Raw genomic sequence first — 72089 nt, 5'->3', positions numbered from 1 at the left:
ATAACTATAATTAATTATTAAATAATATATTGTCATTTATTTTATTTATCAATAAAAACTAATCAAAGTTTCCCAATTAATAAATATACCCTTTAAACTCTCTATTTACTGTTTTACCCTTAATAAGTGATAAATTCACAAATAGACATAGTCTAATTCGAGAGTTATAATTGATTAATTAAAATCAATTAAATGAGTCTTACAAGCAGTATGGTCTCAACTAGTATGGGGACCATGGGTCTATATAACCGAGCTTCCAATAAGTCGAACCGAATTTACCAAGTAAATTCCCTAACTTATTAATTCCTTATTGAATCCACTCTTAGAACTTGGAATTGCACTCTCAGTCATATAGAACGCTCTATATGTTCCACGATATAGACACGTCATTAGTTATCCATTGTTATAATCCTAATTTGATCAATGATCCTCTATATAGACGATCTACACTGTAAAGGGATTAAATTACCGTAACACCCTACAATGTATTTTATCCTTAAAACACTTAACCCTGTATAAATGATATTTCAGCTAAGAGAAATGAGTACTCCACCATTTATTTTCGTTTGGTTAAGCTCGAAGGAAATCATCCTTTACTTTTTATTCACCTGACAAGCCATAGATTCTATATTTATGTTAGCGCTCCCACTCAATTGTACTACCGTGTTCCCAAAATGTACGTATCACCCCGACCCAAAAGTAGGCTTAACTAACAAATCAAAGAACACGAATAACACTCTCGGAGATTGAACCTAATCATATCGTATTAAGATCATTTGATCTAGGATCAACATGTGATATTGAATTGAATAAGATATTACTAGAATTCCTAATATATCTAATCAAAGTTCAATATCGGTCCCTTCCGATGTATACTCCATACATCCGATACTGGTAAACTTTGCCAATGTCCTGGAAAGGACATAATACTTTTCCAAGGTGTAAGAATACCTATCGCTGATTATACCATGTCGGCCTAAATCCGTTGTTCGACAAATCATGGAATAAACTTTCGAACATATAATTAAGATTATATTCCACTGTGCTAACAACACTATAATCATTAACAAATTTATTTGTTCTGGACTTAAATAGAATTCATACATTATATATATAATCATGAAATAAATCATGTGAACCATGCAACATAAAATGTTATTTCTGATCTTTATTAATAAGTAAATCTGATTATATTGAAATTGATTTTATTTTAGGGCACAAAACCCAACAAATTCTCGTATACCCGCTATCGACGTAAGACATATCTTGTCGACCTCGTAAAGAAGAATGGTTCTAGCTTCGCTATCGGGATCACTACAATCAAGTTTCTTTGGAGACATCTCCATTCAACAATTAAAGACGTGTTTAATACACGATATTCTCGATCCAAGAAAAGCGGTTTAAAATCACAACTATATGATTTTCAAAATCATACACCGCATTTACATTTTATAATATGTAATCAAATCCCACGATTTTAGGGATAATGACTGTAATCATATTTTGGTTAGCTTTGTAATTAAATGCCACTATGCAATTATAAACAGTGGCAAAAAAATCTCAAAAGAGGGACGAAAAAACTCTTATGAAAGAGGCCTTGAAAAAATACTCAGAAATCTGAATAAGATTGACTCGTAGACTATGCAAAATTTTAACTGCAAAACCATGTAAAAAACTAGGTGTTCATATTTTTATTTTTCTATAGCTTTTATTTTTTCTGTGTTGAATTATCATCGTGAGGCTCAAATTTGGTTAACGAAAATCTGCGTTAAAAGCTGCTATTTTAGTTGCTCTTCCAGGTTCTTCCCAATGTAAACACACTTTGTGGGATTTCTTGAGTCAAGAATAACTTCTTCCAATTCTTCAATTGGTTTTAATAAGTATCTTTCATCTTGAACCCGGGGGTCAAGATCCTCGTCCTTCTTTTCACTTTCGTCTGCCAAGATCGCCATTAATTGATGATCGACATTCCTATGCTGCAACTCTATGCGATAGCAATCGCGAGCCAGCATCTGGTCGCCCTGCACCACTCCCACACCTTCTGGTGTTTGGAACTTCAAGGATAGGTGCTTGATTGAACTAATTGCCCCTAGTCCGATCAATGCTGGACGGCCCAACAATATGTTGTAAGCCGATGCCAGGTCGACAACTAGGAAATCTTGCATAACAGTGGCGGATAGGGGTGTCTCACCCAAGGTTAATGCGAGCTCAATTATGCCCAGACTGGAAATGCTGTCTACATTGAAGCCGCAAAGATTTACCATACAAGGCTTCAATTTGGCCTTTTCGAGCCCCATCTTTCTCAGCGTTTCCTTATAAAAGTTTTTTACTGAGCTTCCATGAATGGTAATCACCAATGGATTGACGTGAGGATATCTCACATTTTTCTCATCTTCCTCCGTGAATATGATTGGAGGTTCTTCGGTTTTCACCTTCTTAGAAGGTTCTGGGGCGAATGCCGACTGCTCGTTCTTTATCTCCTTCACATATCTTTTTTGGGCGTTATTGCTCTCCCCGTGATATGTGGCCCTCCCAAAATAACCAGGATGTCCTCTCTTTCAACAGGAAGAGGTTGTAATCCCTAGTTGTTTGGGTTATTGGGCAGACTAGGTTGGTTGTGTCCATTGCCCTGTCTCTTTATGTACTGTTTAAAGTGGCCTCGAGTGATGAGACTTTGTATCTCATTTTTCAATTGGCGACATTCATCGATCGTGTGCCCAATATCCTCATGGAATTTACAATACCTGTTAGGATCTCGCTTGTTCCTCGCATGCCTCATGGGCTCGGCTCGCCGAAGGCAACCTTTTGCTCATGCGCGAGGTAAATATTTTCCCGAGTTTCATTAAGCTTCGTATAAATAGTATACATTGGCACGTACTTATCGTGCTTCTTTGTTTCTTTTTATCCTTTGACGGTTCCTTGAACCGTCCTTTCTCTTCGAGCCAGAAGACCCCGAGTTATCGATTCTCGTTGCGACGATACTTGTCAAAACGTTCCTAGGTTTGCCTCCCGAGCCTGTTTTCAACAAATTCATTTCTTTTTAAGCTTCTTCTTTTTGAACGAATACCTGAGCCCTTTCGTTGAACTCAGTGATGTTCCTTACTGGACTACCTTGTAAGTCGTCCCACGCCCTCACCCCAACGCTGATCGATCGCTGAGATCCCCGCCTGAAGGGCTGTAAGTTGTGTACTATCATCCAAATTTCTAACCCTAGCAGCAGCTGTGCTAAATCGACTTAAATATGCCTTAGGTGTCTCGTTGGGCTGTTGCTTTACATTGGTTAGCGAGGCCGCTTCGGGTCGTCTATCCCTAGCAGCCTAGAACTGTTTCTTGATATCCCCCGGACAGCTTGTTCCTGTGAAGTTATTGAATGGTGAGTAAACTTGTTAAATCAGCTGCTTGCTACTCCAATAAGTGAGGTGGGGAACAAAATACAACGTAAATTGTTCGTCACATTACTTGCTCGCATTATTGTATTAAAGTTAATCAAATGTGCGACCGGATCAGTGGTTCCGTCATACGATGGGACATGGGGGTTTTTAAATCCCAAAGGAAAAGGGGTATTCATGATATCTGGGTGATACGGCTCAAGCTCCTCGTCTGAGTCGTATTCAGATTGTCTCCCGCTTCTCCCACTTGATATTTCCCGAACTTGTCCTCTAACTCATCTATTGGCAATTGGATGGGATTCTCTCGCTTTGGACTGAGTCATTGGCGAAGGTTAGGTTTCTTTCGATTCAAATGCTCTCGCAGATCTCGGCTGGGAGTAGTTGCCGACGCACCTTATTTTACTCGCATTGTGTCCTACTCACGGACCTTGTCCTGCTCATGGATTTCGTCCTTGAGTGGCTTGTGAATTTACTGGTTCCCATACTTTCTCGATCATTAGCCCGTCGAGTATTTTCTCCTCTTCGAGTTGATTGACTGTAGGTCCTTGACCGCCCTGAGGTCACACTTGCTTCTTCATGCTCTGTTCTTCCCCTCAGGTGTGGTTTGTCGTATTTCCCCCATTAGGGTTTGTACGAGCCTTCTCTCTATGGGTTCGGGAAGAACGTTGGTCAGTTCTCGCAGGTGACCGGCGTTCTCCAGGTTGAGTCCCAAGATCTTCCTCATCTTCATGGGGAATTTCTCGTTCATTAGTTTCTGGTTGCCTCCCATTCTCATGTCTGTGAGAGGGTTCTGGCTGGTCATTCTGATTTTCAAGGGAATCTCATTTTTCCTAGGTTGTTCTTCCTGGGCATTTTCTTGTCTCCTGGTTTGTGAGCCACGAGGTCTGCCTCATGGTCTTCTCACTCTAGGTTCAGGTTGATTTTGAGTGTTAGCCCCCTACGCTGCCCTAGCTGCGGCTGCATCGCGTTCTAACTCAGCGTTCCGCCGTTGAGCCTCCTCCAGGCGGCGTCTAAGGCAGCGGTTTTCCATTTCATAAGTGCCTTCTCCCATAGGTTGAGCACCTCCATGAATGGGGTCCTCATCTCCAGTTATAGGATTTTGGTCATTCTCACGCTGAGTTCTCCTCGAGCGTGTTGTTCGCGTACTGGGACCAATGTCAGGTTGGGTCCTCTGAGAACGTGTGGTCCGAGTGCTAGGGCCACCCTCGTGCCGAGTCCTCCTGTGAGTGGGTGGTCCGTCTGGACTGTGGATCGGAAGACCTTCTGGTGCCCATGGGCTCTTTCCCAGAACGGTGATGAGTTTCCTCATGTGGTGTATTAACATCTTCTGGGTTTTCAGCCATGAAGGAGATGGGTTTTCTTCAAAAGAAAGGAGGGTTTTAATAGAGCTCTTTCACAAAGGCTCTCAATAAAAGCACCAAACTGTTAACGCAGATTTTCGTTAACCAAAATTTGAGCCTAATAGTGATAATTTCACACAAAAATAATGAAAGCAGTAAAGTAAGAGGTATGAACACAAGGGATTTTTTACGTGGTTTTGCAATTAAAATTCTGCATAGTCCACGAGTCAATCTTATTAGATTTCTGACAGCTTTTCAGGATCTTTTTTGTATGATTTTTTCGTCCCTTTTTTTATCTAACATACCACTATTTATAATCACATAGTAGACAGTTAATTACAAAGTTGACTGTGATCTTTACAACGTTTCTCTCCTGAAATCATGGGGTTTGATTACATAACAAGTAGTATAAATGCGGTTATTATTTGAAAATCACACAGCTGTGATTCTCCCATTTTTACTGGGTTAAAATGATCGTGTGTTTAAAGACGTCTTTAATTGTAGCGTTCTGGGATGTCTCGACAAGAACTTGGTTCCAGTGACCTTGATAGCGAGCTGAAGCCTTTTTTCATATCTTTCTGAGGTCGATAATGTACGCCTCGTTTCTTCTTTGTTTAAAAGCTTAACGCTTCCTTGTGACAATCGCAGTTCTTATTAACAGAGAGTTTTTTGAGGATCATTTGAATGTTAGCTTTTGGCTTGTCAAGATTATAAGTCTCACTGAAAAGATGTCTGAAGTTAACTGGTGAAAGTAACAAAGATGCGCCTTCCTATAGCGAGATAGGCGCCTCGCTTACTAGGTCTCGAGCCCACCCGACTGTTATACTTAGTTTGTACATTATATGCTAAGTGTTTCCACGGTTGATATGCGTCGCTTTCGTCTTCCCAAATGTAACGAAGTTGATGCCTCACTTTATGCATTCAATGACATATGGTTTCTCGTTAATACACTAAAGATCACTTTGTATATCTTTTCCTCGCATAAGACCTTACAATCGGTGAGTTGCAAGTATACTTTGCTACTTACGCAATTAATGAGTTATTCCATTAAAAGTGATTTCATCGATCCATATTTCCTTTATCTTGACACGTGTCCTCCACTGAGATGGTAGCCGAATTTTGAGTATAACAAATTTAAATTTAAATTTCTTTATATAAAATATCTACATAATTTTTATTTTTAAATATATATAATAATATTATAAAATTAATAAAGAATATTCTGTTAAAGTTAACGGTGAAACCCAGAAAATATCGTTAAACTAAGAATTCTGTTACATAACCACATTTTATATAGAATAGATAGATAGATTTTTTAATTTTTAATTTTTTGAAACTTAGTTGTTAGATATTTATAAAGTTTTAAAAAAAACTATTGTATTTTATATTTAAAAAATAAAAAAATATAATTAAAAAAATGAGAAAATAAATAAATAGATTATAAATAATTAGAAAAAAAATCTATCTATCTATATATAAAAGAGAAGTATGAGGCGGTGACGTGACGGTCTAAAAATAATTTAAAATCATCTTTCTCTTTTCTCCTTAATTCTCTCTCTCTCTCTCTCTCTTTTTTATTAATTTCATATATATTAATTAATAGAAAATATATTTTTTCCTTAATTCATTTATTTTTTTAAAACAAAAATGATAACTCAAAAAATAAAATTTAGTTATTAGCTTTTTTTTTTAATTAAAATTTTAAAAAATAATATACAATTAATATATTAAAAAATCTATATCCTACCATACATACAAAGTTATTTTCTAATTATTTTATTATTTTTTTAATCTATATATCTATATATAAATGAGAGATATGAAGCGGTGATGTGGCGCTTTAAAATGACTTTATTTTACTCTATTATTTTTCTCAAATTTTCACATTTTTAAGTAATATTAAATATTATTAATTAATAATTTTCATAAATTTAAAATCTATCAATATATCTATACATCTATCTACACATCTATATAAAGGAGAGATATGAGGCGTTAATGTGGCACCCTGAAATCTCTCTAATTAAAGATTACTTGTTCTTTCCTTTAGTACTGCTTGTTTGGTACACAAGGGATTGGATTGGATTAGACAGTGCTAATTTGTCCAATCCAAGAGTTTGGGCATGTTAAGTCCGGATAACTAATCCAGTTAACCTCATCTGTCTGGGATTATTTATCCCATCCAGCAGGGTGGGATAAATAATCTCATGCAGATGAGATTTTTTTTATCGTTTTTTTAATTTAAATTTTATTAATATATTTTAAATTTAATAAGAATTTAAAGGAAATAATTATCACACATTTATTTATACATTTTTTTTTATCAAAAACTTATTCATTAAAATTAGTGAAAATGTATAATTTTGAATTATTATACATAAGTTTTTAAAATTTAGAATATTATTAATTAAATAATAGTTACTTAAATTGATTCTAAGAAGAAAAAAAATATGACAATAAAATTATATATTATTTTTAAATTACTAAAAAATTTATATAAATATTTTAAAAAATTAATATTTATATTAAATTAGTGATTAAATTAGTGTTTAAGATAAACAATTTTATATTATTCAAGTATTTTTATTTTACTATTTTATATATTTTAATTTTAATTTATTATTATATATTTTTATTTAATTTAAGTTTTTTTTTTCTAAAAGGAAATAAATAAAATAGTCCAGTCCATTCTTAAACCAAACACGGGATTACTTTCAGCATAATCCAATCTTGTCCAGTCCAATCCTGCATACCAAACGGGCCCTTAATTCTCTTATTTTTTTTCAATTTTTTATTAGTTTTATAAAGATTAATTAATATTAAATATATATTTTTTATTTATTTTCTTCATAATTCTCTTATTTTTTTTATTTTATTTTTTCAAAAAGTAATAACTCTTTTTTTTTTTGGGCCTTTTGCCTTTTCTCTTCATCACATTTTATTTTTATCTTTTGAAATTAAGATTGATGTATTTTTTTTTTTTTTTGTGCTTTTGGCTTTTTTTTTTTTAAACAAAATTGAAAACAAAGAAAAAAAAAAGATATTTAAAAATGACATTTTTTTTTCAAAAAAAAAAAAAATTGATATCTCCAAAATCTTTGGCTATAACATTTTTATCATTTTGGTCTTTTTTTTTAAAAAAAAATAAGATATTTAAAAATAATATATTTTAAAAATTGATAACTTTAAAATCTACCATCATGTTTTGACTTCTTATCTTTGCTTATTTTTTTTAGGATATTTAAAAAATGACTATACTATAAGTGAAATACAGTGAAGACAACTGTTTTAAAATTATTTGTACTTTTTTAGATCCCAATTTTGTGTGAGGATTTTTCGTTCATTAGCATTTGTATATAAAGAGCAAGCTAATTTTTTTTTTTTTGATGTGAAAGAACAAGTCTATTTTTTTTTACGTGAAAGAGCAAGCCTATTAAGAAAGAAAGTGAAGACTATGAGCTACACTAATTACCATGATGACAATTATTTTAAAAATATTTTCTATAAATTTACATCAATTATTATAGATATATATTTTTAATTTTAATTTAATTTATGTGTATATTTTGAAAACTAATAATATATATGTATAATAAATAATATAATAAAAGATATTTATTAAGTTCAAAACAACTAGAAAAATTATACTTTACAATATCAAAATTATTTTTATTAAATGCAAAGAAAAAATTAGTTAATAATTACTCATATTATTATAAAAAATACATCAACTAAGTATATAAATTTGAAAATTCAATATAATTTAAGATTTAATTACCACTAAATAAATTACAACCGTACACGAAGCGCGGTTTTTTTCCTAATTAGAAAATAGATAAATAGGTTCTAAATAAGTAGAAAAAATAAGAAAATAGATAAACATGTTTTAAGCCATTTTAGGGTGTCACGTCACCATCTTATACTTCTCTTTTATATAGATAGATAGATAGATAGATTTGTGTAATTAAGTATTAAATCACATATTGTTGGGTTTTATGCCCTAAATAAAACTCTTTACAATCTGATTAGTTATCAATATAAGAAATTTGAAGTGATTGATGTTTGCATGAATTTTACATGCTAATGGTTTAATATGTTTATTATGTTTACACACAAAATCAGTTAAATCAAGATCATATGTTTATTCACAATTACAGTATCGTCAACACAGTGGAATGTGATTGTGATCTTATGAATCAAAAGATTTGGTCCCTATTTCATCAGTGTTATTGGGTTTACACTAATGTGATAATCAGCGATGATGTATACTTACACTTGGAGTAAGTGTTATGTTCTTTCCAGGACATTAGTAAAGTATACTAGTTTCGAATGTATGGAGTATACATTGGACTGGACCGATATTGCAACTAAGTTAAGATATTACAAACTTACCGTTATACATCCTGATATGCTTAGGCTCAACTCAGGAGTGTTATTCATGTTCTTTGATTTATTAGTTAAGCCTACTTTTAGGTCAGGGTGATACGTATATTTTGGGAACATGATAGTATGATCGAGTGGGAGTGCTGAACATAAATATGGAATCTATAGCTTCTACTGGTGTATAGTTGTCAAGTGATGATTCCTTTCGAGCTTAGCAAATAGAAGTAAATGGATGAACTCTTGTTTAACTGACTAATTATTAGATCACTAAACACCATTTACAGTAGCTAAATGTTTTAAGGGGCAAAATACATTGAGGGTGAGAACGGTAAAGAAATCCCATCTCGATGTAGATCATCTATATAGAGGATCTTTAAATCACAATAAGATTATAACAATGGTTAAATGAGATAGCGTATTGATATCGTGGAACATACAATATGCTCTATATAAGTCTGAGAGTGCAATTCTAAGTTCTAAGAGTGGATTCAACGAAGAATTAATAAGTAGGAATTTACTTGGTAAATTTGGTTCACTTATTGGAAGCTCAACATATAGATCCATGGTCCCCATTCTAGTTGAGAACATTCTGCTTGTAAGACTCATTAATTGATTCGTGATTGATCAACTATAATTCTAAAGTTAGACTATGTCTAATTTTATGAATTTTCACTAAGTAGGGGTGAAATTGTAAAGAAAAGAGTTTCTAGGTTTATTTATTTATTAATAGACTTTTTATGTCTAATTAATAATTAAATTAAATGACAATATTATTTAATAATCTATTTTAGTTATTAAATAATTAGTTTTGGCATTTAAAAGGTTAGAATTGGAAAATTGGCGTTTTTGATAAAATAGAGATAAAATTTGATAAAACTGCAAAATCAAGTGGGGCCCACTATAACAACATGGCCAGCCACTTATTGTGGATTTTTCAAATTAATATTTTCATTATTTTAATGCCAAATAATTCCTAACCTACACCTAGTAGTTGCCTATATATAGAAAGTGATGGCTCAGTCAAACACATGCTTTCATTAGTTTTCTGATAGAAATTTCTCTCTTCAGAAAAACTGAGCCCTCCCCACTGTCTATACTCCGGCCGAAATCCCTATTCTCTTTTCTCCTTCATCAATTTCGAACCCTAGTGAAAGAGTAAGTGCCCACACACAACAAGCAGTAACTCAATCATAGATTGGAAGACTGTGAAGGATCAAACTTGAAGAAGAAGGACATTCGGGCTCAGATCTTGATTATACTCTTCTACAGAAAGGATATAAGGGTTAGAGATCTGAGTGCAAGGAGACATTAATTCTGCTGCATCGATGTAAGGTTTTCTTAACTTTATATGTGTTTAATTTATCGTTTTAGAAAGTTCATAATTAAGGTGTTTAAACAACATACTTGTGAGTAGATCTAAGATCCTGGTAAAATAATTTCCAACAACTGGCCTCAGAGCCATGGTAATTGATTTACTTGCAAGAAATTTGGACTTTAAAACGATTGTTTGTTTGTTTTTGGATGGTATCATGTTGTATTGAGTGTTATTTGATGATTGATTGGTGTTTGTGAATTTTTCGTTAAAAATAATTGAATATCTGTTTCTAGAATTATTTTTATTGGATAGTATGGAAAAAATTAAGCAAGTTACTTTTTACGTAACTCAATTTCGATTTAATTTGAATTAGTTATGATTTTTTTGAAGATTCAAAAAAATCGGAGTTGTGCTGAAATTTTCCTGAGATCGCGAAATCTGTCCGTACAAATTTCGCAATTTTTTTCGTTTTTCTTCGATTTTTCATGCTTTTTCATGGAATTAACTTCCGATTTTTTGTGTAGTTCTATATTTATACTATTACTATTCCTAATTCAATTCTAATTATCATTATGAATTAATTTAATATTTTTTAAATTTAATTCAAGATATTAGTGTAATTTGAATTTAAAAATAGTTAGTATATATCTTATTTGCTTAATAATCTATCTTATTTTAAAATTTAATTATATCTTATCTTATTTTTAAATTTAAGGTCAAATTTTAACTATTTTAAAATTAATTTTTTAAAAAAATATTTTGACCTTATTTAAATTTAAAATAAGATAATTATAATCATGTAATTTTAAATAGATGTAAAATATTTTGCTAACTTTTAAATTTTGTTATTTTATTTATTTAAATTAAATTTAAAATCTGGAAAAGATATTTAATTTATCTTTTCTAATTTTTATTTAATTTTCATTTATAAAATAACATTTAATTTTTAAAAGTAGTTAGCAAATTTTGAAATGATATTTAGGTTAGTTGAAACCTAATTTTTCAAAATTGTAGGTTTAATTTTAAATATTTATTTTTTTAAATAATTTCGAAATTTAAATAAATAATTTTTTTTTATTTTTGAAAATAAATATTTTTTTTAATTTTATTTTTTCGAAAATTATTTTTTTTATTTTTATTTATTTATTTAATTATATATTATTTTCGAAATTTATTTATTTAAAATTAAATAAATCCTACTTCCAACTATCCAGCTAACCTTGTTGCAGGAGTATGTGGTTTTAGCTTGTGTGTAAGTTTTCAAAACCTATTATTACTTGATTGCAAATAGTCATGGTTACTTTTTGCCAGATCTAATGATCTGATGGCTCCCTTGGTCAAGTTAATAATTTGTAACAGGTAAATTTTACAATCTTCTTTCATCTGTGTATGACCTAGCAATATGATAGGATCCATCCAAGTGTGTACCTGTGTGAGCCTATGTGTTTATTTTATTATATAGATGCATATAGGTTGTTGCTAAATAAAATGTCACACCATGATAGATTTTATTTAGGTCCATTTAGATCTTGGACCTATTCAATTAATAACAGTTATTCATTTTAAGGTTAAATTCCTCTCTTTTGGGCCTTGTGTGAGAGTTGGGAGCCATAGAAGTGGGTACGACATACTGAACCCAGCACCCCCTCACATGAACTACCCCAATTGTGAAGGCCCATTTGCCTGATTTAAATAATTGTACTAGGTTAATTATATTAGTTTGACCTAATAAAATTGAATTAGCAATATAATTAACTTTTAAAATATATGAAATTTATTTTCATTTTAATATTTTAAAGTTAATTTTAAGAAAAATACTTTTAGTTTAGATATTATTTCTAGACAAACTATTTGTATTTTTCTTGTATTTAATTAAATATAGAATTCTAACTAACTAGATTATTTCTGGAGCTTATTTAATTAAATATTCCTATTTAAGTTATAAATTAGTTATATCAACTGATTTTTTCTTATCTAACTTAAATTTGAATATTTGATTTAAATTTTAAATCAAGTTGAGGAATCCTAGGCATTAGTTATTAAAGATTCTTAAAGATATTTTTTAAGTTAATATCTTTTCGAATATTAACTTAAAATGGAATATTTAAGATATTTTTTAGGTTTATATCTTTTCGAATATTAACTTAAAAAGATATCTTCAAATTAAGTGGTTATAACTTAATTTTTTTTATATATTTAATTAAATCTAAATTTGAAATTATTTAAGTTTTAGATTTTTTCTATATAACTTAAATTAGATATTTTTCAAATTTTGTTGAAAAGATACTTAGTCAAATAAGATATTTTCTAGATAGTAATTTCTAGACTACTTATTATTTCTAATATTTAAATAGGAAAATATCATACTTTGTGAAATTAATTATTTAAATAATTAATTTTGGTACAATTTTATTAAGTATATTTTTCCTAGTATTAAACTAGAAATTAATAATTAAGCCTTCTCTACACTTAATTATTATTTCTTGAATTTAATACATTTAATTAACTTGAAAAATATCTAAGTTGATTTTCATCATGATACTTAAATATTTATTTATTTTTCATGACACTTAATTAAATAGAAAATTATTTTTAGGTTGAAATTTAATTTTTCAACTTAAATTTAAATAATTTTCAAAATATATATTTCTTTATTTTATTAATCAATTTCGAAAATTGCATTTTAATTATGCAATATTTTTCAAATTTATCTTGAAAAATAGATTGAGTTGTAAATTAATTATTTATTTTAATTAATTCTTGGGCCAACTTCAATCAATGATTTTTTCATCTATTGATTAATTTAAAATAAATGAATTTAAAATATATATATAATATTAGAAATTGAATTAATTAGTCAAAAGAAAATCTAGATAGGTGATATTTTTGCTTGAAGTATTTCTTTTATATTTTTATTATTTTTTCGAAAATTGTATAGTTTTTATACTTTAAATTTTCGAGCTCAATAAATATATTCTCAAAGGAAATTTTTAAGTTGCTAATTATTTAATTTAATTCAACTTAAATTAATTTCCTTAATATTTATATTTAAGATTATTACTAAGAGGAAAATAATTAATTTTATTTCAATCACCATCTAAGTATAATTTTATAAATATTATATTAAATTCTTATTTTTGAATTTTAATTCTTAATTTCGAATTTAATGAGAATTTATTTATTAGAATAATAAAGAAAATACATTTTAAAGAATGAGCTTTATTATTATTAAGATATTCGATCTCCATTGTGGGTTTTACATCGCGTTTGTTTTAGTGAGTAATCCTCCCTAATGGAGGAACGTTCATTAGCAATTTTGCACCGTTTAATCTCGAAAGATAAGTAGTTTGTAAGTGTTTTATATGGTATGGATCACCCTAATGGTGTCGACCATATTTGACTTGCAAATTGCGAAACAATGGTAGTAGCTCATAAGATAGAATAGCCTTGACTCCCGCCTTAACGGGACAACGCTGGATTCCAATCTTGATCGAATAAAAGGTTGCTAGAATGTTTAACATTTTAGATGAGCTGACAACTCTATTCAATGGATGGTAGCTTTGACTCTCGCCTAAACGGGACAATGATATCAGTTTGTTGAAAAACCTTGGAAATTATTTAGGATTGAATTTTTTAAGTATTTTCTCATATCATTCCTACTTGCTATGTGCTTATAATTTCTGAATTGATTTTGTGTTAAACCATTATTTATTTCTATTTGTTGATTTCTATTATTTTGTAGTATCCTGTATTATCAAAATGAATCCCATGTTATCACTGTTAAATGAAAACAAGCTGAATGGATCTAACTTTAATAAGTGGAATGAGAACATTAATATTGCTTTCATAGGAGAAAGTGCCTTGTTTGTTTTAACTGAGCCGTCACCTGAAGTGCCTGAGGACAATGCTTCCAAAGCTGTGAAAGAAAAGTATGAGCGTTGGCAGAAAGCAAATGACAAAGCTCTATACTTTATGCTTTCTAGGATGGTTGACACCCTCAAAACTCAGTTTTCTAAAACCGAGAAGGCTGCTGAAGTAATGACGAAGTTAAATGAGCTATTCGGTAAGGCATCACTTCAGTCACGCTTTGACGCGACTAAGAAGTACATTAATGCACGGATGGAACCTCATCAAAACGTGCGTGACCATGTTCTCCTAATGTCAAGTTATTTCCAAGAAGCCCAGGATCATGGTGCCGAAATGGACAAAGGCTACTCAAGTAAGCCTTATCTTGAATAGCCCGACTCAAAGATTTCTACCATACACTTCAAATTATGTCATGAATAAGAAGGAAATTGACTTTCTTAATTAGTCAATGACCTTCAAACTTATGAAAATTTGATTGGAGGACCCAAGAAGAAAGGGAGTAAACCTCATAATCCTGGGAAGGGTAATGGGACGATCAAACCCGAAGCAAATGTTACCTCTGCTTCAAAGCCCAAATTGAAGAAGAAGTGGAACAACACCAAGAAGTGAACAAAAGCCATGAAGAATAAAAAGGCTGCTCCTTCTGGTGATGCTACACTTAAAGGAAAGTGTTTCTACTGCAATGAGAAAGGTCATTGGAAACCCCAATGTCCTAAACTTCTTGCAAAGAAACAAGGTATTTCTAATTATAAACTTTAAGAGTTTTAGTGAATTGTTATCCAATTGGATTTATGATTCTGGACTAACTTTGTTTATTTGTTTTCTTCTTCTTATAGGCCAAGCTACTTGAACTCAATTGAGTTGGATCAGAAAGCTGGACCAAAGGGTGAAATCGTCCAGATGAAGATGAAGCTCTTCAATATATTTTTGAATTAATTGTTTTAGTTTAAAGACAATTTGGATTTCAAATTTTAGTTAGGGATATTTATCCCTGTTTTTCTCATATTGTTGCAATACATTTTTTTTATTATTAATAAAGTTTCTTTATTTTCGAAATCACCATTGCAATTTATGAGATTGAGCTTCATTTATTTTATCTTCATCAATTATTACCACATTATATTTGTATGTTTGTATGTGTAAGTGTTTTTATTATTGAAGCAAATTCTATAATATTTACAACTGTTCATCGAGTTATATTAAAGAAACACTAGAAATTATTTCTATGTTTATTAATAATTGTTAATTCTAATACAATTATTAAGAATTTGTTTAATAAAAGGATCTTTTGATCTGATAGGGGTGGAGAAAAGTTAAGAAAACTATGCAGTTCAACGATCTTTTATATCTAATGAACTCTGGATAGTATTCAACTCCACATAAACTCTATCACACTAAGAGAATAATGATCTTTACAACCTTTAGGGGTGGATCATAATCTCTATATACTTAGGGGGTGGAGGTTATCCATATTACCCTATATGTATATTCTTAGGGGTGGAGTATATTCCACAATTCCCTATGTAACACATATCTTATTTAAACATGGAAGTAATATGATGAGTTAGTTGTTGTCAATATAAATTCTTGATCTTGATTGTATGTTCCATTTCGTTTTACTGTTGTAAGTAAAAGTTTGATATTTTTGAAAGTACTTTGTTAAAGTTTCACACTACCTTAATTGAGTGGGAGAATTTTAAAATTCTATACCCATCTTCATTAGGTTGATAATTGTGATAGGTACTTAAGAACACTACTGAAAAGTGAATCTAACCATTCACATGGATAGGAATAGCTTATCATAATTATGAGAATAAGATAAAGAACTCTAGTTCAGTCCATTCGAATGACTTGAACCTAGAATTCTTAATCCTCATAAAATTTTATGGTATCTTAATTTTGATTACTTTATCTCTGGCATGTATTTTTCACTTCAAATACTAGTCTGCTATGTTGATGACTTAGTCTTAACTTAAAGTTTTAAGACTAATACAAAAGTCACAACTGGATAACTCTCTAAACAATAAGAGGTTAAAAGTATTATTTAACCAGACATCTGCTATTGAGTGGGAGCTATCTGAGATGTAATCAAATAGGGAACATTAGAAGATATTCAAGAAAGATTTATGAAAGTGATCTATATGTTAGATATTAAGGAACTGTGTATCAGTTGTCCTAGTATCTCACCAACTCATTTCGATTTCTATGAGATGGTGCTTACTTTGGGGGTGGAGGAATTATTGTATAATAATTCAAGCTCTACCAAAGAAGAACTATAACTTTGTGTATTCAAAAATCCAAGAAAGTAATATTACTGAAGAAAAGTCTGCACTGTATTATCTCAATTACATATTTTAAAATATGAGAGATATGTCTTCTGTTTATTCAGATTTACTTTTAAAACAGTAAAAGATTTCAGTATCCCTTGATGAGTAAAGCATATAGTAAAGGATGTTTCATAAGTGAATTTATGAACTAGTCTCCAGAAGTTTGGGTGGATTCAAATATACTACACTTGATCTGAAGATCAAGACATCAGATTGACCTATTTGCACAGTTTGTTTTATATTAGTGCAAGTGGGAGTTTGTTGGGTTTTATGCCCTAAATAAAACTCTTTACAATCTGATTAGTTATCAATATAAGAAATTTGAAGTGATTGATGTTTGCATGAATTTTACATGCTAATGGTTTAATATGTTTATTATGTTTACACACAAAATCAGTTAAATCAAGATCATATGTTTATTCACAATTACAGTATCGTCAACACAGTGGAATGTGATTGTGATCATATGAATCAAAAGATTTGGTCCCTGTTTCATCAATTTGGGTTTACACTAATGTGATAATCAGCGATGATGTATACTTACACTTGGAGTAAGTGTTATGTTCTTTCCAGGACATTAGTAAAGTATACTAGTTTCGAATGTATGGAGTATACATTGGACTGGACCGATATTGCAACTAAGTTAAGATACTACAAACTTACCGTTATACATATCTTTCCAAGTCAATATCAGTAGTTGATCTTAAGATTAAAAGAATCTGAATCCTGATATGCTTAGGCTCAACTCAGGAGTGCTATTCATGCTCTTTGATTTATTAGTTAAGCCTACTTTTAGGTCAGGGTGATACGTATATTTTGGGAACATGATAGTATGATTGAGTGGGAGTGCTGAACATAAATATGGAATCCATAGCTTCTACTGGTGTATAGAAGTCAAGTGATGATTTCCTTCGAGCTTAGCAAATAGAAGTAAATGGATGAGCTCTTGTTTAACTGACTAATTATTAGATCACTAAACACCATTTACAGGTAGCTAAGTGTTTTAAGGGGCAAAATACATTGAGGGGTGAGAACGGTAAAGAAATCCCATCTCGATGTAGATCATCTATATAGAGGATCTTTAAATCACAATAAGATTATAACAATGGTTAAATGAGATAGCGTATTGATATCGTGGAACATACAATATGCTCTATATAAGTCCGAGAGTGCAATTCTAAGTTCTAAGAGTGGATTCAACGAAGAATTAATAAGTAGGAATTTACTTGGTAAATTTGGTTCACTTATTGGAAGCTCAGCATATAGATCCATGGTCCCCAATCTAGTTGAGAACATTCTGCTTGTAAGACTCATTAATTGATTCGTGATTGATCAATTATAATTCTAAAGTTAGACTATGTCTAATTTTATGAATTTTCACTAAGCAGGGGTAAAATTTTAAAGAAAAGAGTTTCTAGGTTTATTTATTTATTAATGGACTTTATATGTCTAATTATTAATTAAATTAAATGACAATATTATTTAATAATCTATTTTAGTTATTAAATAATTAGTTTTGGCATTTAAAAGGTTAGAATTGAAAAATTGGCGTTTTTGAGAAAATAGAGATAAAATTTGATAAAACTGCAAAATCAAGTGGGGCCCACTATAACACCACGGCCGGCCACTTATTGTGGATTTTTCAAATTAATATTTTCATTATTTTAATGTCAAATAATTCCTAACCTAAACCTAGTAGTTGCCTATAAATAGAAAGTGATGGCTCAGTCAAACACATGCTTTCATTAGTTTTCTGACAGAAATTTCTCTCTTCGAAAAAACCGAGCCTTCCCCACTTTCTATACCTGGCCGAAATCCCTATTCTCTTTTCTCCTTCATCAATTTCGAACCCTAGTGAAAGAGTAAGTGCCCACACACAGCAAGCAGTAACTTAATCATAGATTGGAAGACTGTGAAGGATCAAACTTGAAGAAGAAGGACATTCGGGCTCAGATCTTGATTATACTCTGCTACATAAAGGATACAAGGGTTAGAGATCAGAGTGGAAGGAGACATTAATTCCGCTGCATCGATGTAAGGTTTTCTTAACTTTATATGTGTTTAATTTATCGTTTTAGAAAGTTCATAATTAGGGTGTTTAAACAACATACTTGTGAGTAGATCTAAGATCCTGGTAAAATAATTTCCAACACATATAAATTAGAAAAATAATTTTAAAAAAATATTGCTAACTAATCGTAAAACACTATTCATAGAAAGTGTTAAATACCACTTGTGCACACTAAAAATGTTCTTTTAATAAATATGTCATGGAAAAGTTGATTACACAAATACTGGATCATGCCATTTACTCAAAAAATTTGATTGAAAAGCTAATGTGCCATTTGGTAACACTTTTGTTTTCTAATTTTTTAAAGGAAATTTGCGGCATAAATACCTATTTTATTCATTTTGTTGCTAATAAGTACTCAATTTTTAAAAATTGCAGTATTAATACTCAAAATCTCACTTTTTAAACTGTGCCATTAGTACCCACTTAACAGAGTTACTATAAGGACACATATACTGTCCTCATAATTCCTCTTTTTTTTTTCTTCACCTAATTAATTAAGAAAATACATAAAACTAATTCAATAAAAATAAACAATAATCGTTTAAAACATATATGATAAAAAAAAAACATAAAGTAATAAATCTATCTTGACCTAGCCACCCACTCACACACTCCTCCACCATCACACCACCACATGAGAATCAAATGGTTGAGGTACACCACTGCTCACTTTCTTCTTCATCTTCTTCTTCTTCCTTATCATATATGTTTTAAACGAGTATTGATTTGTTTATTTTTATTTTAATTAGTTTTATGTATTTTCTTCATTAATTAGGTGAAGAAAGAAAAGAGGAATTATGAGGACATTACACGTGTCCTTATATCAACCCTGTTAAGTGGGTATTGACGGTAGAGTCTAAAAAGTGAGATTTTGAGTATTAATGCCGCAATTCTTAAAAATTTGGCACTTATTAGCAACAAAATGAACAAAATAAGTATTTATACCACAAATTCACAAAATGAAAGTAAAATTTTTGTTTTTAAAAATTTTGCTTTTTGAAAAATAAAAATACGTTCTGTAACCACTTTTGTTTTTCAATTTTAAAAACAGAAAACAAAAGTGTGTTTTGTAAAATTCATTTTCATTTTTATTTTTTGATTTTATTTACGTCGGGTCTAGGTCCGGGGTCGGATTTAGATTCAAGTCAAAGGTCGGGTTCAGCGCTAGGGCCGTGGGGGATTTGGGTCCAAGACTCCAAGTCTGATTGAAGTCTAAGATATTGATTAAGAAAAAAAAATTGTTTAAAAAAATATTGAAAGTGATTTTCTTTTTGTTTTTAAAATTTTGATTCTTAATTAAAAAATTGAAAAGTAAAAACAGTTTTATAGAACATGTTTTTGAAAAATATTTTCACTTTTTTAATTTTAAAAACAGAAAAATGATAAAAAAAAAAGTGTTACCAAACAGCACCTAAACTATTAATCAAACACGCATTTAAGAGATTTTGCTTTAAAAAAAATAGAGATTAAATGCTAGAAAAGATATAGTTTAGAGTTTAGAGGGTTTTATTGAGATGGAATTATTTTGAAAACTTTTCTCTATAATAACTATACCATATGATTCATATTCATATATTTTTCAACTAAAAGCGACATGGCCAGGTGGCCCAGGTTGGGTTAGCACTTACCACTGTTGGTTCACCAATCCATCAAGAGCCATGTGGGTGTGTGGCTATGATTCCACGCATGTTATTTCCCAACTAATTAATAATTACTTCCTTTTTTGCACCACTCCTAAAGTATTTTTTTTTTTGGTGAACACTCCTAAAGTATTAATGTATCAATATATATTCCTCTTCCTTCTATCATTTTTAACAATAAATCACTGAAGATTTTCAGATTAAGCGGGGTAAAAAACTATGACCTGTGAATGTGATTTAGTAGTATAAAATAGTATAACAATATCTCACAATCCACCTCCTTAAAACAGGTGCACCAATAAATTAGAGGCACGAGCCTTAGAGCTTGTTTGACTGTGTTTTCAATTTTCACTTTTTAAAATTGTATTTTTAAAAGTAAGAATAGGAAAATAGTTTTTTGTCATTTTAAAAATTTAATAGTGTTTGACACAAATTTTTAAAAACTATTTTTTAGATTTTTTTCTTACGAAAAAAATCAATATTTTAGCACCATACCATGACATTAACCCATCCGGGTCTAGGTTCGGGTCTAGGATCCGAGTATGTGAGCAAAATATAAAATATAATATGTTAGACAAAAAAATTATTTTTGAAAATTGAAAACAACATTTTGATGTTTTCTGTTTTGAAATTTTTTAAAACTCAATTTTTAATAAACAGTTTTTAAAAATTTTTGCCAAACGACTCCTAATAGTTTTTAAAAACTGTTTTTCAGTTTTAAAAAACATAAAATAATTTTTAAACTGTAAAGCTAAATAACCTCTTACTCTGCAAAGATATTGATACACAATTTTTGATGGATGAAAAACTAAAAAAATTAGCATTTACTCATTCAAATATAATTTTATTATATATATATATATTAATGTAAGTACTACAACAATAATAAAATAATAATTAGTTTGACTTGTTTTAATTTAAATTAAAAATACATTTTAGATTGTTTAATTAATGGTAGTATAATAACCAATTATACTATTTTTAAAATTAATATGAGTTTTTTTCTTCTTTAAAGAAAGATTAAATAGGATTTTTATCCCCTGAACTTTGACATATACCAAGTTATGCTCCCTGAACTTTTAAGGTCATTAAAAATAACCCTTGAACTATTGAGATTGTTGGATTTAAGGACTTTTGTCTAATTTTATTCAATTTTACTATTTCAGTGATTGTTTATGTACTCAATCATGCTTCCCAGACTTTGATATCTACTAAATCATGTCCCTCGAACTTTGACATGTACTAAATTATGCCCCCTGAACTTTCATCCATGTTAGACTTTTTTACTAAAATTAGAAAAAAAGTCCTTAAATCCAACAATCTCAATAGTTCAGGGGGCATTTTTAACGACCTTAAAAGTTCAGGAGGCTTATTTGGTACATGTCAAAGTTCAGGGGGCAAAAATCCTAATTAGTCTTAAAGAAATTATAAATTAATATATTTTTTTTTTGAATTAATCAGGAGATTTATTAATTAATAAACTCGTTCAAAACAATAGAACGCACATCAAAGGAACAATCCTCCAACTGAAGCGCACAACCTGTAGAGAAACAAGAGTCTCTTGCCAAGCAATGAGCCAACTTGTTTGCAGATCGTTTAACAAAACATAACTCAACAAAAGATAAAGACAAAAGTAAATTCATAACATCTTGAACAATAAGACCAAACTGTGAGGACATAAAGACTTTACTTTGGACTGCTTAGACACACACCAAACTATCCGTTTCTAACACTACATTGTCCCAGGGATGAGTCGCAATCCAACTCAAAGCTTCTTTGATACCTATGATCTCAGCAATTTCGGGTTGAACATACCCAATCTTTCCTTTCTTGAAAACTTCTACCATAGTTCCATGATGATCTCGAGCTACACAACCCACTCCAAACCTCCCCTCTTGTTCAAAGAAAGCTCCATCAACATTAACTTTAATCTTGTTTAACACATGTGCATTCCAACGCTTACAGTTCCTCCCCCCATCATTCAAAGGAGACAACGAAAGGCCCTTCCTTTCCTGAGCGAATTTGTATTGATCAAGCATGTTTCTAGCTGATGTTACAATAATTTGAAGCAAGCCAACTCTTCTTTTGCCAAACAAAGTCATTCCGCGCACGCCAAATAGCCCAACTCACCATCGCCGCTTCCTCCATTTCAATTTCGTGCCCCCTGGTGAAAATTCCTAACAACCAGCTGCTGAACGTTGCAGCCCCAACCCCGACGTTCACTATGCTGCGATGCCAAGCGGCCTTTGCAAACGAGTATTCCACCAATGCATGTTGAATAGTTTCAGTACCAGAGTTGCACAAAGGGCAGTCAGCATTGACAGGAACATGACGCTTTTGGAGTTGAAAACAAGTTAGAAGCACGCCCGAAACAACTCGCCATAAAAAATTACTGATCTTAGGTGGAATTTTTAATGACCAAAGCCGCTTCCAAAAATCAGTATTGGCATCTTGGCACCAAGCACCCTTAGATTCTTGCAAGAATTTATATGCACTTTTAACCGAATAGTTCCCACAAGTCTCAATTCGCCAACTCCAACCATCATTAGCGGCCGAATTACTAAGTTGAATGGACAAAATAAGGTCCTGATCACGACCAACAAATAGGTCCCTCACAACATCCTCATCCCACGTGCGAGGACTGACTTGAAATAAATTATAAATTAATATTAATTTTGATAATATTAAATTGAATCTGTCACATTTTAAAGTACCACTCATAGTTTATTTTTAATTTAATTATTTGATTTATTATTTTTTTAAAATATTCTATAAAATATTTATAAAATTTTAAAAGATAATATTTTCTACAATTGACACACACCATTAAAAGGTATTTTAGTCATCAAAATTTAATTTTGTTGTATATGCCCTGTCAATATTGGTCACCCCAACTATTTAACTATGGTTCTGCCTCTAGATGAACTCCTAATTATTTCGATATCTAAGAAAATATTTTAGCCTATTTTTTTTAACGTGTACGTTATTTTAAGAAATTAAAACAGAGTTTAAATAGTCTGTTAAATTAAAACAAAAATTTTTCCTAAATGACTATATGGATAAAAGTGTATTGGTATACTCATTTTTAGTGTGTGCTACCTGCTAGTATATTGAGATAATTACATAAGACAATATTTTTTGTAAAAAAAAATTATATTTTTACGTTTAATTTTTTTTTTTACATTTTTACGGTTTTTTATAGAAACAACACGAAAACAACAAGAAAACAACAAGAAAACTACATAAAAGTAATATAAAAATAATATCTAAATAACATCAAAACATCAACAAAAATAACATACAAATAACAAAAAATCAATAACAAATTAACAAGAGTACAACATAAAAAAACTGTATTTTGGTAAATAAAATTAAAAAAATCGTAAAAATATTTAAAATTTCGTAAAATTGTATTTTTGTAATTTTTTTTTTATTATTTCTGTGGATTTGTAAAATAATCCCTAGTATATTCATGCCAATTACTCCAATTTGAACTACAACCTAGTATTTAACAGAACATAGTATCTCAAGTAATTCGTAATTTTTTTTTCTTAAAAACTGAAGTAATTCGTAATTCAGTTATAACAAATGTTATTTTATTAAAGTTCTTTTCTTAAAAAATTATTGAAATTCCTAAAAAAAAAAAATTATTGAAATGCAAAAATGTATAAATTCAAACAGAAAATGGAGAACCACTTGAGAGGGTAGTATGTTCTCATCTCAAATTATCCATTGTAATATGTAAATGCTTACTTTAAAAAAAAAAAAAAAATAGAGAAAACAAAACATTTAAAAAAAAAATAAAAATAAAAATGTACAAAAAAAATGTAAATGGCATACATCCAAAATCGAACCTACGATGATGAGGTGGCACAAAAAGGGGTGAGAGAGTTTTGAATTGGTAGCGGAGGAGCTGTATACGTTTTTCTTTCCCACGTACTATCTCCTTTGACAGAATTTATGAAAGAAAAATGTGATATTATTCATATAAAAAATTAAAAATTGTAAGCAGCTAAAAAAAAAGCGATTTACAGGCTCACAAAAAGAAAGAAAAGAGAAGAACAGAAACTGAAGAAGTAGAAGAGCTTTTATTGGAACCCAATTGCTTGCGACCTCGACAATCGGTGGCGGAACAAATTGAGCCCTAAGAACCTTATTCGGTTAACGTTTTCGATGATCCTGAACCCGAATTGACCCGAAATTCAGTTATTAGATAAGTTGATTGGTGGGGAATTCATCATCATTGGTGAGAATTCGGAAGAATTCTAGGGTTATTCATTGGTGAAAATGAAGGCCATGGAGACTATACAGGATCTGATCGACGAGGCCAAGCTTCGAACGATTTGGTGGGGTCTCTGTATTTTCGCCGTTTCGTATTTTCTGTCTCGTAAGCATCCGTCTCTCTGGAAACTTCTTCAAATTATGCACTGCTCTCTCTTTTAATATGATTCTTTGTGTAGTTGATTTCAATAACTATTTTTTTTCCTTCTAAATTATTTTTGGAACTTGATGGGGGCAATGAGAAGAGTTGTTTCTTTGTTAGTTGTAGTCAGTAGAGTTTATCTTTTATGTTTGAGAACTATGACCTGATATAAATTGATTTGAGTGGTTGAAAGCTTTTTCTTCCTTGTTTAATTCAGGTCTTAACGGTAAGTTGGTGATAATTGTACAAATTCTAAGTTTCTTCCATCAAGTAGATATGTTGGCCAGAGATTTATTGAAATTTCGTAATCAATATTGTATTATAAAAATGTCATATATTTAGAATTTATAATAGCTTAGCTGTACAATCATGAAGTTTTTCATTCTTACTCTTATATTAGCTAAATTTCTAGTGTGAAGTCCACATGAATAATATCAATATATTATATTGTCATTGCAGATACAAGTAAGTCAATGTGGATAAATTTGCCAATGTCAATTCTTTTGGTTTGCGCATTAAGGATTCTTTTTAATGAGGTGGAGTTCCGCCGGAAAGTTAAACCAGTTTGTCCCCAAACGTATCTATCTCATTTGGAGAAGAAACAGTTGTCTGTAAATGATTCACGCCTTTCTACTGCACCCACCCCTTCAAAATGGAAAAGGAAAATTGACTCTCCTGTTGTAGAGGCTGCAATTACTGATTTTATTGACAAGATTTTGAAGGACTTTGTCGTAGATTTATGGTATGCGGAGATAACACCGGACAAAGAGTTTCCCGAGCAAATACGCTCTATAATATTGGACGTCCTTGGTGAAGTATCAGGAAGGGTTAAGGAGATCAATCTTGTTGACTTGTTAACACGGTACCTAAAATCCTGCTGACAACTAAAGAATTTGCTAGTAATTAAGAAGCTTTTGTATTTTTAAGTAACTAATAAATTCGCGTCACTCTGCTGTCTCAGGGATATAGTTGATCTAGTGGGAGACCACTTAGACCTGTTTAGAAGAAACCAAGCCGCCATAGGAGTTGATGTAATGGGAACATTGTCTTCAGAAGAGAGGGATGAAAGGTTAAAACACCATCTAATGGCTTCTAAAGAGCTTCATCCTGCACTGGTATCACCCGAGAGTGAGTACAAGGTGTGAGTGGTGCATACTGGCGGAAATAGATTTATTTCATCACTTTCTTTCTAATATTTTTATCACTTGTATGTAAGGCAATGTTCCATGCTTCTTTATAGGTTCTTCAGCGATTAATGGCTGGACTGTTGACTGTGGTGCTAAGACCACGTGAAGCTCAAACTCCTGTAATTCGATCAATTGCACGAGAACTTTTAACCTGCTTGGTAATGCAGCCGGTTATGAATTTTGCGAGCCCTGGGTATGTTCTTTAAATGATTCATTCAGAATTATGTCTCATTGTTTCTTCTTGCTTCTTAACTTTGTTTATAATAGTACTCAGTTCTGCTGGAGGAATTTCTCTATATCTTATGTTTTATAAAATGTCATTGTACTGTTTTATTTATTTTTTAATTGGAAAAAAAACCAAAACAAAAAATGCTGCTGGATAATAGTCTATAAGCAAGGTGAAACTGGTCTTGGAATGTTTAAATATTATTGTATATATCACATCACTTGTTATCCTCACGTATATTAACTACTGCAACTCATTGATGCAACATTTTTTTTTGGAAATGTTATTTTGTTTTAATAGCAAACTTTTGCATGATTTTATGCATTTTCTTACTTTATAGTTGCATCTTGTAAGTAATTGGTTTATTATTATTTTTCTGTTTCAGGTACATCAATGAGTTGATTGAATTTGTTTTGCTTGCTATGAAAGATGATAACAATAAGTACATGGGTGGTGATCAGTCAACTGCCGGGGTCCCACATGATCATGATTCTGCATCTAGGAAGAATCCGTCTGTTAATCAGGGGAATAATACAGCTTTGGTTAAAATATATGATCAGACAGAAGCATCCTCAGGTAATTATAGATCCCAGGAAGAGCCTTTGCAGCCACGCCCAGCTGATTGGGCACGAATGCTGGAGGCAGCAACGCAGAGAAGAACTGAAGTTCTTGCTCCTGAAAATCTCGAAAACATGTGGACAAAAGGAAGGAACTACAAAAAGAAGGAGAACAAGAATTTCAAAAGAGGAGTTCACAATCCTTCAACAAAGGGCTTTGGATTAAATAGTTCTGTTCCCACCAAAAATTTAGGAAAGCCAATTTTGGCTGACAAACCAGTAGTTTCCACAGTAACCAAAGAGGAAGCGATTCTGAGGCTAACATATGGAACAAGTTCCAATTCACAATTAAGAGATGGAAATAATAATGAGAAACAATGCTCTCAAGACATTAACGAGGAATCTTTTATTGAGAGAACGCATCCTGTACATGAATCAGAGAGTAATTTTAATGTGTCTGCAAATGGAAATAAAAGTCGTCTTAAGAGATCTAATAGCACTTCGGCTTTGAAAATTGAACCTGATTCAAAAAAGGCCTTTACAGAAGGTGGAGGGCTGATTATTTCTGAGTTTTATAGCCCTGATTTTGGCAGACGTAGGGAACAGTTTAGCGGTAAGAGCGTTTCAGATATAGTGGTTAGTGTGGGACAACACAATCCCAAGCTTAGGTGCCGGGTGAGTATATTTTCCTGATTAAACTAATGGGGGATATATACTGATGTTCCAATAAGCAGATAGTTTTTATCTATTTTAAGGAGCAATGGCTCAGCTTATTAGTATCTTCTTCAGTTGTATTGCGAATGAGTTAGTATATCTTTTAAACTAAATTTACCTTCGTCTATGAATACCTCTACAGGTAATGGGAGCATATTTTGAAAAAATTAGTTCAAAGTCCTTTGCAGTTTATTCAATTGCAGTGACAGATGCAGAAAGCAGAACTTGGTTTGTGAAAAGAAGGTAGTTACACCCTATTTTTCTGGTTTATTGCTTGTATTTTATGCCTAGAAAAGCAAGGATAGTTAAAAAGAGAAAAGGATACACCTTTTCTTTTGTCTGACTAAAGGTTTAATTTAAGTTTTAGAAACAATAGTATATCATAATATGATGTTTGAAATTTGATATCTTAAGTCTCAACCATTCGAAAATATCTCAAATCTTTTATTTATTTGTTTCTCTACAGATATAGAAATTTTGAGAGATTACACCGACAACTTAAAGACATTCCCAATTACACTTTACATTTACCGCCAAAAAGAATATTCTCATCAAGCACAGAGGATGCTTTCGTACATCAGAGATGCATTCAGCTTGACAAATATCTGCAAGTATGATATCAGTTCTTCAGGAATTTCTCTTGCATCTCTTTTTCCTATTCCTTTATCTTGATTGTGTTTTCTCAGGATCTCTTGTCAATTGCCAATGTTGCTGAACAACATGAAGTGTGGGATTTTTTAAGTGATTCTTCTAAGGTATTTATTATCTTTTACATAGATCTTCTGTCAGAGCCTACTATGTTCTTTACTACAAGTTGAATTGCTTTTTCTGAGGATCATTTCTTTTGTTAAGACATCGAGAAGATAGAATTGTTAGTTGAGTGAGTAGAGAGTGGAGAGTCCAATTTTCCTTTTTCTTTCAAAGGATAGAGCAAACCATAAAATGAAAAATCCTGCAGATGGTGAAGTAGTATGTGCACCAAAGAAATGGAAGCTCAACATTAGATTTAATTCTAAATTTTGGGCCTTCCATAGAGGAAAAGGGTTCTCTGAATGAAATTTTGAGAATTGCAAGAGTTACTCATTCCTGAAGATTTTATTGGGTCTATGTTAATTGATTCCTCTTCCTTTTTATAGTATTTCTCAAACATACCATATACACGCATGGTAGAGTTGGCACCACCACAATTGTGTATTTAATGACTTGTGCAAGATTATTATTAAAATGTTTATTTATGTTAGAAAAAGATGGTCAACTCCATAGTAACAAACCCCGATGCTGAAAAAAACAAGTAATGTGGTAAAACAAATATTAATAGTACCAATACGCCTTCAATTTCATGCACAACACGCTTTATATTGTAAATTATTGTCTTAGGATTCAAATGTACCGAAGATGGTTGTCAGATATTATTGAAATCTATGTAGTGTTTTGTGAAGACTCCTCGAGAATCTAATTGTTTTTATTGTAAAAGTTGAAATTATCTTATTCTTACTATTTTCTCTTATGTTTTCTGAAGAATTACTCGTTTGGAAAATCTTCCTCAGTGATGAGAACCTTAGCAGGTACATATGTCTTCTTTTTCTCTTACTTCTTTTTGATCTAGCATCCAATTTTTTGCAGATGTATTCACTTTTATTCATGCTTATGTTGCTGGGAAGTTACTATGTTTCTGGCAACCATATGACACTGACATATTCATGAACATGGACTGCGCAAGTTAGAAAATTGTTACTCTGATTTTGAGAAATGTCTTAATCTTCCTTTTTTATTTCCTTCGATTATGTTTAATCAATACTTTTATATATGCCTAATTCTTTGAATATTATCTTGTCTTGCATTTTCAACTTCTTACTGCTTTTTGGAATGTAGAGATTTTCTTTTTATGCTATGTTCAAATTGTTTAATATTCTCCTTCTAATTGAACAGTAAATGTGGATGATGCTGTTGATGATATTGTACGCCAGTTTAAAGGGGTTTCAGATGGCCTAATGCGTAAAGTTGTTGGTCCCACTTCACCCCCTTTTGAAGCACTGTCTTCAATCCCCACTCGTAATTTGTCATGGAGTTCAGAGGAGGCGAGCAAACATAGTTCTAGACAAGATACAGCTGAAACCACAAATAGCTTTTCAGACAATGAAGAAGGGGACAATGGCCATAGTCATAGCCTTGAGGAAGCCGAATCTAGTGCACATGGAAATGGTTGGCATTCAGATAATGAATTGAATGCCAAGGGTTATCCACCTCGAGTGATAAAACAGCCAATGAAATTAGATTTAGAAAAGAAAAACGAGTTTATGGAAAATTCTGATACTGTTCATCAAGGTGGACTTTCTGAACCAAAACTTCCAGTGACATCTAGTCTTATAGTGGATCCAGTTGGAATGCCACCTGAGGTATATTAATCTGGCCATTATTTATATTTTATTGCACCCTTTTTAGGTGCACATGTGTTTGGTCATTGTTGCCTTAAGGTGAATTTCCAGCACGTATGTGTTGTTAGGCTGTTTTACCTGGGCTTATACTTGAAACAAAAACCCTGATACATTTTTAGATGTAATATCTTTATGGATAGCTTCGACAAGGACATAGATATTAAATAGAGAGCCAGAAAGGAAAACCAAAAACTAGACAGACTCTTCCTCTTTATTGCAGAAAATAGGATCTGATCTATTTGAGAGGCCGCAATAATACTTCCAGATTTTTTCTGTCTAAAATTCTTCTCTTACTTCCTTATATACCACTGTACTAACACAACTAACTTCTGAACAATTTGTTTGAACCAACCTGAAACAACACAAGAACATGCTGGAACAAAAATTACTGCTCTTTATTATTTGTATACTTGTCCTGTTATTGTAACCCTCTTTCCATATTTATAATATAGCAGTATGGTGTCATGTTAAAGGAACACAAAAAGGGCTAAAACTTAATAGTTATCCCTAATTTTAAGTTGCTTACAACAAATTTGCTTGACTATTACTGATACTAGCGGATTACTGGAGTTTATACTACGGAACTACTGGAGTTTTGTAACTAATTTCTAGTCGGGTTGCGTGTGACATCCTATGGGTCTAATATTTTTCGAACTAACTGTTCTTTGGTTGTTTGCAATGAAGTGTATTTTTGTATTATCAAATAATAATATTTATGCATGTCATTTATAAAGAATGTAGAATGTTATTTATTTACGCTATGTTTGGAAGTTGAATTTTGGCGAGGAAAGAAAAAGGTAAGGAAAATGTAGAGAAGAAGAGAAGTGTGGAGAACAAGAAAACAAATCAATTTTTCATGTTTGATATGGAAAGTTTTGTTGAATTGAAAAATTTCTTTCCATACCAAATATAAGAATTCATTATTTTTTTTTTTCTCACTTTTTTTTTCTCTTACATTTTCCTTGCCTTTTTCTTTCCCTACTAAAATCCAACATCCAAACATAGGGTTAGTGAAATCTGTTTTTCCATTCTCATTGATATTTGCATTTTTTCTCTTTCTTGCAGTGGACTCCACCTAATGTGAGTGTACCCTTGTTGAATCTAGTAGATAAGATATTTCAGCTTAAAAGGAGAGGCTGGCTAAGGTTTTCTTTCCTCTTCTCTTTATTCTATCTATCTTAAAAATGCGTAGACGAGATGGGGTTTAATTAAACAATGTCTTTATCATTTGTATGATTAATGTCTAAAGCACTTGCAAGTTATTATTTGGGGCATTTGGAAATTTGTGACATTTGTATGTCATTCCTTTTCAATTTCAGTAGGTGAAAGAAAACAGGTTTTCATAATGCGATCTTTAAAGATTAATTTCCTCAACAGAAACCTTGTCTTTTGTTCATGTGTTGCTTTCCTTTTAGTATGCATGACAATATCCATTTGTGATCGTCCACTCCACACATATCTTCTTACCTTAAGTTTAATGAATTCCTAAATAATAACATAAGCTTGGTTTGACTCCTGTTTATATATTAACTTGCAGAAGACAGGTCTTTTGGATATCCAAACAAATATTGCAATTAGTAATGGAGGATGCCATTGATGACTGGCTCTTGAGACAGATTCATTGGCTTCGGAGAGATGATATAATTGCTGAAGGGATTCGGTGGGTTCAAGATGTAAGAACTGAACTACAAGACATTTTTTTGCACCTAAATGATCCTAATTAACTTATTGACATAATTCTTTAGGAACATGCTTTGTTACCTCACATATTGAATAGATTTCATGATTTATTTGTTCATGCCTTAGCTGACAAAATTATCCCCCTGGACCACATTTTCTTCCTTGCAAATGGAAAATACATCTATTGTTTAGTCTATCATAAAATTTATACCACAGGCATGGTATTTATGGCAACTTTAATCTTTCATATAACGCTGCTGTTGCTGCCTGCTTTCAATTGGAAAAGTATCAGTCAAATTTATTAGTAATGGTTATACAAATGGTTTTTTAATTCATAACTTTGTTTATTTCTCACAGGTTTTATGGCCTGATGGGACATTCTTTCTTAAAGTAGGAAATGCACGAGACAAAGAAGAGAATGCTGAATCTGATCTGAAATGTTCTCAAAATGTAAATCAAATTGGTGCCAATAAGGTTTCTAAACCTGGCTCATTTGAGGCTCAACTTGAAGCTGCTCGCAGAGCAAGTGACGTGAAGAAAATGCTCTTTGGTGAGTAATGTCTCTTTAGTAACTTATTCTCTTTGGTTCATGTGATATTTCCCTTTTTATTATTAAACTTGGCGTCAGTATTAAAATTAGAGGAAATGCTAGTTGATGTCAGCTAATGATAATGTCATATTGGGATGACAGTAATGTTTCTACTTCTTTTGATAATGCGATGCCTTTTGTACAAAGCCATGCACTTGCAGAAATCCATGAATTTTGTGCCATTCCTTCAAAAATGAAATAAAATAAAACTAGTTTAGATTCATAAAACACATATTTTAACCATCTAAGAAATACTAAATAATTTGCCTAGAAACTAAATTAATCTCTTTTGATTCCTCTCAGATGGAGCACCCACAACATTAGTGAGCTTGATTGGACATAAACAGTACAGGCGTTGTGCAAAAGACATCTATTATTTCACACAGGTTGTCTGCATGTTGGCATGTTCTATTATAATTGTTTTTCCTGTTACTTCCATTTTCTCTTAAACCAGTTAAATTAAGATGTGCATATATTTTTTTTTTGGTACTTGCAGTCTACTGTTTGTATAAAGCAACTTGGCTATGCTATCCTTGAACTATCGCTGGTATCAGTTTTCCCGGAGTTGCGGAATCTTGTACTAGATGTGCATGAGAAGATGCGTGTGCATCAACCAGTATAAGAAGATGGGTGTGCCTTCCATCAGTCCTGGTAGTGATGATTAAATACTGCTGGAGGAAGTGGATTAGATATTTTGGTTGATAGGGAAAATCATCAATTGGTCAATTGGGTGGTTTTGTGGCAATTTGTGTAATATTCATTTGGTAAATGATAGGAAATATGATTTTGAAACATGGTATGAAGTGCTGGAAAATAGGTTTGTTTTGCCTCATTTTTAAATGTACAGATGTAGATTTCTGTAGAGCGTGTACAGAAGTTTTGTATATTTCATTAGCTAATTTATTGATTTCTTCTATTAGTTTTGAATGGAATTTCAAGATTGTGGGCAGTTGCGTGAGCAATTTCAATCGCTTGAGGCGTCAAGACTTTTTCCAGCTGTATTTACTCATCAAATATTAAAACACGATGCTACACCTTTGCTCAAAATAATTAAATAAAAAGACAACAATTTATACATAATAACACACCTTATTACAAGTTATTTATATTTGCTTAATCCCACTTCTGATACCCATATTAATTCGAAAAATGCAGGATAACACCACTTTTTTTTTTTTTTGAAAAACCCGAACCTTTATTAATCAAGACAAATACAAGAAATTCAGGTTACAAAGGAAGGTAAAGAACCATTCCATACACACTCACTGTCTAATCCTAAACCTGCCCTAGCACACACATGAGCAATTTTATTAAGCTCACGAGGAACATGGACAATGACCAGATTAGGACTGAACAACAATGAGTTCTTAATACAAAGGACAATATCATTAACAACAGAATTATGACATTTAGCATTATAAATTTTATCTACTATGCTTTTACAATCAGTTTGCAAGACATTAACAGGAAGCTTGGTGGCTTGTACCCAAGAAATAGCAGCCAAAATAGCTTTAGCCTCCGCAACCTCCGGTGGAACTGAACCAACCATAGGTACAATTAGGCCAGCCTTAACATCATCATTTTCATCTGTAACCACCACACCCAAACTATGCTTCCTATCAGAACTGCTAACACCCGCATCCGTATTAACTTTCCATCCTTCATGTTGCAAAACTTGAACCTGCTCATTACATCTGAGATTGATATTATCTGGTTTAAAACCAGGTAGATTAGCATGCTCATACTCCAACAAATAACTCACAGCCTGATCATAAAGATGCCAGGGTGGCAGCAACTTCTTATTATGAAAAAGATTATTTCTGTAATTCCAAAGTAACCAGATGAAACAAAAAAATATAGCACAATCATATTTGTCTAAGAGATCAACAACTAGAGCAATAAAATCATAAATACTTAATCTTTTATTAGTAAGATAAAAGTCAAAATATGGAGAATGTTTCCAAGCTTTCTTAACATTCACACACTCCAGGAAAGCATGCTCCACAGTTTCCCATTTCAAGTTACAAAGGGGACAGATAGGAGATTGTATTATATGCCTAAGGAACAAAAGGGAAGCTACTGGGATGGAATTAGATAACACACGCCACACCAGATGTTTAACTTTTGAAACCAAGGAAGACCAAATTTTCGACCAAAAACGCTTACTCTGATCAAAAGATGAAGAAGAAGGAATATCCCTAGAGGTGACTGCTAAATGATACGCAGACTTAACCGTGAAAAGACCAGAAGGATTCCTACCCCAAATAAGATCATCACTACAACCATGACCAGATATGGGAACAGTGAGAATATGATCAACAAGCTGGTCATCAAAAAACTGATGAAGCTTAATAGGATCCCAAGCACCAGATGGGGAGAGGAAAAAAGAAAGAGTAGAATCAGAGGGAGGGGGAGATGAATATGACTTAACTCGACAATTTGGAAGCCAATGATCCTCAATAGTGCGAATAGTTGAACCATCACCAACTTTCCAAATGAGTCCTTGCTTCATTAAATCTCTTCCCCAAAGGATACTGCGCCAAGTATAAGACGGACTATGACCAGGGCCAGCATCAAGAATTGAAGTATTGGGAAAATAACGGGCTTTTAACACTAAACAGAGAAGAGAATCAGGACACGTAAAGATTCGCCAAGCTTGCTTAGCTAGCATAGCCTGGTTAAAATGAGTTAAAGATCTAAACCCAAGACCCCCAACAAACTTAGACTGACACACCATTCTCCAATTTTTCCAGTGTACTTTTCGAACCTCAGGAGAAGATCCCCACCAAAATTTAGAAATAAGAGACTCAATTTCCCTGCAAATCCTAGTAGGAATGCGAAAGCAAGACATTGCATAAGATGGGATTGCTTGAAGGACAGCTTTAATTAGAGTCTCCTTACCTGCCTTAGAAAACCATTTATGGTGCCAGGAATGAATAATGGAAGAAATTCTATCCTTTAAAAAAGTAAAAGACTGATATTTTGCTCGAGAAAGACATTGTGGCAAACCTAAATACTTAATAATAAAAGGTTTATCTTCAAGCTGAAAAGTCCTAAGAAAAAGGTCTTTGATATCATTTTGAGTATTAGGAGAAAATAAAATGGAGGACTTAGTGAAATTAATCATTTGCCCCGAAGCTTGAGAATACAGGGATAGAGCCTGCTGCATAGCGTGACAAGAATTACGATCAGCAGTACAGAACAAAATACTGTCATCAGCAAACAGCGAATGGGATATAGGAGGGGTATTTCTAGAAATTGAAATACCATGAAGCAAACCCCTATGATGATAGTTTCTAAGAATGGCTGAAAGGCCTTCAGCACATAAAATAAACAAATAAGGAGATAAAGGATCTCCTTGCCTAATACCTCTCGTGGGCTTAACATTACCATGCACAGAACCATTAATAGAGAAAGAAATAGAAGCAGAAGACAGGCATTTAAGAATAAGAGAAACAAAACGAACAGGAAAATTAAAGTGAAACATTATATTACATAAAAAATCTCATTCAACCCTGTCAAAGGCCTTAGCCATATCAAGTTTCAATGCAGCCCAGCCTTTTTTACCAACCTTTCTATTATTAATAGCATGCACCAGTTCATTAGCAATAATAATATTATCAAAAATTACTCGACCTGAAATAAAAGCACTTTGGAAAGGAGAGATAATCCTATCTAAAATCCTTTTAAGCCTATTAGATATAATCTTAGATATAACTTTATAAAAAGTAGTACAAAGACTAATGGGTCTAAAATCACCTAACTTATTGGCATGTTGTTTCTTAGGTATTAAGACAATAAGAGTAGAATTTATTTCAGAAAAATCAGTATCCCTATTAAGACAGTCTAAAATGGCATTAGTGAAATCGTGACCTAAAACAGCCCAATTCTTTTGGTAGAAGTAAGCATTAAACCCATCTAATCCCACTGCCTTATCCCCAGATAATTGAAAAACAGCCTTCTTAACTTCCTCAGCAGTAAAAGCCCGCTCAAGAAACTCCACATCAGGAGTGTCCAAACCAGGACCCAAAGCATTGAAGATTTCAGCAGCAGCATCAACATTACAACCCTGGGTACTAAAAAGATCAGAAAAATGGGAAATAACTAAGTTAGCTATCCCCTCTTGACTATTAACCACATTACCCTCGTTATCTTTAAGATATTTGATGGTATTAGTTTTCTTCCTAAGAGTGGCTTGCTTATGAAAAAATTTTGTATTTTTATCTCCGGCTTTGAGCCACCTCACTCTAGCCCTTTGTTTCCAATAGACTTCTTCTTTATAGAGAAGAGCATCCAGCATTGAATTCAATCTATTTAGCTGAAGTCTATCAGCTTGAGTAAGGACATCTTGGTTTTGAAGATTATCTATTTCCTGGGTTAACTGTTGAATCCTAGATTTAAATGGACGATTATGAGACCTATTCCAATCTTTTAAGTGACTAACACATTGGGCTTGTTTATTTAAAAAATTACTAAAATGACTGGAAGGTGAATTATGAGTTAGAAAATCATTCCATTTATTCTTTACAAGGTGATAGAAATCAGGGTCCTCTAACCAACTATTTTCAAAACGAAACCGTCTATTAACAAAATTAATGGGCCTACTAATATCATTAGTAAGAACAAGCTTTAAAGCACGATGATCGGATCCATAATAACCTAAATGATGAAGACTATTATCAGGGAAAAGATCACACCAAGATTCAGATGCAACAGCCCAATCTAAGCGTTCACTTATAGATTTATTAGTCCAAGTATATTTACAGCCTACATAAGGAAGGGGAAACATAGAAAATTTATTAACAAAATCTGAAAAAAGAGACATAACAGCCTGATCAGAGACCTGGCCCCCAAGTTTATCAGTATTAAAAAGATAGCTATTAAAATCTCCCATTATTAACCAAGGCAAATTAGGAGCATTATAATAAATATCATGCAAAAGTTTCCAAGTAAAATGCTTTTGAGAATGAACAGGAGAACCATAAAAACAAGTAAAATGCCATAGTTCATTAGTATTAACACAAATAGTGCAATCTATATGATTAGAGGAATAGTTTATAATATTTACAGAAATATCAGCCTTCCACAACAAAAGTAAACCCCCTCCAAAATACTGCCTAGGGATTTCAAGACCAAAATCAAAACCTAAACAAGCTTTAAACCTATCTACAGAGTTCGGTTTAAGCCTAGTTTCCATCAAAAAAATAAGAACAGGTTTATGAGACTTGATCATGTGGGAAAGCCGATTGAATGCTCGAGGGTTCCCCAATCCTCGAGCATTCCAACATATAAGGCTCATTTTTCCGGGCGGGTTTGCTCAGCATCACCCGCCTGTTCATCACGAGGAATTGAAGAGGAGCCACTAACATCAACATCACCAGCTCTGGCTCGCTTAAGCATCGAGCGCATTGAACCACCTACATTAGCTTGGCATGCTTGAAAAGTAGGCCTTTTGACCCCAGAAGCACACGCCAAACCTTTACCTCGCACCTGAGAATCAGGCAATGGGGTTTCCACCACAGAGGCAGGGGAGGCCTGACATGAGTTGAGGATCAAAGAGGGCAAAGCTTCGGCAAGAGAGCGAGCAACAGAGGTCAGTTCAGGGTTAGTAAAACCCAGGGTATCATTGACAACAACAGAGTCAGTATGCAACGGTGCAGACAAAGATGAACCCGTCACAGAAAGTCCCAAAGAGTAATTGGGATTCACTGGAGTAGGGATCATGACATTATAGGATTGACAAGAACTAGTCAGACCAGTAACCGAAGTTACATTAGAGTTCAGCAGAGGAGTAAAACTAAATGGATAGTTCAGAAAAGGATTAGGGAATTGATTTCCATGAGGAAAGTCAGTAAGATCCATGTCAGTGATAGTGATAGCTGGAGGATGAAGATATTGAAAAGGAGATTGCTTTTCAGTAGGTTTTTCTTTCCCCCTAAGACGGAGATCATAAGGACAAGGAGGTGGGGTAATAGATTCATCACACTTCTAAAGGTATGCATGGCAATACTTTCTGGTATGATCAAGTTTGCCACAATAAAGGCAATAATCAGGCAGCCTTTCATACTTAAAATCCAACCATTTGATAAATTCCATACCCATCTTAAAGAAACGAACATTAATGCCTTGCCTAATAGGCTTGTTGGCATCAATAAGCAAATTGGATACGAAGATAGGGCCCAAATCCTCATTTACAGTGGTATTATCCACTTGGATTAGATCACCCACACCCGAAGCAATGATTTTGGCTAAATCAAAGGACTTACAACGGAAAGGAATACCATACACCTGAACCCAGAAAGGACCATAGTGAAGCTGATCAGGAGTAATGGGAAAAGAGGCATCAGGAGCAAAGATAGTGAGACTCTGGGCAAAATGCCACGGCTGTCCATCAAGAATTCTCTTTTTATCACCTTCGCAACCAAAAGTGACTAGAAAAAGCCCATCGAGTTGCTCGAAACGACTACAAAGAAACCTACACTTGGGAAGTCCGGACACCGAGACGAGTTTTGATCAAGGAGGGTCGATTATAGTGTTTGATGGTGAAAAGCTTTAGAAGAAGATTGATATTATCAGTGGACTCATCAGAACATCAAGAAGGGTATAAACAAGTGTTTTCATCGGGGGTAAGGGTCAAAGATTGAGAAGGGAAAGGGTTAAGAGCATCCATCTTAAAATTAAAAACCAGAAAAATTCTCAAGAGAGGAAACAAACAGAAGAAAAATGATGAACACCAAAATAACCTAAATCTATCTTTATATAAGGAATAAAATAGGCTATTAAGGGTACCTCTTGGCTTGCCTCTGGTCATAGCTTGGCCTCTAACCTGGGTAGACATCATGATTATTCCATTCTCCCAAGCATCATCAAGTCTTTCGATTCTCTTCGCCGCCACCTTGATGAAGGAAAATGGGTTTAAGAGATATCTGATGATTTGATAGTTAGAGACTTGGTAGAAGAAAAGAGAAGATAATAAATGCAAATGCAACCTAAGAGTTAAATGAGAGGCCAAAAGATAATAAATGCTAAGAAAAACTTGGTCTGATGAAAGATATTGGAGATAATAATCGTGAGTACCATTAATGTTGCAATTAATGAGATGAAAAAAGAAATGATGAGGATTAATTCCCCAAAAGAGGAACCAGATACCACCACAATACCGATTTGGGTGGACCAAAAACCCAGTTTGGGTACTGGAGGGAAAACAGAGAGCATGCATCCTGAAGGCTCTAGCCCAGGATAACACCACTTTATATAATAGAAAAATGATTGTTTTAAGGGGTATTTACATATAAATATGGGAAAAATAAAGCTAGGTACCAAACTTAATAGAAAAAAATATGGCATTTAAAATAAAAAATTATCATATATCAGATATGTCACTTTGAATTACCATAAAAAATATAAAAGTTTTTTTCATATATTTTTCTTAAAAATAAAACAAATAAAACTACAGTGATCGTCGAAGTTGATACTGGGGCTGGAAAATCGATGGTGTTTGCTATCGGTGCTGAAAAAGTCACCGGAGTAGCTGCCGGTGTCCAAAAGTTGCTGAAGTGCCGGCGCCTAAAAATTGTCGGAATTAGCATTGTCGCCGAGAAATAACTGGAAAAATAACCAAGAAATTGGTTTCTTCTTTCTTGATGAAGAAACCAGTTTCTTGGTGATTTTATCGGCGATAATGCCAATTCTGACAACTTTTTCGGAGTTTCATTTGTCGGTACGAAAAAGTCGACTGAGTAGCTACGGTGCTCGGAAAAGTCTTCGAAGTTGTCTTTGCCGGTGTTAGGCTATTTTTAGCCTAAGTTTTGGGTCACATTTTATAGTTGTTTTTCTTCTTTATTATTGTTTTTGGAATAGAATTACGCTTGTTTTCTATGATTTCAGGTTTCTACACTTGGAATGTAGAAATTGGACAAATTTCGGAAAACAGTGATCTATAAAACAGAGAAAATTTTGAAAGAGAATAAAGCTGAAACTTCAAGCCTAAATTCGACTATGTTTTGATCATATTTTGGAAAAAGTCCAAACATAAAATTTTTATATCTCTTTTTTATCTTTCCAACGCATCTTGAATCAGCTCATTTGAAGTTAGGATGAGAAAGTTATGCTCATTTTACTAAAACAGATCGAAGCAGAAAATTCCATCTCGCCGCGGCGAGATTTCCATGGCCGCGGCTAGAAAGTCTGGGCAGAAACGTGATTTTTTGATGCACTTTTGGCCGCGGCGAGACCACTTTTGGCCACGGCGAGCGTCCGTACGGTCAGGGGTATTTATGTCCGACGAACCCTAAAAATTAGATATAAATAGAAAACTGCGATTGGAAGTCAGGGGAAGCGATTTGGAACCCTAAAACACAGCAGAAAGAGGCAAGAAGAGAAGAGGAAATCAAAGTGAAGATCCAGAGTCAATCCACCAACAGTTTCTTTCTCTATTCCTCTTTAATTTCTTTATGTTGAATATTGTTATAGGAATGGTTATGGATTTATTTCTGAACTAAATTTCCCATTTAGGGAGGATGATGATTGTTGTTTAATGTTTTGCCTAGTTAATGTTTAATTACCATTCCTCAATTCTTGTTTGTGAAATTATCTTAATTTGTGTTTAATTTCATGTTTAAGATTGATCACCTTGTGCATGCTCTATGATCTCAATTCGAAATCTGAAAAGTGAGAATTGAGAATGCTAAAATTGGGATAATCGATGTTCTATGTGAAACGAAAGTATTCACATGACTTATGTGACGAGTAGATTATTACTTAATGCTGATTTCATGTTAGTTTAATTAAGGAATTAATTAGATAACATGTGATTTAGAATCTAGAAGATTTGAAAAGAGCTAGGTTATTTCATAATCTGTCATTCACTTCAAGAATAGGATAGTAATTAAGCAGTAACGATTTGGGTAAACAACAACAGGATTCTCCTCCCTATCATCTCATATTGCTTAAACTTTAGCTGTGTTTTGTGTTTTCTGAATTACTTTCCTTTTCTTAAATCATAATTGCTTTCGATTTGCCGAATAGAATCATAAGTATAATTTAGTGGTATTTAATCCAATTCCCTGTGGGATCGACCTCACCTGTGTGAGATTTACTACTTGATTGCGTATACTTGCGTAGCGTTTATAAAATATAGCAACAGCCGGCGCCAGAAAAGTCATCGAAATTGGCATTGTCCTGGAAAAATCACTAAGAAACTGGTTTCTTTATCAAGGAACTCGTTTCTTCATCAAGAAACATGAAGAAATCAGTTTCTTAGTGATTTTTCGGTAATTTTTCTGTTTCGATAATTTTTTTGGCAATCTTTTCGACATTGGCAGCTACTCCGACGACTTTTCAAGCACCAGCAGTAAACTCTGGCGACTTTTTCAGCACCACTGACAAATAAAACTACCTAAAAATAAATAAAAATATTAAATATGGGCTTCAAAAACCTAATTTACATATATATGACATATCAAATACCATAAAAGTACCTAAAAATAAAAAATACCATATAAATTGATCATACCTAAGAGTATCATATTTAAATAAACAACTTTTAAAATCTCATAGTGCGTGTAATTTCTCTTGTTTTAATTTCACATTATAGAATATACATTATCAGCTTATAAATTTGAGAGTTGTTCAAAAAAAATTTCAAATCGCCCAACCCCGGATAAACCGACAAAAAACACAACCCGAATAACTTTACAAAAATTCAAACCGCCCAATATAAATATTGAGCGGGTTGAATATTATTCTAACCCGCCCAAATAACTCGAATAAACCGAATAAACCAATTTACATATTTTTTTTATTAAAATTATCTATAATATATATATATATATATGGAACACTTCTTAACGGGTAATACCCATTGATGGGCACTAAAAAAAATTAATAAGGTAACAATCTAATAACCTTTTATGGTAAGTTTCCAACAATTATTTTTTTATAAAATTGGAAATAATAATTACAACCAATAGTTTGAAAAAAATTATAATTTTTTTTTTAAAAAAATTCATTGAAATTACTACTTTATTATTTTATGAAATTGTGAGTTTATTAATAATTTATTATTGTAAAACTAAAAATCATTTACATTATATTAATGTGTTTTTTTTATAGGAAAATAAGAGCTTGATTGTGGAATCCAATTGTCTTAATATTATTTATGCTCTTAAAAATAAAATGCTACAATACTTCTTAGTTCTTACTTAGGCTATCATTGTTAAAGAAATATTATTATCATCTAATGATTTTTTTGACATTACCATGCATCATTCTCCTAAAATAACTAATGAGCTGTTATTCATTATTTATATTCTTAAGATTGGAAGATAATAATCTTGTCTAGGGGTCAAGTATAACTTTTTGTGCTGAACTTCTTGTGTTAGCAACTCCCATTATTCAATAATATTTATGACACTTTTTTTCTTCGTTTTATTTTTTTTTGTTAAAATTTTCTTTATTGATTTTGTTCTTATAGGTTTTGGTAAGCTCAAGTATTTTTTAAAAAATAAAAAACATATAAATAATTGTTAATTATTATGAAATTAAAGATTTTAAGTTTAGAAAAAATCTTATATATTTTATATGTATTAAAGCTTAAAGCTTAAATTTTTTTTTTGTTCTCAGTAATGCAATTTAGAATTCTAGTTTAAAGAAATTTTATAAAAAGATAAATATACACTTTTTTTTTTCTTTTTAATCTTTAAAATAATTTTTATTAAAAAAAAATAGTTTGTTAGTTTTTTAGTGTGTTTTATTTTTTAAATAACAATTCTATGTATAAAGTTTTTATTTCCATTAATAGTTTTATCTATTTTAGGAATATAGAGAATAACAAAATTGGCAAAATAAGAAATATTAATTTTTTAATATTTAATTAATGATTATAAATATCAACCATTAGAAATTTGATCCAATGGTCAAGAATAAAATACCCATACATAGGTAATACCCATTAAAAACATACCCTAATATATATATATGTTATAAAATAATATAAAGTAGATGAGAAGAAAGAAGAAAAAGATGAAGAGAGAAAGAGAAAGTGAATGAGAATTTCTGAGTTGTTTATTCTAATGAGGTGAACCCCTATTTATACAAATACAAGAGTGAAATATTAAGAAACTAAGAAAAAGGGAAACTAAGAAAAAGAGTAATGTTGATTACAATTAATGGTAATAAATAAAAGATTTGGACATCCACATAATTATTAATATTTATAACACTCCCCATTGGATGTCCATAATAACTGCCTTATTAAAAATCTTGCTGAAAACTTGATCAAAGGAAAAAGAGTATAGTGTAAACTAACTCCCCCTCATTTAAGCATTTGTAGAGATCTTCTAATCGACGAATTTCGATCTTATCTGCCGTCTTCTCAAATGTTGATGTTGGTAATAACTTTGTGAATAAGTTTACAAGATTCACACTTGATTAAATATGTTGAACACCAATATGTATTTTCTTGAAGCGTATAAAGAAGAATTTCGTGAAATGTGTTCTAACTCTATCTCCTTCAATGTACCCTCCTTTTAGTTGAGCGATGCAAGCAGTATTATCTTCATAGAGAACTGTTTGTGTTGATACTTCTTTATAGAGTGCAATCCATATGTTTCCCGAATATTCTATGTCAATGATCTCACTCCCACACATTCTCTACTTGCTTCATAAAATGCAAGTATGTTAACATGATTTATAGTTGCCTCGTTAAAAACCTTGCTAGAAAAATCCAGTGGGACAAAATCTGAGCTAGGGAAAAAGAGTACAATATATATTTCATATTCATAACTATTTGCAAGTTGCCTCGTTAAAAACCTTGCCAGGAAAACCCAGTGGGACAAAACCTGAGCTAAGGGAAAAAGAGTGCAACATGAATATGTCTCCCCCTCATGCACATATGATCCATAATTTTTTTGGTGATAATATATCTCATAAGATTATTGTTATCACTTTCAAAATATCATCATATACAATCTTTGATCATATATTTTCTATAACTCTTCCAGAGTATGTATGGACTTCTAAATTATAGATGAGGGGTTCGTGGAACATTAGTCTTTATCCAACTAATTGTATCATTCATGTGTGTACATAACTTTGTTCATACTAAAATTTAAAATTTCAAGTAGATATGAACATAACACATTAATGGTACTATAAATTTTCATTTGTAACAATGATGGTACTCCAAGACCATATATTTGTTCTATCTTGTTGTATGATATTAATTTCCATATCAAATGATCATATATATATAATTCTTGATACATATGAAGTACTTCAGGACTTCAATAATAATGAACAAACTTTATACATATAATATTTCTCGATATACAAAAGAATTAAAAGTTTGTTCTTCAATTAATCAAAAACTCTTCAAGAGTCTATCACAACGTATAATTTACGAATTTATATTGCATAGACAACCATAGGTATTTTTCAAATAATAATTTACTTACATGTCTTTATTTCATACACAGATCTTTGTCATATAGTGCGTGCGACTTTGAATTTATATCACTTAAGACATGTATTAAATTCTTCTAGAATTTTTAGATAAGGCTTATTTCAAATTCTCACTATATTAGGAGCTCCAAATAAATAACTTTTTGTTGCAACATTTATGTGACGCTTATAAATCCTCATAAAATATATTCCAGGCTATAATCAAATCATGATTATATTTTCTCAATATTTAAGCCTTATTTTAATCAATCTCATGTCTATGCAAACTTTGTACAATAATTCATTATGTACAAATACATATATGCAAATTTCTCATTAGAAATATTTATTTGCACACCCTACAGGTCTTACTTCACTTTATGTGAGTAAATTTACCTGGATTGCGTCATAATATTTTGGCCAAAAACAAAATGTATGTCGATGATTCTCGACAAATCTAATACAATGATCTTTGCTATCTCATGTTAGTTTATTGCATATGCACACATTCAATATTTATTGTCGACAAAAATTTCAATAAATGATAATTTCCTCCCATATTGACATAACTTATAGAGATCTCTTTAAATTACATATTTTTCAAATAAGTTTATCATTTATAAGTACCTATATAGAATCACTTCAGGGATTCAATTATGATCAAATGTGTTATGTCTAACTTCTTTTGGGAGTCTCTTCAAGTACCGTTTTCATCACGGTTATCATTTTAATACTTTATAACATTAAGGTATATCTCTATGAGTACCTCTAGATTTAACAACTTCAGGGCAAATCAAATGAACATTTACTAATAATTTCTATATTGTTCATTTACGCTTCAGGCGTTTTCAACTCATTCTAACTCAACTTTGAATAATATTAATTTGCAGTTGGTATATATCATTTTGAACTATATTGTTCTTATATACTTTGTGCAAGGATCATTTTTCAAAAATTATCATCGATCCCAACTGCTTCTCTCCCCCTGATCGAGAGAATTTTTAAAAATTGTGATATCTAATAATATTAATATACCTGTAGGGATTTCAATATATCACAATGAATCAATATTTATTTAAACTCATATATACTATATGACATTGAACTTCAGGTTCAATAAACTTCAGTTTCAAGTTCAATCCTTATGAACTTAATTCATTTCTAAGAATGAGTCATACGTGTATAATTAGAAATGCATAAATTTACACATTTTGTAAATGCATGATCATATAATCTTATTACATCGATAAGAAACTATGCAATAAAAATCTAACAATGGCTCAAGATTGTTAAAGAAATATAATTTAAATATTTTTTATGTGCAAATATATGCACATTCTTCTTTTGAGCCTTATTAATTAACAATGAGAAGAATCTTCTGGTTCTTCAACAAAATTTAGTCAAATTCTTTGACAATTTATTGCATATGATTGATCATGTCAAAATAATTCAATTCATGAACTTCAGGTTCACTATAATTTGTATTTCAATGAAACTTTCAAAAGGTAATATTGTAAATTCATTACAACATAATCATTACAAGTTTCATTTTTATATACACGAATAATATAATTATATTATTCTCCAAAACATATACACTCTTCAGGAGTCACTATTATGTTTATCAAACTTTATATTTCTTCAGGAATCACTATCATCAATTCAATGATGTGTATAATTTAAAAAATACATGACAACTTCATCATGTTATTGTAATGGTCAAATAGATATAACCATAATATATCATTCATTTTTCTTGGTATCTTTTTAACAAGTCGTCTAATTTATTAATAGACTATTCATCAGTCTAATTATCATGACTTGATATATTATATATTTAAATGTACAATAAGTACATATAATAAGTTATTTCTTATCACTTTCATAACTAGATAAAAGTTATACATCTAGGTACATACAAAGATATTTTACTACTCAAAGTAGCAATTGTATGTAAGACTTCTTCAGGAAGCTTTTCAAATAATCATTTTGTGATTCTTTATCACTTTGATTATATTGGATCACTAACAAATATTAGTAAGTTATATATTCACTTTTGGGAATATGCAAACTGAATTATATAGTAACTATATATATACATATCTTGTACCAACAATAGTTTGAAACTATTGATTTCAAGAAATAATAATATATGTATATATTAATTTACTTATGAAATTGCCAATATATGTAAAATCTATATTCTTTGAAATAGAATTTCATGTCTATTCATTCTCTTTAGGGAATGATATTTAAATATTCTAAATGTACAATAAGTTTGTACAATTCACATTCTATTCAATAATCGAATATACTTTTATCTTGATTATAAGTGTGTCCGTACTACAAGTACGTGACTACTATTATTCAATTCTACACATGATATATAGATTTTATACACTTTGATTGTGTGTGGTATCTCATCTTTTGGTTGTTTCCACTTTCTTCTGGAAATATTTGAGTAGTAAATAATGTCATCGATTATTTAAAATCATTACATTCACTTCGAGGAATGATGTTGAACAAGTAGAACATTATTATAAATTTCTTAAAAATTTATTACTTGTTCATCCATAAAAATATAAGAAATTATTCAGCAATTCCTTTTACGATATTTCAAAGAATATATGAATACAATTTTGCATAATCTCCAAGATGTATGCGAAATTTGATCTTTAATATATGTCACATGCAATAATTTCTAACATTGCAAGTAATAACAATGTATGGTAACATGACTAATACAAACAATCTTTAAAAATAGTTGAATTCAATTCGTATCATTCTCTGCAGGGGATGATGAACAATAAATACATGTCTCATGTATTTAAATAACATTAGTCATGCTCACTGTTATTCTTATACTTTGATGTTTCAATGCAATTTTCTTAACATTCTTTTTAGGTATTCAAAACCCACTATAAAATTGCATCAATAATAATCATTTTTAATGATTCTTTAGTTGTATTCACATAAATACAATCATTTATTTTTGACAAATATAAAACATTTACTTCAGGAAATGTTTGTCAAAATCTATATCGATATTAGATTATTTTTCATTGTCCTCAAAGAATACAAGAACATATATATAAATATGTATTCATCTCTTTCATTATATATCCAACAACTATATAAGGAATATTACGTTTGCATAATCTTCAGGATATATGCAATATTTTATCGATGATGCATAATCTTTAAGATATATGCAATATTTTATCGATGATACATAATCTTCAGGATATATGTATAATTTATATAGGTTTTCTCTATCATATCATAGGCAAACATATATTGTAAATATTATGAATGATAAGAACATAATATGTATATATATATATATGAAATCAATAATAAATATATAAAAACATATACATATATAATATATAGATATATAGATAAAAAAAGAAAAAAGAAAACAAAGGATTCTTGAAATTGTTTCAGTCAGATATGTATATATATAAATGTATATTTAGTGTATCATGACTTTGAAACAATTCAAGACTCATGCTTGAAGCTTGGGCAGAGACTCGTGCTGATAACGTGTTATAAAATAATATAAAGTAGATGAGAAGAAAGAAGAAGAAGATGAAGAGAGAAAGAGAAAGTGAATGAGAATTTCTGAGTTGTTTATTCCAATGGGGTGAATCCCTATTTATACAAATACAAGAGTGAAATATTAATAAACTAAGAAAAAGGGAAACTAAGAAAAAGAGAAATGTTGTTTATAATTAATGGTAATAGATAAAAGATTTGGACATCCACATAATTATTAATATTTATAATTATAACAATATATACTATTTTACATTTAATGTTTATATTTTATAGTGTTTGATTTGAAATTTAGAATTTATAGTTGAATGTTTTGATTGTATTTTTTTTTTTGTTAAGTGAATGTTTTGATTGTATTAGAATATTAAAGTTGAACTTTAGAATTTACATATGAGTAATTTTTTTATTCTTTTTTTTTTTTAAAAATGGTACTTAATATTTTAATATTTATTCAATTTATATTTACTTTTAACATTCATTTAAACTATATAACCATTTTAATCTTGAAAAGTATATGTTATACATTTATTTTTTTAAATTAATTATTTGAACACCAAATACTAATAATAATAAAAAAAAAATAAAAAATAAAGATCTGTTTAAACGGGTTAACCTGACCAAACCGACGAAAATTATTAGAGAGGTTATACTTTTTTTTATTTTTTTTATTGGATGAGTTACAATTAGATATTTACCATCATACATTTATATTGGATTGGTAAAAATATACTTATAACCCGACCAAACCGAGCGATTTACATCCTAATAAATTTATGGTTTGTGTTTTTTTGAACTATTTTTTTACTGACAACACGAAATTTTAAACCTAAATTACATAATGTGAAAACAGATGGCGCGAATAGATGGTTGTCATTTTGTTCTAAGGAAATAAAATGGCGCGAATCGTTAAATAAATTAGAATAGAATCTCTTTGTTTGCCACTTCTTCACTCAGTCCTTTCTGTAGGAACGAAAGAGACGCCATGGTCGGCCGGAAAAAGAGAGCGCCAGAGATCGATGCAAATAAGATTATGCCCCAACCCTCCCTACTCTCAGGACCTTCAGATGCTTCTGGGTATGAGCAGTCCAGGGATCTCAGAATCAAAGAGAACAAGGAGAGAATGAACAAGTTTGGCATTCTTCATCTTTCTCAGAAGCTTAAGTCTGAAATCGCCCCAAGAAAGCGTCTTTCCAGGCACCCTTCTGAGACCAGGAAAACACAAACTCTTCCCTCTTCGTCTGGGTCGCCCAGGCGTTCATCCAGGTCAGTTTTTTTTTTGGTAATTTTCCCCTGGAAAATGAAGGGGGAAAGAGTATGTGTAGGAAAAATGGAAACTTTTCATTACTGACACAAACTTTGATACTTTTGCAAAATGGGTTGTGCTATATCAAATGATCGGTACTGGGAACGTGTGGGTTTGTAGGTTGAAAACTTTGGACAAGGTTAGTTACGTGGAGCTTCGTCCTAAACGAACGAAAGGCTCATCGGAGAGTGATGAGATTCGCATAAGAGATGGCTTGAACCCAGAGATTTACACAGAAGAGCATGAGAAGCTTTTGGGGGATTGCAAGAACACTTGGACACTGCTTGTTGATGGATATGGAGAAGATGGAAAACGCATATATGATGAAGTTAATGGAGAAACATGCCATCAATGCAGGTAATGGACTTATTTTGGTGTTGTTTCTTTGCGGAATTAGCCTATTCTGCCGGGAATTAAGTTCACACAAATAACATATACTGTCTACAGTGGGCTCTTTTGTCATGTTATTCTTTTTCATAGTTGTGTTTGACTTTTAGATGATTGGGAGATAAGTATAGACATAGTACTGTTTATTTTCAATTGTTACTGAAGTAGTTGACTTTATTACAATGCAACTAATTTTTGTAGGTAAGGATATTGAATTATGTTGTTTTCTACCATTAACTTGAATTGTGCGTTTGTTAGATTACATTTAGATTACATGAATACATAAATTGCTTCTCTTCTTTTAGGCAGAAAACTCTTGGTCATCATACCCATTGCAGCAAATGCAACTTGGTCCAGGGACAATTTTGTGGAGACTGCTTATACAGTAGGTAAATTGTTCTCCTTCTCTCAAGTTATGTATGTATAGATCGATTTATTTGTTTGAATTAGCTATCTTATAATCTATTGTAACATTTTATAGTAATTAACTTAATATATGTCTCAAAAAAATGTTGATAGTAGTCTGAATTCAAAATTTCTGTTTTCAACAGGTATGGAGAAAACGTCACTGAAACCAAAGAGAATCCTAGCTGGATTTGTCCTGTGTGTCGAGATATCTGCAACTGCAGTTTATGCCGCAAGGCGAAAGGGTGGATGCCTACTGGTCAACTCACTAGAAAGGTTATTGAGATATAACATGTTCATATCTTGTCTACAAACACTTCCGTTATATGTGGAAGAAATTTTAAATTGCATACTCTTCATGGACAGAGCAGTGATTGTGAAATACTAAAAATACTCATGATTGAATTTTGTTAATTTACAGGTTTTCAGGCTGGGCTACAAATCTGTAGCACATTATCTCATTCAAACCTTCCGTTCTCAAACAAAAACAGAAAACTCGTGTCAAAAGGAAGCATCTCATGAAAGAAATGTATCACTGACATTTCAACCTGAAAACTCATCACACGATGATCCGGATGTTGATGATGAAGGTCAAAAGGATGTTGAGGATGCAACTGAAAAAGATGGTATGTAAGAGAAGGATGTCATGGATAAAGAGGATTTTGATGAAAACAAGCTGTAAACTGCCTCAGGTTTTGGGATGAAATTGCATTCCCTGCAAACTATTTTTGAATCTGCTGCTAAAGCAGATTATATATATTATATATAGCGAGTAAAGCGCGTAGTAATTTTAGACATCATACAGAGTTTGCAGGGATAATTCATTTACTAAAATGTTTACTGTCTAGTTGGGAGCTGCAGCTATCTTCAATCATTTTGTTATAGTGATACAGATAATCATCTTATTCACAGGTATATATGCCAATGGTTTCTCTTGTATATGTGATTGTGGGTAATTTTCATTTCCTCTAAAACTGTTCTGTTTTGCATTTTGTTGAAACAGTTGTAGTTTGAAGATTGAAGAAATGAGTGAGTGAGAAGTGGCTTAACTCTATTTTTCATTTTAATTTTCAAATTACTTGTACAGTTTATGTCCACCCTCTATAAAATGTTCTAACAGAATAAATTAGCAGATGCAACATGCTAATGGTGATGTGTTAATTAGTCAGTAGTGAAGCCAAGAACTTTCGTGAGTGCTACTCTATAACTGGTTCATAGAGTTTTAGGAGCTGTTTAATTTCATAACTTAAAAATTGTTAAAAAATTGTTTTCAGTTTTAAACAACAGTAAACAATTTTTAAAAACTAACAAAACAATTTTTAAAAGCTAGAAAATAGAAAATATCAAAATGTTATTTTTAATTTTCAAAAATAATTTTTTTTGTCTAGCATATTATATTTTACAGTTTTGCTCACATACTCGGATCCTAGACTTGGAATTAAATCTGAACTCGGATTCGAATGGATTCATGTTATGGTATGGTGTTAAAATATTGATTTTTTTTTAATCTAAAAATAGTTTTAAAAAATTTGTGTCAAACACCATTAAAATTTTAAAATGACAAAAAATTGTTTTCTATTCTTACTTTTGAAAATACAATTCTAAAAATTAAAAATTGAAAACACAACCAAACAGACTCTTGATATTTATAAACACTCATAATAGCTCTAAAAGGAGCAAATATTTAAAATGAAGAGTGTTGTAAATCTCTACAACACAAACTGAACACACACAATGCATACAAACCAGAACTTGAAACCAAAATAAGTTATGAACACAATCAAACACAAAACAGAGGAAAATTAAAGAGACGAGACAAAAAAATTATCTTGGTTCGAATCTCAATGTGAGTCATACTCCAGCTCTCCCCCAAGGAGTTTCTCCAATATGTAAGGTTGTTTACAAACACCAATTGAGAGTAATGCAAATTGAGAATCACACAGAGAGAAATTGACCCTTAAACCACCATGGTTGAGCTGCTCGAGACACCATGAATGCTATGGTTCTTCATCTTCAAAAGTCTCTTTCTTTGACTTTCATTCACTCAATCTCTCTCTTACTCTCTTAATCTCTTCTTACATTTTCTCAAAAGAGATTACAAGGTAGTGTTTATATAGGTTAGTTTAAACTCACAACTCGAGCAACTAACACTTAAGACACACTTATCTAATCTTAACAACCTTAACTAACTTCTTAATTAACTTTTCCAAGAATAGAAAGTGAGTTCCAAGACTAGTTTTCTATGGATTACTAACCACAAATTCTACCTTAATTCATAGAAAACAAGTGATAACTTGAACTTGGGGGAGTGAACCTAAGATTTTAAGTAGGTCCAAGGTTGAGCAAGTCCATGCAATGATTGAACTTGCTCACTGGCAACACTTTTGTTCCTGCATCAGCATGGTTCTCCTTTGTAGGCACCTTTTTCAATTCAATCTCTCCAGATTCTATTTTATCCCTGATCCAAAACATTCTTATATCAATATGTTCGGATCTTTTATGATAAACATGGTTCTTGCTCAAATGAATTGCTGATTGACTATATGAAAATACTGACACTTTCCCTTTCAGCATGCTGGTCTCTTGTAGAATTCTCTTCATCCATGTTGCTTCTTTGAAAGCTTCTGTGATGGCTATGAACTCAACTTCTGTTGTAGATAAAGCAACCACATGTTGCAGCTGTGATTTCTAGTTACTAGAAATCACTATCTAGAATATTTCATTAAACTAAGTGTGCTTTTCTAAATTAATTTTAAAATAATCTAATAAAAAATTAATTCCATTTATTTCAAACTTAATTATGTTGCTAATTCAATTTTAATTAGGTTAAACTAGTATAATTAGCCTAATACAATTATTTAAATAAGGCAAATGGACCTTCACAATTGGGGTTGTTCATGTGAGGGAGGGATGGGTTCAGTATGTCGTACCCACTACTAATGGCCCCCTAACTCTCACACAAGGCCCAAAGGAGAGGAATTTAACCTTTCATTAAATAATTGTTATTCATTGAATAAGCCCAATACTAATTGGGCCTAAATAAAACTATCATTAGGTGATATTTTATTCTAGCAACCTAGTCCATTTATACATCTAGAAATAAATGAGCTTCCTATATGCATCTAAGCCCAAAAACAAACATATAGGCTCACACATGTCAAATTGATTTGGATGGGCCCTATCATGTTTCTAAGTTTACACAGATGAAAGATAAACAAGATTTACCAAATTATCTATAAGATCTATTGACAATTGGACTATGATTAAAATCAAATTATTGGATCTGTTAATCATAGCAATTTAGATCAAATAAATAATGGGTTTGTTAAAAATAGTTTTTGAATAAACAATTAAATAAAACAAACAATGTATATGTAACAAATGTGAAATAAGATATTAATATAATCAAATTATTATTTAACTAACCAATTAAATTTTAGAAAATTTAGGGTTGTTAAAAACAACTTTAAATATATCTTCAAAATTTAAAATTAAACTAATTTTAATATATCTAAGTTTATTTGAATTATTTTATCAAATTGAATTAAATTTCTAATAATATAAATGATTTGAAAATAACCAAAGGGATATTTTCAATATCATTATCTAATCTTATAATTTAATTAAATTAAAATAATAAAATAAACAAATTTTAAAATAGATATGGTTAGGAAATTATTATTTTAATAATAAAATGATAAACAAATAATAGTTATCTTAATTATATATCGAAATATCTCAAATTAAGCATTTTTTATTTAAAATTTCTACAAAAATATCTAGGTTATTTAAATATTTAAAATACTATTTATAAATTTCTGATAAGTATTTTTCTAACTTATAATTTATAAAAAATTAAATATTTCACTAAATAACCAATTTTGAATTGGAACCTTTCTAGAGCCCTTGCTATGCGTCGTGAATAATCTGAGGGGAACTTTTCCCATGGGGCATCATCTTCTATTCTTGGCCAAATTTCTGGGGGAATAGTCTGATTTTTCTCAAAGATAATCTTTTGGAGATCTCTGTACTCTGCATCTTGCTCTCTGAAAGGTGCTTCCTGGGATCCGTATAGTTCAAAAGTGGGATTGCAAACTATTTTCTTGTTCTCGTCCAATTTTGCATTAAGACTGATAAAGAAGACCGTATAGCAATCCATCATGTTGGCTACATGTGGTCCTGATGGATAAACAAAGACGTGTCGATTGTTGCGAACCTTTTCCCATTCATCCCAGAGTATTTTTTGCCACTCCTCTAGAGGAGCGTACCAAGACAAAATGTCCATTTGGATTTCGTAGGCTGGTTTATTTTTTTCTTGTTCGAGGAACGACTGTATAACAGTGTGAAGAGCCATAGTTTGGACTTCAATAGCCATTGTACAGAGGCATGTTAGGTACCAAAAAAGATGGGCTATGGACTTTGGAGTGAAAAGTGCAGTCCGAAAGGGGACGAGATGGGCAAAAGGATACTTTGGGTGAATCAAAAAATCGTATTGAAAATAGGGTCCAAGTTTGGAGAGAATCTGTTCGTGAGTATAAATAGCCCTGTGAGAGGCTTTTTCTTTTGCTGACCTTTTGGATTTAGAAAGGATGAGCTTTGCATCTCGGGGAAATGAGCAGGGAAATGAGCAATTCTTTTGCGATGATGATGATGATGCCATGATATATATGTATGGAATGGTATGGGACGAGTTGTGGCTGATTAAAGGGATGGTTTTGAGTGGGTGTGAGGAGACCATATTTATAGACTTAGGTCTAGACAAGAGGTCGGCCAAGATATTTTCTTTTCCGGGAAGGTGTTTTATTTCAAAAGAGTAATGATCAAACCATGTTGCCAATCTCAAAAGTTGAGTATTGGTTGTCTTATTCTTTTTTAGGCCTATCATTCCCTTTGATGCAGCAAAATCGGTTTCCACTAAAAAATGATGGCCGATGAGGTGGAACTCAAATTTTGTTATTCCCATCTTGATTGCAATCAGTTCTTTGAGCGTTGAATGATAATGGAGTTGGGAATCTTTGAAGTGTCCACTCTTGTATCCACATATTCGTCTTTTTCCTTGTTCATCTTGCTCTAGAAGGACAGCACCCCAATGTCGGTCACTAGCGTCTGTTTGAAGAACACGTTTTCCGTCAGAAGGAATCTGTAGAGGTGGTAAATTTTGCATGATTTCTTTCAGTTTTTTGACTGCCACCGTTTGGTCATGTGACCATTCTGGACTATTCTTTTTGAGCATATCGCTGAGTGGCCTTGTCAGTACAGATAGTCGGGGAACAAAGTCTCGTAAGTAATTGATGATGCCCAAGAATTGTTGCACCTGAACTTTTGTGAGATTTTCATCTGGGAATTTGAGTAGTTCATGGGCTATATGTGGTTGGGCTTCATATTGTCCTTTGGATAATTTCATCCCAAGGAATTCTATTTGCGTCTGTCCAATAATCATTTTCTTTTCAGACAACATGATACCATGGGCTCTAGTGATAGAAGCAAACTGGGCCAATAACGCTTGATGGGCTTTTGCATCAGGAGAAAAGAGCAAAATATCGTCAATATAGATGAGAGCCTTTTCTAATATTGGGCCATATATTTTGGTCATAGCCTTTTGGAATAGGGAAGGGGCAGTTTTGAGCCCGAAGGGTAGGACGGTCCACTGGAAATGATTATTTGGAATGCAAAAGGTTGTTTTGGGTCGATCATCTGGTTTGATGCCTAATTGCCAAAATCCTACTTTTAGGTCAAATTTTGAAAAAATATGGGCTTTGGATAAACTGGCAAACAATGAATTCTTATTTGGTATTGGGAATTTATCATCTGCTAAGAACTCATTCAGGGGCTTGTAATTTATGACCAACCTTTGCTTTCCTCGAGCTTGCTCTGATCGATTATTGACATAAAATGCATGACATGCCCATGGAGAGGAAGTTGACTCTATTAAACCCTGCTGCTCTAGCTCTTTGCACTCATTGGACGCCATATGTTGGTGTTCTGGATTCATGCCTGGGTGACTAGCCTTTGTAGGGTTGATATCTTCATTAAGCTTAAAAGGAAGGCTTATGAAGAACTGTTGATTTTTCCAAAGAGGATGGTTACATTTCTTCAGGAATTCTGCATGATTATTGGCACATGAGACTTCGATGAGCTCTTTCCTTATCTGATGAAATGGGTCATGGGGTATTAAGAAATAGTTTGGTATTGTTTCCTATGGAGCAAGATGTCGTTTGTAACCAAGTCCACTAGGGAGAATACGCAAACCCTTCTTCTTTGTATAAAGATCGAATCCAACAATTAGGTCTTTTCCGGGCAATTTTGATCAATTGACTCTGTGAGTAACAGAACACCCTGGGAAGAACTGCAATCGAATCGGTTTGCTGATGAGTTCTGTGCAAAAAATACCTCCATTTGCAGCATGGAAGTATTGTTTCTCTTTCTTCCAATATTCTTTCGGAAGAATATCAGGGTTCATTATTGTGTATGATGCTCCCTTGTCAAAGAATCCGGCCACTTTTATCGGCTTGGCATATTTTGTTGGAAGAATTCGCACAGTGAGGACAGGGGATGGCTGCATTGTGTGAATAGTGGACATTTGATAGCATTCTGGAGTGTCTGAATCACTCCATTGTTCGAATGCACAACATTGTTCGAATGCACAAAGGGAGTCTGAGTTGAATTCATCATCGGTGGAGAAGATTGACTCTATGTCGTTCTCTTTAAGAGACATCCCGGTCGTTTGTTGAATATGTGATATGAGCTTGACTGTTTTTCCTTTTGGGCACTGTTTTGCATAATGCCCCTTTTTTCCACACACAAAACATCGATCAGATTTTTTGCGAAAGTCACGCTTCTTTCGTAAAAATTTTATTTTACGTCCCTTGTGTTTCGAGAACTTGAACGTCTTGAACTTGGTTTTTTTCTTTGGGGTTTTGCAGGAACACGAAGATTCAGAAGGGCATTTGATGAGTAAATCTCGTCTGCTACAAACTTTGCCTAGTTTTTTGGATTGCTTCATAAATTCCTGGAGAAATTTCTTCTGGGAGCACATTTTTTCAAGGGCCTTTAAGACTAGTTGGAAAATTTCTCCAATTGTAGCATCCGTTAGGCTTTTCCCTGATCCAGAGAGTAGCCTGAAAGTTTCTTCGCCAAGAGGCTCTGGAATAGAGGAAAGGAAGGCTTGCTTTAGATTTGGATCATCAATTCCACCTATTTGGTAGAATCGTTTAGTCATTCTTTTGTAATGCTTTTCTAAGTCTCTTTTGTCCATTGAACAACACTTGAGCTTGAAAAACTCTGCTCTAAGTCTTTCAGTTACTTGTGCATCTTGGCCACAAAATTCGACATAGAGATGGCTTAGGGCATTTGCGACAGATGGGAGTTGCAGGAAAGTCATCTGTCTATATTCACCTAAGCTTGTCCACCAATCTTGCAAAGTTCCAGTGAATCTTGAGACAAAATTCAAGAGGATCGTCCCCGTCTGTGCCTGTGGTTTTTGTGTCTCCAAGCTAAGCCAAGCTTGAAATTCTTGGAATCTCTCTCGCCATTTAGATGGGGGAATGTCATCAAGAGTAAAAGTTTGAAACTTAGAATATTTACTCTTTTGGTGATGCTTGGATTCTGTGTTCTTTGTAGCTGCTTCTTCTTCATCTTCTTCACTTTCATCTTCACTTTTGACAATAGGCTCGGTTTGAGAGTATGCTTCTTCTGCAGATTGAGCCATAAAATAAGGGGGTACGTCATCATCAGAAGTATCCGAGTCTTTAGACTCGTCACTAGTACCCGAATCTTGGGATTCGTTACTAGTATCTGAATCTTGTGAGCAAGTTTCAGAATTTTCTTCTTGGTCAGAAGAAGAAGAAGAAGACTGACTATCAAATTCTTCATCTGGTCGGTGGAGCATGGCAGAAATAGGATTATGTTGGGCCATGAATTGCTTTGGCTCTTTTTCGGATAGGAAGGATGCTCGTGGAGGAGAATTGTCTAGGCTTTCCTTTTTCTTCCCCTTTTTGGTTTTTTGTTGTTGATTTTCGTCAAGCATTCGTCTAAGTCGGAGAAGTGAGTCTTCTTGCGAAGAGACTGAGAAGGGTGATGTTGGAGAGGTCTTTGGCATGGTTGAGAACTGCCATGGTACTGATGGTGTATTTGCTCCAAAGAGTGTTGTATTTCCTCCAAAGAGTGTTGACGGAGGCCCCGTAGGGTATGATTCTCGTTGAAAAAATTGCTTTTTTAGAGATTCATACTGGGTTTTGAGGGCTTTCATTTCTGCTTCTTTAGCCAAGAATAATGACATTGGAACAGAGTTTGATTTTATGATGGCCATGAGTTCGTCATGCGTCTGTTGAATCTTGTTCGTCAACTTTTCAATAATCGTATCTTGTGATTGTTGTTTGACGATTGTCTCTGTGCGGGTGATGTGTTTTTCTACCCGTTTTAAGACGTGGTTTTGGGCGATCATATTTTCTGTTTGCCAATTTAATACTTCTTCGGCTGCTGAGACCTTTTGTAAAGTTCCATCAACATTCCTTGTCGTAGGATTGTGTATTTTTGGATGGTGGGAAGTGGTGCCCTGATCTTCAGTTTTTTCAAACCTCTTGAGAGGAGGAAAATGTTCATCATAATCAATGGATGGGCTGGAGGTGATCATGTTTGCGTCAGGAAGTGATTGAACTGATTGTTGAACAGCTGGTGTTGGAAATTTTTCTCCATGCTTCTTCATCCATTTTGCTTGTCGTTTGTAACAAGGCAAAACTATCTTAGGCTGTGAATCTTGTGAAGCATCGTCTGAATCCCATCCGGTAGGTTCTGGCATAGGCTGATTGTAGCTCTTTGGTGCAGAGTATTTGACTATGTAGTCGAATTTTCCCGATGGTTGGCCTAATAGACCGATGGTTTTGTCGCTTCTTTCCAATTTTTTCTTTAGTCGTCTTCGTGGAGTTGGACGTGGTGAGGGCTCATCATCTTTTAAACAACTTTTGCAGTTACTTTTAATTTATCTTTCAAATTAAAATGATAAAGTTATCTTTTAATTTAAAATATTGCTCATATTAAAATATCTGATCTTATATTTAAATATTAAAGAAATTAACAAATTTTTAAAATCTGACTGCAATTTAAAAATAAAATAATCAATTTTTAAGTTTAAACCTCAAAATATCAAAAATTAATAATAATCTATTAAAAAAATAAATATTATAAATTTAAAATTGATATTTAAGTTTAAATATATTAAAAATAATATTTTATTTAAATTTTTTGGGTTTGAAATTGGGAAAGTTTGGAAAAATTTGAAAAAATCCCACAAAAATAGGGTTTTGTGGCTGCCTGCCCAGGAGGGCTGCACGTGCAGCCCAGGAAGGCTTGACGCAGCCTTGGGCGCGCGCGGATGGGGGGAAAGCAGCCTCAGGCACCGAGGATTCTCGACATTTGCAGGCTTAGGACACGGGCTCATGCAGGGTGTCATGTCCGAAGGCGTGCGCTTCAGACAGGGTCACGCGCGCGGATGTCCTCGTCTTGTCCGAGATGCTGTGCATGCGACGTGCACCATCTCGACACCATTGAACCCGATTTTTTCAAACTTCCATAACTTTCTCAATTTTTATCGGAATTGAGTTCCGTAAAAACCAAAATTGCTTATTTTTCACAAGGAGTCCAAATAAAATATTTTCAGAATGAAAATTAAATTATTTTTATGGAAAAATTTCGTAATTCACATACATTCATCAAACAATACATAAACCAACATGTACACATCCAAATCAACACAAAAACAATATTCATCGTTTTAAATCTATATTTCATGAAAGTAAATCATTACCATGGCTCTGAGGCCAGTTGTTGAGAATATTTTACCAGGATCTAAATTTACTAACAAGTATGTTGAATTAACATCCTAAATATGAATATCTCTAAAATAATAAAATAAAAACATAAGGGTTTAAGAAAACCTTACATTGATTGCAACAGAATATAATGACTCCTTCCGTTCAAGATCTCTAGCCCTTGATTCCTTTCTGTAGCAGAGCATTATCAAGATCTGTACCTGGATCTCTTTCTCTCCTTCGGGTTTGGTTACCACCGTCTTACTCACTATAATTGAGTACTTGAGTTGCTATGTGTGGGCATGTCACTCATTCGCTATAGGCTCAAATATGGTGAAGAAAAATGAAGGAGGCTGAAATCACTAAGGAATGAACTCTCTCATCTAGGTTGGTTGAATAGTCAAGTTGACAATAATTGGATGAGTGAGAGCATCATGTTCCTTTTATAGTATTTTAACTAGGGCTTAGGGATAAATTATATGGATTAAAAAAGAATAAAATATTGGACAAAAATCACTTATGGCCGTACACAATAATGGACCAGTTTCTAGTTAGATTTTTGCCACTTTATTTCAACCACTTATTCTTCTTTCAATAATACCATATTTTCCAATTCAATCTTATAAATGCCAAAACTATCTATTTAATAATTATAATTAATTACTAAATAAAATTGTCATTTATGTAATTTATTAATCAAACCATACAAAGTTTCTTCAAAACTTCTTTTCTTCACAATTAAGCCCTTGCTTAGTGAAAATTCATAAATAAGACATAGTCTAATTTTAGAATTATAATTGATTAATTAAAATCAATTGACCGAGTCTGCAAGCAATATTATCTCAACTAGTGAGGGGACCATATGCCTATATAACCGAGCTTTCAATAAGTAGATCTAGAATTCACCAAGTAAATTCTTTAACTTATTAATTCCGCCTTGCGCCACTACAGATTTGGAATTAAATAGCACTCTCAATTATATAGAACATTTTATATGTACCACGATATAATACATTATGATTATCCATTTTTACAATCCTAATAGTCAAAGATCCTCTATAGATGATCTACACTAAATAGGGATAAATTTACCGTTCTACCCTTCAATGTATTTTATCCTTAAAACACTTAGCTACCTATAAATGATATTTTAGTAAACTAATATAATTACTGAAATGAGATCTCAATCATTTATCTCTATCAAACCAAACTCAAAGGAAATCATCGTTTCACTTATAAATACTTATCGAAGCTATAGACTCCATATCTATGATCAGCGCTCCCACTCAATTGAACTACCATGTTCCCAAGATGTAAATATTCTCCAGAACCAAAAGTTAGCTTCGACGAACAACTTGAAGAACATAAATAATACAACTAAGTTGAACCTAAGCATACCAGGATTAAGATCCATAGACCTAAGATCAACCATTGATATTGACTTAGAAAGCTATATAACGGTAAGTTTATGATATCTTATCTAAGATCAATATCGGTCCCTTCCAATGTTTACTCCATACATCCGATACTGGTAAAATTTGCCAATGCCCTGGAAAGGACATAACACTTATCCAAGGTGTAAGTATACCTTATCACTGATTATCATGCCAGTCTAAATCCAGTGAACTGACAAATTATGAGAATTAAACTTTTGAACATATAATCATGATTGTATTCTACTATGTTAACGACACTATAATCATGAACAAATATATACATATTTATATATGTTCTGGACTTAATAGAATTTATACATTAAACATAATAATGAAATAAATCATGTGAACCATGTAACATGAAATGCGATTTTTGATCTTATATTAATTAGTAAATCCGATTATATTGAAATGAGTTTTATTTAGGGCACAAAACCCAACATGTAACTCATTTGTATTTTGAGTGCATATGTTTAGAAGTCATTAAACAGTGGCTAAATTGGAAGACTCATAGCTGTCAATTTCGACAACTGATGCGAGGGGTCTCTAGATCAAGGTATTCTCCATTCAATAGAAGCAGATATTTTCTATGGTGATTGTTTCTTTGATGTACCACTTATGGAGGAATAAGAATGAAGTGTTTTGGTTACAAAAAGTAATGACCTTGCCTGTAATTTTAAGGTGTATTAAATATGATATTAGATGTAGACTTCCTATTATTTTACTAAGCAAAATTAAACAATAAGGAATTGGATTTGGATACACAAGTTACAAGATCATGTATAGTCAAATATATATATGTATAGAATCTTGGAGCTCTCAGGCTTATTTTGAGGTGTTGTTAGGATGTAAAAGAAGATTCATAAAAAAAAAAAGAGATAGAACATAACTAAAATTTCCATAAAACAACTTTAACTTAAATTTAATCAATAACATTACATCACTATACCCAAAAAAAAAAAACTACTTTAGTGATAATTTTTTAGTTACAATATAATTTTTTTTGTAATTAAATGTGACTTTTAGTCACAACAAAAAAATTATTTGTGATTAAAACATACAAGTTATCACTAATTTAGTTTTAGTCACAATAAATATTTTGATTAAAAATATATTTAGTCACAATAAATTATAATTTTTGTGACTAATTTTAAAAATTTGTAGTGGATACTTCTACAAACAATGTCTAATATTAATAAAAAACATTCTAACAACAAAAGAACAAGACAATATTAATATATAGGTTATTGTAAAGTCCTTTTTTAGCAAGTTAGGTGACAAAATAATTTTTCCTTTTTATGGTAAGATTGCTATGCATTCATTTTCGAATTCTTACCTCTTTTATTCGGTTATTAGTTGTCATTTTCCTTGTTTGGAAAGTTGCACTTTCAGCTGAACTTTCCTTTGTTGAAAACTTCTCAAAAGAGAAGGAATTCTCTTTTGGAAAGTTGTCTTTTTTAGGGAAACTTTGTTTATTGCCTTTTCCTTATTGATTTCGATTGTATCTTGATACAATCAGAATATCTAATCTGTTTTTGGCAGGAATCAAGCATTAAAAGAAGATCGGACTCGATTTTAGTAAGTTTCCCGTTTCTGGGCAGATTTGCTTCGTCAGCATCCGAATCTGATGCAGCAGATCGTGTTTCTTTTGGAAAGTTTGTGTACAGCTGCTAATTCGAACTTGTGGTTGCCTCTTTGGTTTCTATGATTTATAAATAGAGCCTAGAGAGCAACCATTTGAATTACCTCTTCCATTATTCATTTTTTACATTTATCTTTTGAGAGAAGAGAGTGTTTCTTTGTTTTGTGAGAGCCTAGTTGTTCACCTAGGTTCTAGTTGTTCTATTTCTGTTCTTACTCTATCCTAGAGGTTGTGAAGAACTACTTGACTGAACAAGAGATTGGTCTTCGGGAGAAGACTTGATAGAGCCTTACTTCGGGAGGAAGTAAGCACTCACACTTCAAAGACGAAGGGAGTTCGGGCTTGAAGGTGTTTCAAGAAGTCAGATTCATAAAGTGGATTACAAAGGATTGCAGCAATACTTTAGAGGGAGTCTAAACTTGTTTAAGTCAATTGTCTTTGTAATTTTGATACTTTATTAATTGATTTCATTCTCTGGGCGTGGCCCCGTGGACTAGGAGTGTTCGGGAGAACACTGATACCACGTACAAATCTCTTGTGTCAAGTTATTTATTTTTCTGCAAATATTTTATATTCTCGCCCGTTCGGCTTTTGTCAGAAAGTGCAATTACTTTTCCGCTGCAAACGCTTACAGTTTTTATATTTTCGTATATACAACTGACATTTGCAAAAACACGGTTTTTCAATTATTAATGAATAATATACTAAATTAGCAAATTTTTATTTTGTGTATGTTTATAAAAGGGGGTAGTTGGATCCAAACTATTTTAATGATAAATATATATTATATATTAAGAAAATGAAGTTAAGAAAAACACAATGAAACAACTCAGCTCAGCTCATTCAAAATAAAAATGAATTATTAATTTTTGATAGGTTTAATTACACTAAAGAGAGTTGTTTAATTAAGGAGAGAATTAGTAAGTGAGTTGAAGAGGCGAAGAAGAGAGTTGTGACGAAGATTGTTGAGCTCATACCAAGAATTGAGTGTATTAAGATTCTTGTCTGTACCAGAGAATGTCAACTGTATGCTTAAGTGGCACTCCAAACTCCCTCCTTGCTTTATACACTTGGATCTTTGTACTGCACAGTCTTGGTTATTCAGGCACACAAATGATTGGTCCCCTCCGCACTCTCTGCACCCGAACTTTTTCCAGTGTAAGTTCACCAGAGTACCCCTATCAAATTCTAGTACCTAATCATCATCATCATCAATAAAAATCAATGATCACTGATCTTTTCCACATATTTACATGTTAATAATGATTCAAACAATCTATATATAAGTATTACCAAAGCAAAACTTGTTACAATGTGTGTATCGTCTGCAACAAATATGGGTTGCGATCTTGCTGCATACTTTTTTCCAGCGAATGCCACCATATATCCACCCATCGCAGCCTGAGATTATATATATATTTATATTAGCTATTAGATGTATGCTTAGAGAGTTTTATTAGACTTGTTATTATTTAATTATTAATTTAAATATTATTAATAATAATAATAAATTACATTTAATAAAATTTAATTATATTTTTTTAAATATATAAAATTTAATATTGTTTTAAATTATTTATAAAAAAATATATCTAACTATTTATTAAACAATAAAATAAATAAATAAAGTTTGATATTTTGAATAATATAACTTATAAATTTATTATAATGTATGATTAATTAATTAAAATAACATCTAATTTAAATTTAAATTAAGATTCATATAAAAAGATAATTATTAAATTTTGTTGATATTTTTAAATAATTATTTAAGTTATATTTTCATAAATATATTAAATTTAGATATTTAAACTACATTTTTTTTTAAAAAAAATAATTGATTAATCAATTTAACTTAGTTTTAATCGTTAATTTTAAACAAAAAAAACTCTTTAAACTAATAATTTTGGTTACATAATCACATTTAATATATACTAGGTGATTGTTACGTGCCAAGCCACGTAGTGTTAGTTTTATTTAATATTTTAGTTTTTTATTTTAATTAATAATTAAAATAATATAATTATTTGAACGATTTGTTTTATAAAAATAAAATATGTGTCAGTATATTTAGTAAGTAAAACATAATTGTGTTATAATAATGTATGTTATTAATAGTAAAATGTACATTAATCTTCTAATTGAAAAAAGTTCTATTATCTCATTTCATATTTAATAATAGCTACACAACTATATATTTATAGACTTTCACATTCTTTGCAAATTACTAATAAGCACCAATAATGTTTTCATATTCTAATATTTTTCAATATTCTCCTCTTGGTGGTAAAATTAAAAATAAAACTAAAAATAAGCACAAACATCTAAATACTAATTACAGCCCATTTCATCTTTTTTTTTATTATTTTTTTAAGCCCAAGCCCAAAAATCTCTAAGCAAACACAATCTTCTTTTATATTATCTTTTCTAGATATTTTATCTATATTTTTCTTTTTTAAAAAATAAATAAAAAAATTATTAATATTCTCCCAAGATAGGTTTGTTAGAGAGATATGTGGCTAAGATGATTTTTTTAATTTAAAAAGAGATTATTAATATTTAAAAGATTGTTTATTTAAAAGATTATTTAATTTTTTGGGTTTAATTATTGGGTTTATTTTTTAACGGGTGATCAAACCTAATCGTTAAATTTAACAGAATATTCTTTTATTTTTAAGTATATTCTGTTAAACCAGTTAGATAGGCACTTTTAATATATAAAGATATATATATGAATGAAATATTGTTCATTTGAATATTTCAAAAATAAAACAACACAAAAAAGTGTGAAATTAATTATTCAAATTGATCTATAGTACTGGGAAATATATAAACATATAAATAATTCATGTGTCATCTGCATTATATAATTTATTATAAGGATCGATTCATTAAATATGACAAACTCTTAAATCGTTACCTTTGAATTAGAACACAGAACATTGGAATTAATTGGCCAGTTATTCAACATATATATTATATAGTGATTTAAAAATAAATAATATATCAATAATCAGTTAATAAACCAAAATTGCTGAGTTCGTTTTCCAGATTCTCATACAAAGGACTATTGATCAACAACTAAGCTCAAAATGTATTTAAAAAACAATAAAGTAGATATATGTTTGGCGCCATATAATTAGTAATTACACATATAATTTTAAAGTATAAATTACAAATGATAAGAATATCAAATATATAGGGGTATTTATTATAAAACATGCGAAGAAAAATAAACTTGAAATTAATAAACAAGACTGACTATCATTTTATTGTTCATCAAATTTTAGTAATATATATGGTTAATTGAATAATCAAAATATGCTTAGATAAATAATAATAATAATAATAATAATAATAATAATAATAATAATAATAATAAGGAGATACGTACCGGATCTAAATCGGAGCTAGAAACATTAAGGAGAGAGATTTCGTCCACCATGGGCCTAAATACAGCGAATACGGCTGCCTTACCATGATAGATTGGTAGACGATTATCACAAGGAGAAAGTTGGGTTCCATTGGAAAAGAATGATTCATTTGAAGAGAGTGCAATCCCAAATGAAAACCCCTCTGATCTTTGAATTTTACTATCCATGCACGGATCATACACCTCATTTGTATCTCTATTACCTTCTACAAAAATCATCATCATCATCATCATCATCATCACCATATTCAATTCTATTTCCATCTTGAGATCGACCTGGATCGCTTTCTCACCTTATTGATTACTTAATAATAATTAAAATTACTCTAATTTAAAAATGTCATCATTTCTGTAATAATAAAAGGTCTAATTAATTGTTTTAATTTTATATTTAAGATGTATATTTATATATATACACATATGTATTTATATAACACTTTGTTGGTGATGATTAAAACGAGGCCTGCAACCGAAGAATAAAAAACAAGAAGTTGGATTTAAGGACATAAATTAATGTGCATGTATATTTGAAAATAAATATAGTTAAGATACGGGGTTTTCTCGTTATTAGACCGAAACTGCAATCATTGTCCCTTGAACAAAAAAGAAATATAAATTATTATAACAATATCCAGGTGGAATGATACGTGGATGGTGTTTCAATATGTAATGACCTAGAGATTTTCTACATATAGGAAACTAATGGAAAAAAAACAAACAAACAACTTTTTTTTACAGGAACTTTGATATGTAGATTATCTATATACGTTCCACAAATGAATTATAATGACGAGTATATTAGCATCTTTAATTGACCAACATATTTTATTGTTTATTATTAATTTTGGCTGTGGTGTTAATATTGGTTTCCCTATTTTGTGTTGTTAGACTATAATATATAATATAAAAATACAACATATATCGATATGTAATGCTGAATAAACTATAAACATATCGAAATGTATATGCAGTGAAAGGATCGAAATACCTTGATCAGCCATTGATGTTTAAGCTTCAATCCCTGCGATAGCTTCGGTATTGGAGTTCGGGCTTCCTCACTCATTTCAACTCTCTTTATGAAATTTTGTTGAATTGAATAGGATGAGTGAGGAATTCGGAGACCGAGACCCTATATTTATAGGTGAGATAATCTATCAGTATCTGCGTCACATTAATTGTCAGATTATTTTGACAATTAATTTAGGAAATCAAATCAGGTAATGAATATTGAAATCTGACCATATACATATATTGAATATTACGTAATTAATTTTATCCAGATTCAATGAATATAAAATATTCATTTATCACAAAATTAATTCTTTATTCTTATTCAATAATTAGAAATATTCTAATATTCTCCCACTTGGTCAATATTTAGACTAAAATATTCAAACCCAACATTCCACATTATATAATAAATATACGAATCATAGTGATATGTCCTCATTATGAGTCAAGTATTATCTTCCATGTATTATAATATATTTACTATATAATAATATACTTTATGTGTCAATGTACTTAAGCGAATAAACCTAAACCTTATGTTTATTCAGGTCCTCTAAAATTTTCTCAAATGTAAAATTAAGATACGCATAAATATGAGAAAATATCAAAAATAAGAGTTTCATTAATAATAACATTATTTGTACAAATTACATAAGGGAACCAAGTCCCATGTTCTCTACATGATCCTTGAATTAATGAGGTGGCAAGTCTTTTGTCATAGGATCGACAATCATCAATTCAGTGCTAATGTGTTGAATGACCACTTTATTTTCTTTAACATGTTCTCTGATAGCTAAGTGCTTAATGTCGATGAGCTTGCTTCGACTTCCACTTTTGTTGTTCTTAGCCATGAAAATAGCAGCTGAATTGTCACTAAACATCTTTAACGACCTTGCTATGGAATCAACAACTCTAAGGCCTGAAATGAAACTCTTTAGCCATACACCATGTGATGTAGCCTCAAAACAAGAAACGAACTCGGCCTCCATAGTAGAAGTAGCAGTCAAAGTTTGTTTGTTACTCCTCCAGGACACAGCTCCACCAACAAACATAAACACGTAACCAGATGTTGATTTACATGAATTAGTACGACCAACGAAATCTAAGTCTGAGTAGCTAACTACTTCTAGATTGTCAGTTCGTTTGAACATCAGTTTTTAATCCTTAGTACCCTAAAGATACCTCATTACCTTCTTTGTAGCTTTCCAGTGGTCTATCCCTGGATTACTCTGAAATCTTCCTAACACTCCAACAGAATAAGCAATGTCAGGTCTTGTGCACACCTTAGCATACATTAAGCTTCTGAGAGCAGAAGCATAAGGAATGTTCTTCATTTCTTCTCTTTCAAAATCATTCTTTGGACACTGGCTCAAGTTTAATTTATCACCCTTCACAAGTTTAATTTATCACCCTTCACAATTGGAGCAACGCTCGGTGAACAATCTTTCATATGAAATCTTTCTAAAACTCTGTTGATGTAGGCTTCTTGAGATAAACCTAAGATACCTCTGTATCTATCTCTATAAATCTTAATGCCTATGACATAGGATGCTTCACCCATGTCTTTCATCTCAAAGTTCTTTGAAAAAAATTATTTCACTTCAAATAGCAACCATTTATCATTGGATGCAAGAAGAATATTGTCCACATATAAAATAAGAAAACAAATCTTACTCCCACTTTCCTTCAGGTATATGCATTGATTCATGACATTCTCTTCAAATCCAAAGGAAGAGATGACTTCATGAAATTTTAAATACCATTGACAGGATGTTTGTTTTAATCCATGGATGGACTTTCTAAGCTTGCATACCAAATCCTGACCTTCACTAGAGGAGAATCCTTATGGTTGTTTCATGTATATCTCCTCCTCCAAATCACCATTCAGAAAAGCTGTTTTTACATCCATCTGGTCCAGTTCTAAATCAAAACGAGCAACTAATGCCAAGATGACTCTGAGGGAATCTTTCTTTGATATAGGAGAAAAAGTCTCCGTATAGTCAATTCCTTCTTCTTGAGTGAATCCTTTAGCAATAAGTCTTGTTTTGTATGTCTTAGTGTTGCCTAATGAGTCTTTTTTAGTTTTATAGACCCATTTGTTGGGTTTTGTGCTCTAAATAAAACTCATTTTCAATATAATCAGATTTATTAATTAAAGGCGAGCTTTTCCCCTTGTGTGGACCAATAATAATTCGCCATTCCCAACTTTGAGTTTAACCTCCTCTAGATTTAAGTAATCCCAAGTTTCAAGCAACTGCATTGAAGAACAAACATGGTTAGTAGATCCAGAATCAACAATCCAAATAGATTTGTCATTCTCTAAAACACGTGATTCAAAAACAAAAGCATTACTTTCGTGCAAATGGTTCGAAAGTCTGGGACATCTGGATTTCAAATGCCCCTTCTCTCCACAGTGAGAACATAGAAGAGTATGTTTGCTCAATTGTTCTTTAATTGTTTCAATTTTCAGTTCAATTTTGATTCTAGCTCTCAAAATTGAACTTGAAGAAGTAGCATTGTTGGAGATGTCATCCTCAATTTCTTCAGCTTTCCTTTTGCCCTTATCTGCAACACTGGAGGGAGCCCTCCTTGCAAGTGGCAAACTCCATTCATAAGCACCCAGTTCAGCGTCCAACTTGTCTATGTCGGATGCGTTAAAATTGTTGATCATGTATGATACAACAAATCCATTATACTCAGGTGAAAGACTGTTGAGAGTGAATTGAACTCATTGCTCTTTTGATAGATCAATTTCCAAAAAATATGCTTTCTGGAACTTTAAGTTCATCATGAGCAAGTGTGAATTGATGCTTTGATCAGGAGACATCTTCACACTATAGAGTTCATTTGCAAAGGCATGTAATAGATGAGGATTGGGGTGTGGGTTTTTCATTTTGACACTACAAATATCAATAAATAGAAATAAATTACTTGGTTCAAATAAATTCATACACGGGTTCAAAAAATAACAAGTAAGGAAACATGTTTGCAAAAATACCAAAATAAAACATATTCAATTATTTTCCAAGGTTTTCAACAAACTGATAGTGTCCTCTTTAGGCGAGAGTCAAAGATATCATTCATTGAATAGAGTAGTCAGCTCATCTAAAATATACACCATTCTAGCAACCTTTTACTCAATCGAAAAGAGAATCTGACGTTGTCCTATTTAGGCGAGAGTCAAGGTCATTCTTATTTCATGAGCTTATAGCATTGCTTCATACTTTGTAAGCCTTACTCTTAGCAGTCACTATTAGGGTGGACGCTACTAAGAATAAAAGACTTACAATACTACTTATCTTTTGAGATTTTACGATATTAAATTGCTAATGTACGAACATCTATTAGGGATGAATCTCACTAAAACAAGAACTATGTAGAACCAACAATGGAGATCGAATATGTAAAGCCCGCTTAGTTAATTTGGAAATTAGCAGTTGTTTATGTTTAAATTATGAAATTATTTATAGCTATTTAAATAATTTATTACTGTTATTTATGGAATTCAGAAATGCATGATTATGTCATCAGTAGCTTTTATATTCTGCATTTCCGGTGTCCGGTATTTTGGAACTCGGCGTTTGGCTCAGTAGAAATCACAACTTAGTATGTTAGTAATTGGGGACGGGTTTTAGACATTGGGAATGTCGGGAATGGCCGGGAATTTAGAATGTCCCAAAAATACCCCTTTAGTATGATTTATGTGGTTTTATGGTGGAGGGGCAAAATGGTCTTTTTGCCCCATTAGTATTTTGTCTTATGTGATTTATTAAATGGAAAAATAAATGTTTATTTTATTATTACATGGCTGAAATAAAATGAGTAATGTGATTTATATTCCTCTTTTCTCTTAAAATTCAACACTTAGTCAAAACTTAAGAAATTTTCAAGGAAAACACTCCCTTTTCTCTCTCTCTTTTTCGGCTGAAACTTGGGGTTCAAGAGCTGGAATTTTTGTGGTGATTCAAGCTTGGATTGCAAGCTCTAGTAATCCTTTGTTGAGGTATTTCTTTATGTGATTTCTCTACCTTGTTTTCTTGAGTTTGTTTGATGAAAAAGTTGAGAAAATGCATGTTAATTTGAAGTTCTTGCTGCTGTGTTTAATTGTTGTTTCCAGTAGCTTAATTAGGTTTTAAATGGATGGATTATATAGGTTTTAATGCATGCTAGTGGTGTTGTTTAAAGCTTTGAATTTCCTATGCAAATATGTGATTTTTGAGTGAAATGGTTCATTTTGTTTCTGTGAAATTGCTGGGTGTTCTTGTATGTTTTCAGAAGCTTATTCATGCTTATTTGAGTAGAATTAAATAGGTTTGGATGCATGTTAGTGGATTTAACCAAGTTTGAGTTTTGGAACTCAAAGCTTGGTCTTTAATGGTGAATTTTGCCTCTGTGTTTCCTGGGTAGTTTTGAGGCCTTAGATTTGTTCTTTGGGGTATTTAGAACAGGTCTGGAAAGTTTGGTACCAATTGGGGTTGAATTGGTCGAGTTATGAATTTTTGAAGTTGCCGCTGCGAGGAA

At 31.8% G+C, this 72089-nt stretch overlaps 5 protein-coding genes across 9 annotated transcripts; 2 read left to right on the top strand and 3 right to left on the bottom strand.

Annotated features, from left to right (window-relative positions):
• Window positions 1-21821: 21821 nt before the first annotated feature.
• Window positions 21822-23056, bottom strand: LOC133031992 (uncharacterized). Its single transcript, XM_061105796.1, has 4 exons — window positions 23050-23056; window positions 22466-22980; window positions 22048-22347; window positions 21822-21875 (listed from the first exon to the last, which is right to left on the bottom strand). The coding sequence occupies exons 1-4, from the start codon at window positions 23054-23056 to the stop codon at window positions 21822-21824; spliced, it is 876 nt and encodes a 291-aa protein (XP_060961779.1).
• Window positions 23057-24211: 1155 nt separating this feature from the next.
• LOC133031664 (uncharacterized) lies at window positions 24212-33065 on the top strand. 2 transcript variants are annotated; one of them, XM_061105172.1, is made up of 15 exons: window positions 24212-24722; window positions 25218-25620; window positions 25720-25897; window positions 25999-26138; window positions 26557-27403; window positions 27585-27685; window positions 27909-28053; window positions 28129-28197; window positions 28962-29007; window positions 29372-29838; window positions 30943-31022; window positions 31415-31550; window positions 31915-32107; window positions 32450-32535; window positions 32643-33065. In XM_061105172.1, exons 1-15 carry the CDS (start codon window positions 24623-24625, stop codon window positions 32766-32768), a joined length of 3117 nt encoding a protein of 1038 aa, XP_060961155.1. In that variant the 5' UTR covers window positions 24212-24622; the 3' UTR covers window positions 32769-33065. The 2 variants fall into 2 exon arrangements, with proteins under 2 accessions (XP_060961155.1, XP_060961156.1); XM_061105173.1 differs by having other exon boundaries at window positions 24213-24722; window positions 32450-32532.
• Window positions 33066-33312: 247 nt separating this feature from the next.
• Window positions 33313-39605, bottom strand: LOC115703210 (uncharacterized). Of its 2 annotated transcripts, none has more exons than XR_009684751.1 (2): window positions 38936-39605; window positions 33313-33966 (listed from the first exon to the last, which is right to left on the bottom strand). XR_009684751.1 is itself a non-coding variant. In XM_061105174.1 (2 exons), exons 1-2 carry the CDS (start codon window positions 38985-38987, stop codon window positions 33369-33371), a joined length of 540 nt encoding a protein of 179 aa, XP_060961157.1. In that variant the 5' UTR covers window positions 38988-39119; the 3' UTR covers window positions 33313-33368. The 2 variants fall into 2 exon arrangements, 1 of the variants encoding a protein (XP_060961157.1); XM_061105174.1 differs by having other exon boundaries at window positions 33313-33856; window positions 38936-39119.
• Window positions 39606-48980: 9375 nt separating this feature from the next.
• On the top strand, window positions 48981-51335 carry LOC115705486 (uncharacterized). 3 transcript variants are annotated; one of them, XR_004009474.2, is made up of 6 exons: window positions 48999-49408; window positions 49569-49805; window positions 50141-50224; window positions 50387-50516; window positions 50662-51152; window positions 51244-51335. XR_004009474.2 is itself a non-coding variant. In XM_030632827.2 (5 exons), exons 1-5 carry the CDS (start codon window positions 49128-49130, stop codon window positions 50872-50874), a joined length of 945 nt encoding a protein of 314 aa, XP_030488687.2. In that variant the 5' UTR covers window positions 48981-49127; the 3' UTR covers window positions 50875-51335. The 3 variants fall into 3 exon arrangements, 2 of the variants coding, with proteins under 2 accessions (XP_030488687.2, XP_060961673.1); XM_030632827.2 differs by having other exon boundaries at window positions 48981-49408; window positions 50662-51335; XM_061105690.1 differs by lacking the exon at window positions 51244-51335 and having other exon boundaries at window positions 48989-49408; window positions 50141-50220; window positions 50662-50837.
• A 12646-nt stretch (window positions 51336-63981) lies between these two features.
• Window positions 63982-66959, bottom strand: LOC115715256 (uncharacterized). The gene is made up of 3 exons (XM_030644100.2): window positions 66519-66959; window positions 64418-64525; window positions 63982-64319 (listed from the first exon to the last, which is right to left on the bottom strand). The coding sequence occupies exons 1-3, from the start codon at window positions 66819-66821 to the stop codon at window positions 64026-64028; spliced, it is 705 nt and encodes a 234-aa protein (XP_030499960.2). The 5' UTR covers window positions 66822-66959; the 3' UTR covers window positions 63982-64025.
• Window positions 66960-72089: the final 5130 nt, after the last annotated feature.

The sequence above is a fragment of the Cannabis sativa genome, chromosome X (assembly GCF_029168945.1).
Source record: "Cannabis sativa cultivar Pink pepper isolate KNU-18-1 chromosome X, ASM2916894v1, whole genome shotgun sequence".
Classification (NCBI taxonomy): domain Eukaryota; kingdom Viridiplantae; phylum Streptophyta; class Magnoliopsida; order Rosales; family Cannabaceae; genus Cannabis; species Cannabis sativa.
This window is presented reverse-complemented; position numbering and strand designations above follow the sequence as displayed.

Bases quoted from the DNA above. Each gene is read 5' to 3' on its own strand.
- LOC133031992 (XM_061105796.1), bottom strand. The intron at 22,348-22,465 runs GTGAGTTGGGCT...AAATTCGCTCAG, and splicing joins AAATGGAGGAAGCGGCGATG to GAAAGGAAGGGCCTTTCGTT. The intron at 21,876-22,047 runs GTGTGTGTCTAA...GTTTCTCTACAG, and splicing joins TGTTAGAAACGGATAGTTTG to GTTGTGCGCTTCAGTTGGAG.
- LOC133031664 (XM_061105172.1), top strand. From the start codon at position 24,623: ATGAAGGCCATGGAGACTATACAGGATCTGATCGACGAGGCCAAGCTT. The intron at 25,898-25,998 runs GTGTGAGTGGTG...GCTTCTTTATAG, and splicing joins CACCCGAGAGTGAGTACAAG to GTTCTTCAGCGATTAATGGC. The intron at 28,198-28,961 runs GTATTTATTATC...TGTTTTCTGAAG, and splicing joins TTTTAAGTGATTCTTCTAAG to AATTACTCGTTTGGAAAATC.
- LOC115703210 (XM_061105174.1), bottom strand. From the start codon at position 38,987: ATGATGTCTACCCAGGTTAGAGGCCAAGCTATGACCAGAGGCAAGCCA. The intron at 33,857-38,935 runs GTACCCTTAATA...GTTTTAAACCAG, and splicing joins GACCAGAGGCAAGCCAAGAG to ATAATATCAATCTCAGATGT.
- LOC115705486 (XM_030632827.2), top strand. From the start codon at position 49,128: ATGGTCGGCCGGAAAAAGAGAGCGCCAGAGATCGATGCAAATAAGATT. The intron at 49,806-50,140 runs GTAATGGACTTA...CTCTTCTTTTAG, and splicing joins GAAACATGCCATCAATGCAG to GCAGAAAACTCTTGGTCATC. The intron at 50,517-50,661 runs GTTATTGAGATA...GTTAATTTACAG, and splicing joins CTGGTCAACTCACTAGAAAG to GTTTTCAGGCTGGGCTACAA.
- LOC115715256 (XM_030644100.2), bottom strand. From the start codon at position 66,821: ATGGAAATAGAATTGAATATGGTGATGATGATGATGATGATGATGATG. The intron at 64,526-66,518 runs GTACGTATCTCC...ATATAATCTCAG, and splicing joins CTAGCTCCGATTTAGATCCG to GCTGCGATGGGTGGATATAT. The intron at 64,320-64,417 runs GTAATACTTATA...GATGATGATTAG, and splicing joins TTGTAACAAGTTTTGCTTTG to GTACTAGAATTTGATAGGGG.